This window comes from Glycine soja, chromosome 1, assembly GCF_004193775.1.
Source record: "Glycine soja cultivar W05 chromosome 1, ASM419377v2, whole genome shotgun sequence".
In the NCBI taxonomy this organism is placed as follows: Eukaryota; Viridiplantae; Streptophyta; class Magnoliopsida; order Fabales; family Fabaceae; genus Glycine; species Glycine soja.
In genome coordinates this window covers 40,027,773-40,099,861 of record NC_041002.1, presented here as the reverse complement: position 1 = coordinate 40,099,861, position 72,089 = coordinate 40,027,773, and the positions used below count along the sequence as shown (strand labels likewise).

Sequence of the window (72,089 nt, the reverse complement as noted above, 5' to 3'; positions counted from 1 at the left end):
TTGATCAAGGTTGAGAAACCACTCTCTTCTTCCTGTCATATGAGTGGAGCAACCTGTGTCTAGGTACCAATAATTATCACTTGCCCCTTCAATTTGAGTAGTTACCATTAGCAGTACCTGTTCAGTGTCATCATCTTCTTCCTGAGCCAATTTTGCATCATCACCTTTAGGTTCTCTTTTGTTATTGGGTTTGCTGTAACACTCATCAGCAAAATGCCCAAACTTTTGACAGTTAAAGCATTGAATACTTCTTTTGTCAAACTTCTTTCTATTTGAAGAGTTTTGGGAATTGGATCCCCCTCCTTTCTTGTGGTCTTTATCACTGTTCTGATTTCCCCTCCATTTATTGCTCTTCCCTTCAGTTTTCTCTTTCTTCCATCTATCACCATGCTTCTTTGGATTAGACCGTGCTTGCAAGGCTTGTTCACTTTTCTTCTCATTTATCCTTTCATTCATTCTCTGTTCATGAGATTCCAAAGATCCCTGCAATTCCTCTATGCTAAGCTCTTCAAGATTTTTGGATTCCTCGATGGCTACCACAATATGGTCAAACTTGGGTGGCATGGTTCTAAGCACCTTCTCTACAACTGATTGCACAGTTATCTTTTCTCCATAGCCCTTCATTGAATTCACCATTGTCTGCACTTTTGTGATGTACTCAGCAACTGATTCATTCTTTTCCATTTGTAGTAGTTCATATTGTCTCCTCAAAGTTTGCAGCTTGATCTTCTTGGTTTTTGTGGCTCCATCATGAGATTTCTGCAGAATGTCCCATGCTTCTTTGGAGGTTTGAGCCATTGCTATCTTTTCAAAGTTAGCAGCATCTACACTTTGGTGCAAAATGAAAAGTCCCTTGCAATCTTTCTTTTCTTTTTCTCTATCAGCAACCTTTTGTTCCTCTGTTGCTCTCTCTCCCACAGGTATATAACCTTCTTCTACGAACTCCCAAACCCCTTGGAATCGCATCACCACCCTGATCTGAATCTTCCAATTTTCATAGTTCTTTCCTGTGAGAACTGGTAGATTTGCAGGAATTGAACTGCAGCCATCAAAGAACTCCTTCAAGAACGCCTCCAAGAACCTTTCTTTAGCGATTCTTGCCCCTTCTATTGAAACCAATGCTCTAGATACCAATTGTTGGAACACACACTGTTCCTCACTCAATTGCAAGAGATGCAATTCACTCCCTCACATATTCACTCGTGTATCACTCACTGTTTTCTAAGCACAGAATTGCACAGAATTGCACACCTACTAGGAATAGCACTAGAGACTGAAAATGATAGAATGAAAAACAACCCTTTATTAAGATGTATGATTGCCCTTTTATACAAGCAAAACAAAGTAACAACCCTTCACTCTTAGGCTAGCACTTATAACAGAATTTTAAAATTTTGTTACTCTCTCTTATATACAAAGCCAAAACAGAATTAAACTCTCACAACCAACTGATTCTGAATATATTATTATATCACACAAAGTAAAAATGTTTATGGGTCTACATTGCAAAAGCCAAAAACCCAAGTGAAACTTCTTCTCTCTTTCAAGCTATATAGTTGATTGCCACCTATTTTGATATAAGCTATAATAAATTTTGAGTTTTTCTCCTGCAAATATAGAGCTTTTTTTAATAGAAAAGCTCTCAAAAGTTCTTCTAGCTTTATACTCAATCTTGGCGTTTAAGGAAACTCAGAAGAAAGGAGAGTTACAATACTTAGATATATGGGTGTGGTGTCCACAATGTAGCACCACAACACAAACATGAACTAAGACCAAAAGGAAACTCAGAAGAAAGGAGAGTTACAATACTTAGATATATGGGTGTGGTGTCCACAATGTAGCACCACAACACAAACATGAACTAAGACCAAAAGCGAGAGTGAATTCTCTCAATTGAGATTTTCATTTGGATTCTCTCATGTGAAAATTCTCACCATCAAAATTTCATGTTCCTTTTTCTATTATTTAAATTTTCTACAGTTTTTAAGTAAGGGTTATAATTTCACTAGATAGAAATGTCACAAGAGGAAATCAAAATCCAACTCACACTAGTCATCACCTCTAAATATTCAATAGCCAAATGATCAGATCACAAGTGTGAACAAGATATATTTTTTCGTCCAAAAGCTTAAGACATTAATATGCCTATATTTTCATTTCAGTAAAATACCCTGTCGTTTTTTGATACACTCGTGTTGAAGAACTCGGAAAGATTATCAGACAAATGGTGACACCACCGATGACCATTTTCACATCTTCAAAAGGGCACAATTTTCAGAAGTGTAGAAGACATCTCAGTGACTTTCCAGTGGTCAAAAGATCGAAGGCCTGGTTTATCTCCTTGAAAGGAAGCTCGTGAGTGATAAAATCATCTAACTTCACCACCTAAATTCAGGTCACGAGAAAAGAGCATTAATTGATTAACCAATTCATTGGCTTCAATTATTGGAACAATAATTCAAGAAAATTTTGGATGCAGTGCAGTCATTGTACATGTGCATTTATCAACTGATATTGTCCCATAGGTTATTGCAGAAGAGAGATAACATAAAAAGAAGGTAGATAGTCAGGTTCGTTTCGGCATTCTTACAAAAAATTGAAGTCAGTTTCGCAATGTCATGGACAACATTCTCAAACATAAAAGATTGCAAAATTGAACATTCATAGGTGATATGATATATAAGCCCAACAACAGCAATAAGATTCATTCTAACATCATTTTAAAAGTTGGATTTGAGCTTAACTAAACCTCAAAATATAACTTATGGGATATGAATAATCTCTAACAAGAGTTTGATTTTGATATATTATTTATTTAAAGATAATTAAATTGTCAACTAATAAAATAGTATTGGAAATATAAGATTAACCTAACAGTGAAGGGAGAAGTCATGAGTTTGAATCCCCATTAACAAAAGCTAATAATACTACTAATTAACACTGATAAAAAAAAAACTAATAAGATAGTATCTTAAGTATGATTTTCAAAATAATTGTCATAAAAAATCAATTATTTACAATAATATAACAATGTAGAATTTATTGATTAGTTTAAGAAAATTATACTGTCAATATATTTTAATTAAACTCAAAGGTATAAATGAAATCATAAAATTTTATTTTATTTTTTTTTAAATTTTATTCAATTTTAAAGAATGATATATAAGATATTCATTTTTTGAAAAGAACACATGTAAATTCAGAGGGAATGGTAGTGGTTACTCCATTCATGCATTCTTTGGCAAAATGTGGCAATTGAGTCTTCCCTTTGATGCCTCCGAAATTTGATCCTACTATTCTGCGACCATGGAACAACTCCATTGGGTGGATGGGAAGCATTTTTGGTGATAGATGAATCCCTACTAGCACAGTCAATCCCCAACCCTGCATCATCATAAGAATATCAAAATTATAACTTGCTAAAACAACGTAGCCTTTCCCTCTAGAAGTCTTGATAAAAACATATTATCCATATTATTTTACTTAGGGGAGAGAAGAGAAGCAATATTTGTGAATAAATATTGCGATTTGCGTGACATCAAGATTTTAAAATATGGTTTGCAACAGTAATTGTGACTCCAATGAAAAGGTTTTTGTTTTTTGTTTTTCAATTATTATTGCAACTACATTAATCACATTTTTGCAATTTTTCGCAATATTAAGGAGTATAGAGTGTTGAGACTTCAATTGTGACAACAATTACAATTTAAAATCTTGGCAACATATTGTAACATTGAACCAAAAAAGCAGCAACATGAGTATATGTACCTCATGAGCAGACAAGAAGGCATCCCTTAGAACGTTCAAATTTCCAGCACATTCAAAACTATAGTGCACGCCCCCACCAGTCATTTCCCCAATTATCTGCAAAAAAAATGTTTACCATTTTCCTAGTGAAAATTCATGCATATAAAGATGGTATTTTCTTTTACGAAACGAGATGAATAGAGAATTCCAACCTCATATACTGGTCTCTCATCATCCTTTGGATTTATGAAGTCGGTGATACCCATTTCTCGGGCTTGAGTGGACATATAAATGTTTCACATATGACATTAGCATTTTACATTATAACATAGTTATATTAAAAAAACAAAGTTCATGTAAAGCTTTATAGGTTTTAACATTTATGATTTTCAAAAAAAGAGTATAGAAGAATAAAAGAGAACACAGAGGAATCAGAGGTACATGAAAGAGAAAATTACCTTTGATGAATTTGTCTGAGTTGATATCTACGCCTATAATTCTGGATGCACCTCTGGCTCGTGCCCCTTCTGCTACCTGTGCCAATTTAAGATGCAGGGATTTACAGTTTGGGTGAGCAAAAGAAAAGATAAAATGATATATGATAATTCATATATTTGAATACATCCTCAAGATGAGTGAACAATTTTTAAGTGTGATTAAATCTTAAACTTAAAATTAGTTACATAATTAATTTAAAGGGCTAGAACTTATAAAATATCTTAAATTTTATTGAAAAGTCAACAACTTTGATTACTAAAAAAAATATAATACAAATTAAAAAATATTTGAATATATTTTAATCATAACTAAGATCATTTTAATCTTAAAAATAAAGAAAAGCTTAAAAAGGCATAAAAGTTGAAGTAAAAAAATTGATTTATTAGTTTTCTTTGCAAACATTATTACAAAAAATATCCTCTTTGACATGATTCTGCGTCAATTATATAATAATCAATGTAATAGAAAACACAATGATATTTTTTAAATTAAATAAAAATATTTTACATTATTTATTAATTAAATGATGTAGAATAACCCATTTTACAATCGTTTTTATTTTAACCAATGTAAAAAGGAGATTCTAATTCGATTCAAATAAAAATTGAAGTAGAATGGTTTTCTACACATACAAATTGCAACTCCCTTTCACTCTCATCCTAATCATTATTCTTCAAATCCTAGCCTTCTATTCCTTGTATTGTGTCACCACTGTCACCACTTACCACATCTCCTTTCTACCACCACATTGTGCCACCACTACACACCATGTTGCGCCGCCACCGGCCACCACCACTAAGTACCACATTGCACCCGCCATTGTTAATGTTATTGGTTGTGTCATCATTGTTGGTACGTTTTCATTCTTCTTTGCTTTTCTTACTAGTTCCCCCCCCCCCTTTTTTTGAGCAAAACCACTCTTCTCCATTTGTAAAGAAAGTAGTCTCTATCAAGATTATCAAACTCAAGAGTTTATGTAGACTCGTGAGAATTTCATAAACCTGACTCATAGACTCAACTCGTAGACTCGTAAGAGTTCACTTTATATAATAATAATAACAAAATATCTATAAATAACATATCAATTAAACATTTCAATAATATATTAAAGAAAAATAATAAATCATAAATTTCACAATACGTAAATAATCAAGTCTAGTAATGCATCACTACTAGATAATAACCTGCAGATGTTATAGTAGTGATAAATCATTCTCATTGAGGGTTTGATATTATTAGAGAACAAGGGTTTGATGTTATTAAAGGTGACATTTTTGTATTTTAGAATAACATACTAAATGAAGGTATGTTCAAACACTAAACAGACAGAAACAACCCAAGATGACTTATATTTTGGTCTAATTTTTTTAACTTGTTAACTTGTTGACTCGATGGTCAACTCGAGAGTCTACTGAGTTTACTTAGAGTTTATAGAGTCTTCTAAAAAACGAGTTTACTCAAGAGTCAACTTACAGAGAGTAAGTGAACTCGTAAAAGTTAGCGAGTTAACTCAAGAGTTTGATAATCATGTTCTCTACTGTTGGAACCCTACTTTCTGTTGTTGTTGCTGCTAGTTCAACTTGTCATTGCTGTTGAAGGTACAAAAATTTAGGGTTTCTTAACTCAATGTGTTATTGTCATTGGAAAGTAACTCAATGTGTTGATACGTTGAGTCCTTGTCAATCCTTGCTTAGCATGTTCTAAACTCATCATGTATGTGTATATGCTAATTAAACCAATGTGTGTTAGTATTGTTGATTGGTGATTGGCTAAACTGTTGATATTTTAGTGAATTGGTGGCCCTTGAATTATAAAAATTGATTGAGATTCTTTGTTATTGAAATTGTGTGCAAGAGTGAATAATTCATAAATTGCTCGAAAATTGGCTTGCTATTTACAATATCCTCTTCTGTTTGTACTCTCCAAATTAGATAAGAATTTATTCATATGGCGAATAGTTACTAAGTAATCACAATTGTGCATGGTAAGGAATTGGTATAAAACAAAGACAAATTCTAGTAAGTCTTGAACTATGTAATTTGGAGCAAATAAAAATTGACTTTTAAAGTATGACTTAAATTAGTTCATCTTAGCTTTTTAAAAAAAAAAAAACAAAAAAGTATGCCTTAAATTAGGTCTGTTAATGGAGTTCAACGACTAATGGGATATATAGAGGATAGAAACAACTACTTCTTTAAGAAATAGGATTCTAATAATTGCTTTGCTTATATTTTTTATCCCGTGCCTTGAAATTAAACATGTTGAAATATGTGAAGTTCAGCTTTCTTTTTAGGTCTTGTCTGTGAAATTTCTATAATGACATCTAATATACTAAGAAAGAGAATGAACTAATTATATGAAGGTGAAAGTAAGCAAATACTAAACGAAATATAACAAAAGAAAATTATATAAGAAAAAGGATTAATTAATAATAAAAGAACTAGAAGACAAATATCTAAGATTCAAAATAATTATTTAGGGTCTTACTAATTTATCTTCTAGATATAATTCTTTTATTCTTAATTAGTCCTTTCTCTTAAGTAAGTTTCTTTTGTTGTATATAATTTATAATTTAATGCTCAGATTACTTTCATCTCTTTTATGATAATTCAATTCAAGAAACTCTATTCACCTTTAAAAGCTTAGGTAAAACTTTAAGAATAAATAAAGATAATCTTATAACACTATAAAGACCCTAAATGATACATAAAGTACATAAAAATTAATTTAACTACTCCAAAATCAATTTCAGGTCGTCAAACTCAACATGTGTTTACTTGTGACATTTAGCCATCAATTTTAGGTTGCACACATTGCCATTTCTTCATTCTATGTAAAAAAACGTCTCACTTTCAGGTCGCATATATATATATATATATATATATACCACTACATAGGCACCGATGCTTAATTGCCGCTGCACCAATTAAAACAATGCGTTGTAATTGCTCCAAAATCACGTTTAATTTAAAAAATTACTTTCTGAAATGGTGGCCAATAATAATGAAAGATTTCACTTACAGCGAGACCCACAACACCTAAACCAAAGACAGCTACAGTTGAACCAAAATGCACATCAGCGGTATTCCAAGCAGCCCCAACACCTACACATGACACACTTCATCAATTTGGTCTAAACAACTCTTGCTCATTTCATCACGTCGTTTACTATCGTCACAATAGTTCACATAATATGATTATTATGCATCATCGATTTAATACTCAGCAAAACATATGATTAGTTAAATGTAATTAAAAGTGGCTTGTTGGTGGGGCATGCTAATTAATTAGCACAACATGATTTGTAATTTGATATTATTGTTGAGAAAAATCTTTTAAAATCTCTCGGATCTATGGAGCCTGATAATATAGATTATGCTATTATACTCTGCTGTGCTGTGCCGTTTAGCTTCCCAATTGTTCTTTTTAATAAATAAAATCGTAAGTCTATTTATCATTCAAGATCTTTCTTTTTTATTTAGGAAAAAAAAGTTAATCACACACTAATAATAATGTGTTAAAGAATTTTTTTTTAAAAAGTTGAAGTTATATGTAAACAGTTTTGTAGGTTGAATTACTTTGTAACAAATGTGGTTTGTACATAAAAATGTAAAAAATGTAATAAAAAAAATCATTGTTTGTTATGGTGACTAAAAGTTAGTGCATATTCTTAATCTCCTTCCCAATGAATAAAAAACATATTCCAGATGAAATCTCGTGATACACGCGGGGTAGTGGTCTTTGGTCCTCAATTCATTAAGGTAGGTGGTGTGTGTGCAGAAATTATTGTATATATGATTATTGATTACTGGTCAATGGATTAGGTTAATCAGGTAAAACTTTTTGATTTAAATCTCAAAAGAAAAACTTTGCCCAGAAAATTTTCTTAAAATACTTCTAAAAGTACAATTAAATTAGGTGAAGAAAACTCAATAATTTGTAAAGCTAAATGAATAAAATACTAAAATAAAAGTTGAATAATCATGTAGATGCATGCACCCGATTATATTTCATATATGCGCATGCATATAATATTAAGCTCGTGATATCCTAAATTATTGAGGTTGACCAAAGTTTCTTACCCGAAGATACGCCACAACTGAGTAAGGTGAGTCTTTTGATATTGCGGTTGAGATCGCCATTACTACCATCAATGTGAATCTTGACGATGCATGCTGAATCCACCACTGTGTACTCAGTGAAAGTTGAAGTGTTCAAGAAATGGAATATGGGTTTTCCATCCATTGTGTAAAACCTTGTTGCACCATCACTAACCATCACCTTCTTCATAGCATCCACCCCAAATCTCTCACACTTGTTGGTCTTCTCGCACTTGCAATATTTGCAATCCCCACATTCCCCATTGAAGATTGGCACCACCAAGTCCCCTTCATTCATGTCACTTACACCTTCACCCACACTCTCCACAATCCTAAAAATTCATAGCAACCACAAACACAATCACAATTCACGAGTGTCCTCACTTCAATTCAATTTCATGTAATAAATTAAAACATAATATTTTTATTTACAATTTATATAAACTTCTCTATATGAGGAAAAAAAGTGGCATGAATTTAGTTTTTTTTTTAACAAAAATTATAATCAATTTATGCAGATAACTTTTATAAAAACTCTCTCTCACTCTCTTTTAATTTCTCCAAGGTTCTCAGTTTATTTTATCTCCTCATCTAAAGAGGGTCTAAATCATTAATGTTATAATTTATCATAGTTATCAATATTTGTGTGTCCTACCCGGAAGCTTCATGGCCAAAAATCCGAGGATAAGCACGTCGAGCCTCATTCTTTGGTGCCCCATAAAAGAAGGAAAATAAGAAGCATAAAAAAAAATATTGCATAAGTTATGGTTGACTATCAAAATTCACTTATTGGTAATTAGAGATATTAAAAGAGTAAGTTAATCTCTTATCTTTCAAATAATTTTATATATATATATATACCTCGCCTTGCCAAGCCGTGAGATCCGTGTGACAGATTGTGGTGAAGAGGATCTTGATTCGAACCTCGATTTTCTGAGGAGGATGGACAAGGATACGTTCCACCACAAAGGGCTCTCCAGGACCATATGCCACGGCAGCTTCATCATGATGATGAACATTGATGATAATAATAATAATAATAATAATATTGAGTTATGATAGTCAGAATTTGGTGCGCATTCTTTTCGAGAATAAGATCTGAATAATGTACAATTTTGATGTTACGTACCTTTGCATGTAATGGTCTTTCCCCTTGTATCATTTGGATTCAAGTTCCCATTAGCAACCACAACTGAACTTGCCATCTCCTGAGTTGTTTTGTGATTCTTTCGTGAGTATTGAATGTGGTGCTTCCTAATGGAGAGAGCCAGAGCATATAACTAAGAAAATTTGTGTGTGATATAAATGAATGAAAGGTCAGCTATATAAAGTCTGGAGTTTTCTCTCTCAGACTAGCACACATGCGAGGGCTTTTAATTAGCATATGGCACGTGTTATTAATTTATATTAAATAATATTTAAGGAAAAGATAATTATATTGTCTTGATTTTTGGGAAAATAAATATTTTTTTGTATTAATTTATTATTTTAACTTATGGTTGAAATTGGATTTTCTCGATAAATCCATTACAAGAATTGGAATTGGAGCTCAAAGATTAATAACCACGGTTTTACTGTAAAAAAAAAAACACTGACAGCTTTAGCCTGGATTGTAAATCGGAGAATCATAATAATACGGATTAGTAACATCTTGTAAAATTTATGAAATCCATATATATGCATATGTAATTATATATATATATATATATATATATATATATATATATATATATATATGCGCACGCGCACATATAAAAAGTAACATAGATCATAATATAAAAAGCTTGGAGTGCTGAAAGAGATGAGAGGAAGGCTAAAACTCTAAAAAGAAAAGAGGACCTGATAAATTTTTGTTTTAGATGGAAAAAAAAGGGGACCTGCTTTGGGCACGTTTTTGGTACACCTTTCCCAAAATGTCAAAACCGCCCTTATAGCATTTTGAGTTATAAATAGTATTTTTTTTTTTTCATTTCTACGGTGCCTTTTTTGTTTTCCTAAAATCTCACCCTTCAACTGAAACTTGCTTCTATTACCTTTCGTTAGTGTATGTTTATTGTCGTCAGTGGTGCACGTGCTTTGTTAAAGATATATAATAAAGTTTGATGATTGTTTAATATGTTTTAAATAATATTACCAAATCAATATTTATAAAATTGCTAAAACTATTGTTAACATATAAAAAAGATAATTTTTATATGTTAAAATATAAAAAAAAATTAAAATTATTTTTTTAAAAAAACTCATATGGATTGAGAATCGGTATGACTCATACGGATCATTAATCTATATGAGTTTGTTTTCTTTTAAAAAAAATATATTTTTTAATTTTTTAATTATTTTTTATTAAAAAAATTCATATGAAATGATGATCCGTGTTGATTATACGGATTGTCAATCTATATTTTAAAAAAATATAAGGATCATTTTAGTCCTTTCACATGTGTTGTTGGGTGTTCTAAAAAAATGCTGAGTATAAAGTTCCCGAAAGTGGGCCTGGTAAGTTTTTGTTTTAGATGGAAAAGAAGTGGGCGACCAACAATTTTGCATTAGAAAAGAAGCAGAAAGGGTGATGGGCCGCTAGGATTTTTTAGGGGGAGTTGTTACGTGAACCCAACATTATTGCTGGGGCACCCAGCAAACAATGAAGTGGCGAAAATGCCCTTCCGCGAAGACCATTTTCGGAAGACACTTTTTCCGGAAACTTTCCGGAAGAAGATTTTGTGATTCCGGAAGAACTCAGGATCACTTTCCGGAAGAACGTCATCCGGAATGTTTCTAGAAGAAGGTTCTTCCGGAAGATAACCTTCTACTTCCGAAAGAAAGGTCTTCTGGAAATTTGTTTTTTTAAAAAAAATGATATTTTTAGTAATAATTTAATTTTAATGAATAAACTAAGTTATAAAATAATTAATATTATTATACATAAATAATTAGTGAACATAATTATGACTAATATTTGTAATTTTTTTACGCGCATGTAAATGTAAATATTAATTTGTGTGACAATTTAGTATAATTTAAACCATAAAAATTAATTAATTCATATTTTTATTAAAAATATAAAATATTTATTATGATAACATTTAATTTGTATTACAAAAGTTAATATATAATAAAAAAATGATTATTATTTTATAACAATGTCAAGAAAAAATAATTTTCATTTTATAATAATAAGTAAAAATAAAATAATATTTAATGCATATGTAATGACGATTTTGTCCCTGTGTAATTTTCTTTAAATTTACTGCTTCACGGCTTCCATTTCACGCTTCCATTTCTTACTGCGCCTTCTTCCTTCGTTGCTTTCTTTCCTTTTCTTGTTGTTGCTTTCCACGCTGTGTAGCTTTGAAGATTTGGTGGTCCCATGAAGTATTTGAAGATTTGGTGGTCCCCGTGAAGCAGGTGTTCTGTATTTGAAGTTTTGTTAGTCGTTGTTCTTCCTATTTCGTCGGAAGTACGCATTTATGGGTATTTTTTGCGTTTTCTGACTAGTTTCTAGAGAAGAAAAACAGTAAAAAATTGTATCCGGAAGAAATTTTAAGTACAGGAGGAAGAAGTTCCGGAATGAGAATGTTGTATTTCCGGAAGTACTTCTTCCGGAACTTCTTCCAGAAGTAACTATGGCCCATTCTGGAAGAAGTAGTTCCGGAAGTACTTCTTCCGGAATGAGCCTTAGTAACTTACGGAAGCACTACTTCCGGAATGTTACCGGAATGTTACATTATTAACTAATTTTTTTATTTTTGTTTTAAAATTTATATATATATATATATATATATATATATATATATATATATATATTGTGGATTATTGGTTTAATTAGGTATAATGATTTGGTATAATATTAAATGATTTAGGTAACTTAATTGTATTTTGTTGTAGTAGAAAAATGTTTTATTAGTTTGTTATTATAGTGATAAGTTTAATTTAAGTAAATAATGTAGTTATAAATTTAGAATATATTTGTATTAGTTGTTAGTATGTTTGTTAGTTAATAAGTAGTCAATTTGTGGATGTGATTATATAATAGTTTGAATATACTTGTGTATGATGCATATGTCCTTAAGATGGACGAAGATCAATGGAGGTATGACTATGCGATGTCACAAGAAGTTTATATGGATTATGATTATGATAATGAAGAAGAATGTGGGGTGAATGAACCACATGCGGATTGTTCAAATGCTTTTAATACGTCTCAGGTAATCATAGATAATTTGAGTCATTTGGTTGAATTGATGTTTTGTATAAAAAATTAATATGTTTGGGTTGCGTTGTAGGTATTCGGTACTCGAGATGATGTTTTACAATGGGCTCGAACAGTTGCCCATGAAAATGGATTTGTTGCAGTGATTATGAGGTCTGACACAGAGACTGGTAGCAGAGGAAGAAGTTCATTTGTCTTAATTGGGTGTGAAAGGAGTGGTACGTACAAGTGTAGGAATAAAGAATTCGTTAGAAAAGACACTGGGAGTAGGAAATGTGGTTGTCCCTTCAGGCTTCGTGGGAAACCAATGCATGGAGGGGAAGGTTGGATGGTGAAGTTGATCTGTGGGATTCACAATCATGAATTGGCCAAGTCCTTAGTTGGACATCCATACGTCGGGGATTGACTAAGGAAGAAAAGAAAATTATTGCTGATATGACAAAGTCGATGGTGAAACCAAAAAACATCTTGCTAACGTTGAATGAACACAATGCCAATAGTTGCACCACGATAAAGCAAATTTACAATGCAAGAAGTGCACATCGTTCTTCAATAAGAGGAGCTGATACCAAAATGCAGCATCTGATGAAGCTTCTCGAGCGTGATCATTACATTCATTGGCATACATTGAAGGATGAAGTTGTGGTGCATGATCTGTTTGGGTGTCACCCAAATGCAGTAAAGTTATGAAATGCATGTCATCTGATGTTTTTTATAGACAGTACCTACAAAACAAACAGGTACAGACTCCCACTACTTGACTTTGTTGGAGTGACACCAACGGCGATGACATTCTCTGCTGGGTTTGCATATCTGGAGGCTGAGCGTGTTAGTAATATTGTATGGGCTTTGGAACGATCGCCTCCCTGTTGTTATTGTCACTGACAGAGACCTAGCACTGATGAATGCAGTGAAAACTGTGTTCCCCGAGTCTACTAATTTGTTGTGCAGGTTTCATATCGATAAGAATGTGAAGGCGAAGTGTAAATCTTTAAACGGTGAAAAAAATGTGTGGGACTATGTAATGGATAACTGGGGTACTTTGGTTGATTGTCCGTCCGAACACCAGTTCCATGAGTCACTTCAGAAGTTTCAAGTTGTTTGTTCGCCTTGGCCGATGTTTATTGACTATGTTAACGACACATGGATTATCCCCCACAAGGAAAAATTGATTATAGCATGGACGAATAAGGTCATGCACCTAGGCCACACAACAACAAACAGGTATTAAGAACTGATTTTATTTGTTAGTAAGGATTAGTAATAAATGGTATTTAATTGTTGTATATTTTCATGTTTGTTGTGTATTTTAAATGTGGGGTTGAATCAGCTCATTGGGCTCTCAAAAGAGTACTACAAAATAGCGTTGGAGACCTATGTAGTGTTTGGGATGCCATGAACAACATGATCACGCTGCAACAAGTCGAAATTAAAGCATCCTTTGAAACCAGAACGCATGTGGTTGGGCATGTATATAAAAAAACCTTATACAAGAGGCTTCTTGGGATGGTTTCAAGGGACGCTTTAAATCAGATTGCTTCTGAGGTTGACCGTCTACGTTATCTCGACAAAAATCTCTCTTCTTGTGGTTGTGTGATGAGAAGCACGCACAGTCTTCCTTGTGCATGTGAGCTTTCTAGGTATATTGCTGGCAGCATCCCATTGGAGTCAGTCCATCTTTTCTGGAGGAGACTTTTCTTTTCAGACCAAGGGTTATGTGAGACGGAAGTCAGCATCAAGGAAGAGATAAAGATCATATCTAAAAGGTTTGATGAACTTGATGTGTCTGGCAAAGTAACTCTGAAGAGTAAACTTCGAGAAATTACATACCCTGATCATAATTCTATGTGCCCTCCTCTGTCAAAGGTCAACACTAAAGGTGCACCGAAGAAACCGATGAAAAGAAGTCAAAGATCCACAAAGCGTGATCCGTCTTACTGGGAGTATGTTGATGCTTTTCATTCTGTTCAAAGCAGCAACTCTCCAGTCAAACGAAGTGCATCATGTTCTGAACCGCCTCAGCCAACAAGGATTATCCCGATGTTGAATCAATTTGCGCCATTCATTCAAGGTTTCATTCGTGACGTTGTGGATGTGAAAGCAGACGGTAACTGTGGATATCGGTCCATTGCCACTTTATTAGGTATGGGGGAAGATTTGTGGCCGTTAGTGCATAATGAATTGATTAAAGAACTTGGCAGGTGGTCGCATGAGTACATGAACCTCTTTGGTGGCACAGAGAGATTTGAACAATTAAAGTTGTCCCTACTTGTTGATGGGTTTTCGAAGGTATGTTTTTAGGTTAATTTTTTTAATAGCAATCTTTAAATTACTTACATGTGTATGTTTGGTTCATTCAGGTTAGTGTGGACAAGTGGATGGATATAACGGAGATGAGATATGTGATTGCATCACGGTATAACGTAATCCTTATATCATTGTCCCGACAACAAAGCATGACATTTTTTCCTCTTAGAAGTCAACCACCACCTGATTCTTCTGGGCACCGCATGATATGTATCGGTCACGTGTTTGGAAATCATTTTGTTCAGGTACATTGAATATAGTTAGTATAACAATTATGCAATGACTTCGCTGGTTCATTTGACACGGTCACCGCATGATATAATCTTTGTTCATGTACAACAGGTTTATTTGAAAGACCATTGTCCCTTACCGCCTCCAGTGTTGTTGTGGTCAAGCAATTGTTATTCTCAGGCAAAGCAGTGGACAATTCCATATATTAGTAGAATGAACCAATACACAAGCTTGATGTCATTCAAAACACACTATGTCGACCTAAATGAAGACTAAACATGCATTGTTTATGTAATTGTATTCATTATGCGATATAATTTGTTGTAACCCATTACTAACCAATTAATATTATTAAGTACTCGTTTGGTTAAGCAAGAAAATTGTTGGTCCAACAAAAATCATTTACGCGTGCAGCATACATCATTGTCATAATTGACAACACATAATGACATGCATGCGTATTAAAGTTTGAGCGTGACAACACATTGGCTGACTTGACTACACATTCTAAAGGAAACATAAACACGAAACATGTTCACGCGTGTCTATTTTTTTGTGAACAAAGTTAAGCAATCGCTCGGTCACAACCATCTATATATATGGCAGACACGGCTAATAAATCACACATTAACTTGCTTTCAAATAGTCTCCCAATTGATACACAAAGTATGACATTTTTAGGAGAAACTAGCAGTCGGACGATTGTCAACTCAAGGTTGGCTTTCATTTTTCCAAATGGATCAATTATTCACAATGATACTGGCGTTTACTTCCAAACTTCAACTCCGGTGCTCATTCGAGTACCAAATAGTTGTGATTTTGCAAGCCTAAAAACCAGAATACACAATACCCTTCAGCTATCCGACAAATAATTTTTGGATGAAATTCACTACCGGAAGTCATTCACCGATACAGGTAACCAAATTCGCTTTCGGTGTATGAAATTGATAAATGATGACGATGTCAACACAATGTTAATGTGTAATGATCAATTTTCTTGTGTTGGTCCGATTGAGTTATTATGCACCGTTGGAAGAACACCAGATGGAATAATAAACTTACTTGAACGCACTATGCCCCATACTCATGACGCGATCCTGTATTACAACGGGAAATGGAACATGCCACCGCAGAACAAATTTGTTGGATGCGCGTTCATAGGAAAAAATCATAAGAAATTTCAAATTCCTTCAACATGTACCATCGATGAACTGGAGAATTTAATAAAGCAAGTTGCACCTAAAGAGATTCCCCCTCTTGGAATTCACGAATCACAAACGGTAAGACGATTGTTTTTCCGCCAACCAGCTCGCTTTGAGTATTCAGATACACTTATAAAATATGAAATAAATGAGTTGAGGACCAACGATGAACTGTTGAAGGTGTTAGTACAATCTAACTACTGGAAAAAATATGGACCAATAGAAATTTTAGCTGTATTTATTAAATATGTTGTGAAAATCGAAGACGAGGTCACTGGGACATCGCTAAACAACTGAATGTGATGTTTATTTTTTTACTTTTTCGTTGATGTAACCTTTATCTGTTTACGGCGTGTTTAATTCCCATAATAAAGTTGAATGTGTTGTTTCAATGGTCCAAAAAATTAATTGTTAGAAAGGTCGGATTCCTATTTTTTAGGATTTTCTGGCTTTGTTTTTAGGTGTTATTTGACGAAACCGGGGTACGGGACTAATTTTTTTGGGTTATTTGACGTCCAAACATAAGAAATGGCCGTCCTCTATTGTCTCACGGCACTGGCACACCCACGGAAAAAAATTCCAAACATGGGTACTTGAACATGAAAAAGGGTCAATTTCCTATTTTTTTGGATTTTCTGGTTTTGTTTTTAGGTGTTATTTGATGGAACCGGGGAACGAGACTAATTTTTTTGGGTTCTTTGACGTCCAAACATGAGAAATGGCCACCCTCCATTGTCTTACGGCACTGGCACACCCATGGAAAAAAATCCCAAACATGGGTACTTGAACATGAAAAAGGGTCCATTTCCTATTTTTTTTTTTGGATTTTCTGGCTTTTTTTTAGGTGTTATTTGATGGAACCGGGGAACGAGACTAAATTTTTTGAGTTCTTTGACGTCCAAACATGAGAAATGGCCACCCTCCATTGTCTCACGGCACTGGCACACCCACGAAAAAAAATCCCAAACATGGGTACTTGAATAAGAAAAAGGACCCATTTCCTATTTTTTTGGATTTTCTGGCTTTGTTTTTAGGTGTTATTTGACAGAATCGGGGAACGAGACTAATATTTTTGGGTTCTTTGACGTCCAAACATGAGAAATGGCCGCACTCCATTGTCTCACGGCACTGGCACACCCACGGAAAAAAACCCCAAAAATGGGTACTTAAACATGAATTTTTTTTTAAAGTGATCTTTGTAGTATCTTATATGGCGATTTCATTGTCATGTAATTTTTTTTTAATATTTTGTTTTTGGTACGAGCTTATATATTAATAGTGTAAATTATGATCGAATCATAATTTATTATATATTATAATTACTTTAAAAATCTTACTAACACATAATTATGAATTATCAATGATTTTTAAAACATTTATTTTTTATGTAATTCTTACAAACAAAACTCATGATTTTAGGTTCACTTTTTTTAAAAATAAATTTAAAACACTCGCAAACTTCGCTTAAGGACCACAATCGGAATAATAAACTATATTATAAAATAATAAACTGTGCAAAACACGTCAACTATATTAAACAAAAAAATTGTAATAATTACAAATATTCATGTCAACTACAACACAAAAAATAAATACAATGATCAATGGTCCATGCAGTGTCTCTGACGAGCCCTGACAGTTCCATCAGCACTGGATCCCCTTCTCACGATCGTCAGACAATCCTGCATAATGTCATATAACTCTGTGTCTGCAGTGACTATCCTAAGGTTGAGCACACACTCCAACCTCTGTGCAATCGCCTCATATCCGTCGTAATCATCCTGTCAAAGTCATTAAAAACATTTATTATGAAATTTAAAATAAATAACAACTCATGAAACATTAAACGCGCAAAGAATCTTACCACATGTGAAGGGGGGTCAAATGCCACTGGAACCTGGGCGGCTGTATGTAGTCCTCAGGGTCTGCAGCTGGTGCATCTCTCGGCTGGTCACCTGCCTAGGTCGGTATCATGAATGGGTGAGATATGCGGAAAAACCACTTCATGTAATCCGCAGATACCTGCTCAGGCACTAGACAAAGCTGACCCGCAGGTAGTAAGTGCTCCGCAAACTACATCCACCTGTCATCTATCTCATCGTGTGACAATCGAGCACTAACAGGCGGCGGAGGGATGCTCTGGATGTAACCAAACTAGCGTACCACCCTCTCCGGTCGAGCTGTGACCACCATAGGACCCCATCTCAGCTGACCCTGGAATGATGAAAACTCCTGAAAGGCCCTAACCCCCCGATGTTCCGTGTACGGCAACCAGGACACATCTGTGACGGTCAAACCATCACAACGTGCCCTGTAAGGTGCTCCTATGATTCTCTTCATGTGCGCCTTCGACGTCAACCACCGGGAAGCACGTGGGGACGTCTCCTGGTATGTATCATCTGTCACGCATTGGTGCACACTAGGGAAGTGCTCATAGATCCAGCACTACACAATAAATGAGGTAAACATAACAAAAACATATTAAATCATAAGCTGAAGTACCCCGCAAGCTGTCGGGTGGTGGTCCTACAAGCCTCATCTAACTGGTCATGCATATAAACCAGCGTGGCAACTCCCCAAGCATAACCACCACTCTGAGCAAGGTCTCAGAAAGCGTCAAGGTGAACCACATGCACGTATGTTGCACTCTTATTAGCAAAAAGAGTGCAACCGACAAGGTGCAGCAGATAAGCGCGAGCTACGACAATCCACCGCCGGGCCTGACATCTCGTCTCATAAATGTCTCGAACCCATCCTAGTCGTACATATGCCCCACGTGTCAGTGCTGTCTCGGCTCTAGCCTCCTCGGCAGACACCTCGAGCAACCCTGTCAGCAAAAATCTAGCCTCCTCCGTAGAAAGAGCATGGAAACTGTGCAAGGCGCCAGTGATGGGCAAATGAAGGAGTGACGACACATCATCCAATGTGATTGTCAGATCTCCTACCGGAAGGTGGAAGGTGCTGGTCTCACCGTTCCACCCCTCCACGAATGCGGATATCAGTCCAGGATCGCCAGTAATAACTGAACAATCGATCAGTGGACTTAATCCTGTGGCAGCCACCAGGCCTTCAATCTCAGGCACTAGCCTCCCAATCAGTGTCACCTTCCTCCCATGTGACATTAACTTCAAATCAGGACGTTCCTGATTTGAAGTACAAATTATACAAGTATTAAAAAAAATTAATGACAAACAAATAAATCAACAATGATAAATAATTAACAAATTAAAATACCTGTTCACTCCAAGCAGCATGTGCAACATGCTCGGCAAATGATGTCAGCACTGACGAGTCACGTGGCCCACCAGGGAATCCCTCAATAGCATCATCAGCATCTGACCCCTCAGCACCATCAGCACCCTCTACGTCCGCATGCATCTCAGGTGCCTCCGCAGCCAGCACAGGGACATCGTCAGTCATGTCAGCAACGTCCTCAGTCATATCACGTCCCTCTGCAATCATCTGTTGAACCCGTTGCGTACGGGCTGAGGCAGTAGGCCTACGCCTCTCGGGAACATCAGCTGCATCATGATCATCATGTCTATCTCTGCCTACAAGTCTACCTATGGCACGACCTAAATCTCGTGTTCTAGCCATGATCTGCAAATCATGTCGAACACATATTTTTTTCGATCAAAATATATACAACTTTCTTTATAAAAATAAAGCAATTTTATTTATAAACAAATAAAACTAATTTAAATCAAATTATTTGAAAACATACACAGCATAATTTTAAAAAAAAAAATTAAACAACTTCATTTATAAAAAAAACACAACTAATGTAAAAAAAAATTAATTAGTAAACATGCACAACTTAATTTAAAAAAAAATAAAAAAACTTCATTTATAAAAAAAAACACAACTAAATTATTTAGTAAACATCCACAACTTATTTTTAAAAAAAAATAAACAACTTCATTTATAAAAAAAAACACAACTAATATAAAAATAATTAATTACTAAACATCCACAACTTAATTTAAAAAAAACTTCATTTATAAAAAACCACAACTAATGTAAAAAAAATTAATTAGTAAACATCCACAACTTAATTTTAAAAAAAATTAAAAAAAATTCATTTATAAAAAAAACACAACTCAATTATTTAGTAAACATCCACAACTTAATTTTTTTAAAAAAATAAACAACTTCATTTATACAAAAAAACACAACTAATATAAAAATAATTAATTACTAAACATCCACAACTTAATTTAAAAAAAAAACTTCAATTCTAAAAAAAATATAACTAATATAAAAATAATTAATTACTAAACATTCACAACTTAATTTTAAAAAAAAATAAACAACTTCATTTATTAAAAAAACAAAACTAATATAAAAATAATTAATTACTAAACATCCACAACTTAATTTTTAAAAAAATAAACAACTTCATTTATAAAAAAAATACAACTAATATAAAAATAATTAATTACTAAACATCCACAACTTAATTTAAAAAAAAACTTCATTTCTAAAAAACCACAACTAATATACAAATAATTAATTATTAAACATACACAACTTAATTTTAAAAAAAAATAAACAACTTCATGTATAAAAAAAATACTTCATTTATAATAAAATAAACAACTTTATTTATAATAAAATAAAAAAGTTTATTTATAGACAAAAAAACACAACTAATTTCAAAATATATAATTAGTAAACATACACAACTCAAATTATATATAACAATAAAACAAAAATGAGAAAAAAAATCCCAAACATACGCAACTTTATTTATAAAAATTAACTACTTCATTTATAAAAAAAAATACATAAGTAATTTAAAATTAAATAATTAGTAAAATACTCAACTAAAATGATATAAAAAATAAACTGAAACAATTAACAAAAATAACCAACTTAATTAACAAAAATAACCAACTTAATTAACAAAAATAATATTTCAAAAAAAAATCTTCCAGAAGAACTACTTCTTCCGGAAACTTTCCGGAAGAACTACTTCTTCCGAAAACTTTTCGGAAGAGGTGTTCTGGGAGCTTTCCGAAAGACCAGTACTTCTGGAAGACGTTTCACAACTTCCGGAAGAACCCTTTTTCCAGAAATCTTCCGGAAGAATTCTTCCGGAAGTTCCGGAAGAACCCCTAACGGGTCTTCCAGAAGGCGCCACCGTCACCAAGTTGTCGCCATTTTTTCCGGCGTCTTCTACCCTAAGGTTCCACTAACCTACCCTAAATGCTACAAATATAGTACATAACAAAACCAAAGCTAAGAAGAAGGCCACCTACCTCGAATGCAAATGGGTCCAAGGGCTGTCAGAGAAGCCTCACGGAGAAGAAGCTCGTCACAGAAGAGAGAAGTGAAAAAGCTTTCGTGGAAGAGAGAAGTGAAAAGAGAGAATGCTTCGAAAGAGGGAAAGAAAAAGCTTTTTAATTTTTTAAATGAAGGGCAAAATTGACTTTTCAATAAATTGCTGGGTGCACCAACAATATTGCTGGGTGCACCTGGCATATCCCTTTTTTAGGCCACAATATTTTTGGGTTATTATATCGGGTCACGAACTCCATCCGTGGAGAGCCAAACACGAATACGCATATGAGCAACGCACCGCTGCAAGCTTCAATCTTGAAAGACACTCCAACATGATCAGACGAAAATGCGATCGAGTAGACATCGACTCGGAGAGGGTGAAGATCATAAAAACATATGATCTTAAGCTTCAACTCGCAATTTTTACTACAATGATCAAAACTATGGATTCTATAGAATTTACCAATGGTTATGTATTTATTATAATATTTAATTAACTAATTCATTAAATTAAATAAAATTGATTAATTTAATTGAAAGTATTAAATTTATTCTAAATAATAATTTTTTTCCAAATTTATCTATATTAACAAATGTAACAAACATCAATGAGTTATATATTTTTCACTATCACGTTATTTGAAGACTAATTTTAGTTAATGATATTTTGGTTAAAAATATTTAATGCATGTAATATTTCATATCAAACATTATACAAATAGCTAAGTCATATTTTCAATTTAAACCTTATAATAAATACAGAAGGTTGTATTATTATTTTTTAAGTAAATTACGGTGATAACTTTTAAGATTTTTTAACCATGACAGTAAATCTCTTATAAGAGTGTTAATGTAACATATAAACAAATATTAGTGTAATATTTTCAAACACTAACAGGTTTTAGTCTAACATATAAGATTGTCGGTATAATATTTTTAAGCATAAAGGAAGTTAATGCAGAAATAGAAAAAAATAATGTAATTTGTTTTTGTTTAATTTTTGGTAGAGACATTAGTAAATTTTGCATGTTTTCGCCCTAAAATTTAAGCTCGAATTTACCAACAACTAGGTCGTTGATAATTGGGTGCCTATTCAAATAAAAATATACATGTGAATTTACTAGTGGTGTATTTGGGGTTCTTTTTTTACCAATAGGGGCATTTTTTTTCGGGACATTGACTAATGAGAGCGCATTTTGAATAAATACCCGTCAAGGGTAAGTCAAAAAGGGAAATATGACTTTGGAGATTGATGTCGAAGGCACATATAAGACTTTAATTGTGATTAGATTTTATTTTATAGAAGTCATATACTCTCATCTACGACTTAATAATTTTCCATTTTTTTAATCTTTCCTACGAAAGTTGTGAAACCCGTGCGACTTCTCTTTTATTTTGTTATTGTAATTTGAATTCTTTTTTAATCCACGATTTTTTTTTGTTATTTTGCCTTTTTTTTTTTTACTTTTTTTATTGTAGACTTGTTTCGTTTTGATTTATTAAAAGCTTTGTTTTAAAAAAATTATGAGGCTATTTTTAATTTACTTTAAAAATTGATGTTGCAACCCGGCCAAAAAATTGTTTGAAAATAAAGGAACCACCACCATAATACTATGAAAAAACTTTATTTTTTTATTTATATATTAAATTTAAGATTTCCGAGAAAGAAGAAACTCTCTGAAGAACCTTTCCCCTTCGTTGCTGGAAGAAAATTGTCCTCCCTTGCTCTCTTTCGATGGCTCCTTGTAATTGTTGGTATCTTCCTCTTCCTTGAGTCAAATGTGATAGCTAACTAAAGAAAATCTTGTGTGTGGCAGCTTCGAATCACTTTTTTCGTCACCTTCATTTTCCATTTGAGGTCTTCTTCAGCGGCCATGCCTTGTTGTTTCTTCCCATAGTCTTCTTTATAACCCAAAATGGTATTTAGTGGCTCCCTTTGATGGTTGCTTGGCCTCAAGCTGTGAGTGGCAGAGATTGCATGAAGAAAGTATGGGGATGAAAGAAATACGTTGGACAAAGAAGGGGTGAAGGGGAAGGGGTTGTAATTGTGTAGAGGCTAGGTTTTTTCTTTGATACTAGAGCGAGTTGGGTTTCAAAGTGGGTTTGGATAAATGATATTGGATCAAATAAGAAGTAATGGATAGTGGGCACAAATTCGATGGGTTAGTGAGGGGATTAGCTTCGGGCACCTGCAGATTTGCTGGTAGACCCAGCAAATTTTTATAATGCTCATTATACCCCTCTATTATAAGTAGCACTTTCCTTCTTCACTTTTCTCTGTTAAAAATTCTTCTCATTGTGGATGTGTGATGAGAACTACTAACGATCTTTCATGTGCATGTAAGCTATCTAAATATGTTCTTGGTACCGTACCACTTGAGGCAATCCATATGCTTTGGCGGAGGCTAAGTTTTTCAAACCAAGAGTTATCTGAGCCCCAAGTGAGCATAACCAAAGAAATGGAAACCATATCCAAGCAATTTGAAGAGTTTGATGTTTGTTGCAAAGTTACTTTGAAGAGTAAACTTCAGGAAATTGCTTACCCTGATCTAAACTCTATGTGTGCTCCTCCAGAAAAGGTGAAAACAAAAGGTGCTCAGAAGAAACTGATGACCAAACAACATATCAACAAAGCGTGATTTGTCTTACTGGGAGTATGTTGATGCTTTACATTCTATGCAAATAGTAATTCTTCAATCAAACGTAGTGCATCATCATTTGAGCACCAATTCAAAGAAGGAACATGCCGATGTTGGATCAATTTCATCCATACATTCATGATTCCATTGTAAACATTGTTGATGTCAAAGTTGATGGTAATTATGGATATCGTGCAATTGCTTCCTTACTAGGTATGAGTGAAGATTCATGGTCATTGGTGTGCAACCATTTGCTTAAAGAACTTACAAAATGGTCGGATGAGTATATCAACCTGGTTGGTGGCATAGACAGATTTGGGGAATTAAAGCGGTCCCTATTTGTTGATGGATTATCCATGGTATATAACTTTATTGTTACGTTTTGTTTGATTTAATTTGCTGTAAATAAATTCAATTTGCTGGTTGCTACATGGAGGTTACCATGGACAAGTGGATGAATATAACTGATATGGGATATTGATATAGCTCCAAGTTGAGCTTGTAGGCCTTGGATCTTCTTCATCAATAGAGTCCTTTGCTTCTTGAAGATCATGGCAATGGAATCGAGAAGGAAGAAAGATGATTGGAGACGCCACTTCAAGGAGAAGATGAGTCAAGAAAAAGCTCACCACCATAGGAAGCCATGGATAAGAGCTTGAAGGTAGGAGAAGATGAGTGGAGGGAGAGGGAGAGAAGGGGCACGAAATTTTGTGCCTCAAATGAGGTCTGAACTTTGAAGTGTAATTCTCAAATGATCAAAGTTGGAAAAATGCACACACATAGCCTCTATTTATAGCCTAAGTGTCACACAAAATTGGAGAGAAATTTGAATTTCTATTCAAATTTCACTTGAATTTGAAATTGAATTTGTGGAGCCAAAATTTCACTAATTATGATTAGTGAATTTCATATATGGTTCAGCCCACTAATCCAAGATCAAGTCCAAGATTCTCCACTAAGTGCTTAGGTGTCATGAAGCATGTAAAGCATGAAGGACATGCACAAAGTGTAACTATATGATGTGGCAATGGGGTGTAGCAAACAAATGCTCACCTCCTCCCCCTCTAAAATTTAATTGGATTGGGCCTCTCCCAATTCAATTAAATTTATTTCCCAGCACACACATCAAATATTCACTTAATGCATGTGAAATTACAAAACTACCCCTAATACAAAAACTAGTCTAGATGCCCTAAAATATAAGGGCTGAAAAATCCTATATTTCTAGGGTACCCTACCTACATCATGGAGCCCTAAATACAAGGAAAAAAATAATGAAATCCTAATCTAATATGTACAAAGATAAGTGGGGCTCATACTTAGCCCAAGAGCCCGAAATCTACCCTAAGGCTCATGAGAATCCTAGGGCCTTCTCTTGCATCTTTGGCCCAATCTACTTGGAGTCTTCTATCCAATGCCCTTGCGGGGTAGGATTGCACCAGATATGTCATTGTATCAAGGTATAATGTGATTCTTGTTTCTCTTTCACTCCAACAAGCATGATATTTTCCCCTCTTAGAAGTCAACCACCAACAGTTTCTTCTATGTATCGTGTCATATGTATCAGTCATGTGTATGACAATCATTTTGTTTAGGTAAATGCATGATCATTATGTTTGTGTAGTTTTTGTAAAAAAAAAATATGTTCTAATATTTTCAATGTGTATGTCCTTATGTAACAGGTATTCCTAAAAGAATGTTGTTTGTTAACGCCACTAGCATTGTTATGGTCTACACATTTTATCATTAGGCAAAGCAGTGGTCAACACCATATATTAGTAGAATGCAACAGTATACAAATTTGTTAAGGTTGAAAACAGAATTTGTTGATTTAGGTAAGATTGAACATTTAGTTACTTAAGCGGTTGTCATGTAATACGATAATATACGCATGTTTCACTAAATTTTCATACAGTATTTATTGGGAGTATGTCTTTGTGTGTTTATCACAAAATCAATCGACTAATCAGGGTTTATTGTTACACAACTAGTTAGTGTTACTTGAATGATTAGGTTGGTTTGACTAATTAGGGTTACTAAAGGTTAAACATAATAATGTAAATTGGTGATTACTTTTAAATTCAAATACAACTTAAACTAAATTAATTAAAAAACTTATCAAATAACATTAAATAATAAACATTGTATTCTCATATATGATACATAAATCATATAAAACCTAAAAAATTGCAAAAGTCTTCATGCGTCTTCCATAGGTCGCCTTCGTCTCAATCGAATGTATCCTCTTGCAATCCTTAGGCATTCTTCGGTGACAGTGTATGTTTTTGTTCCTTTGGTCACTATTCTTAGGTTGAGCAACCTTTCCAATTTTCAGCTATTGCTTGGCAAACCTCCTAGAAAATTATCAAAAAACAATAAAAAAAAGTTCAGGGTTAATGCATGTTCACATAAATTCAATAACAGTCGTAATTGAAAATATAATTTACCACTGCATGTCGAGACTGGTCTACATCAACATGTGCATCTTTCGGTGTTGAGCAACATCTGGTTCAACAAATGTGTCGTGATGCTACATGGCGGATGTCTAGAAGGATCCTTAGGCTGTGCCGTACTCATGAAGGGATGAGATATCATGTAGAACCATTTCATGTAGTCTAGTGAACACTATCCAGGCACTACACATATTTGACCAATTGGTGCAATGTATTCAAAATATTGAATCCATTTATCATTAATGTCTTCTATACATAAAGAAGGAGCAACAAGGTGTGGAGGAATGGTCTACACATACCTAAATTGTCGTACTACCCTCCCCGATCGGTGTATGACAATAGATGGACCCTATTTGATATGCCCAGAAAATAAAGAGATAACCTCAAACTCTCTGAAATCACGGTGGTCCTCTTACAAAATCTAGCACATAGCATCAGACGTTAATTTATCTCAACGCTTACGATACATCGATACTGGTAATGCCTTCCCAGACTTCCAACGGCAGGCACATGGTTTCTTTTTATCATAATCCTCAGTAGCAATAGTAGAACCAACAGAAGGAAAGTGTTCATAGATCCAACACTGCACATATTTTAAAAACAAATAAATTCACACAATTGTCAATATAAAGTAACCAACTAAAATTAAATTAAAAAAAATTCAAATTACCTGTAAAAGTGTTATATATCCTGCAAGTTGTATGGTCGTGCTCTTTGATGTATCATTCAAATTCTCATACATATGCACTAGTGCAATAACTCTCCATGCATTGCTTCCACTCTGCGTTAGGTCATGAAATGCGTCCAAGAATACCACATGCACGTGTGTGGCACTCTTATTAGCAAAGAGTGTGCAACCAAGCAAATGCACCAAATACGCTCGGGCTGCTACAATCCACTGCGCTGCATCACATTTGCTTCGATATACGTCTCGCAGCCAGGATAGTCGCACATATGCCCCATGGCATTGTACTGTCTCAGCTTTTGCCTTTTCAACACTGACTTCAAGCAATTTGACTAAGAGAAACACGATATCGTCCACATGAAGAGGCTCAAAGCTATGGAATGCGCCTGTAATAGGCAGATGCAACAACGATGCCACATCATACAAGATGATAGTCACCTCTCCTACTAGCAGATGGAAACTACTAGCTTCCTTATGTCACCTCTCCACAAAAGTAGACATAAGTCCTCGGTCACTTGTGTCCAGCATACCAAATTTCTCAATCTTCCTTCCAAGGGAGGATAACTTCAACTCAAGACGCTCCTCAAAATCATAATTTAACTCATTTCAGCAATAATAAAAAATACTTACAAAAATATTATTTATTTAAAAATATAAATACCTCTCCATTTCAAACTTTCGCTGCCACATGATAAACATAGTTCATCAAAACTGATATGTCGTGGGGTCTTCCTGGAAAATCGTCGACATTAGTAGCTGCATCATCAACAATTGCTTCTTCAGGCTGTTCATGGACTTCGTCATCTGCATGATCCATATGCTGAACATCCTCAGCAACAACTACAACTTCCCATGGTCTACATGCAAATGTTATGGGCCTTCACCGTTAGGGGGCTTCATCCACATCACCATTAACTTCTCTCCCTAAGGCTCTTCCTATAACCCTGTCTAAAGTTCGACCCAAACCTCTAGATCTAACCATAATCTGCACATTAAAACAGTCATAACAATTTAAGTAAGCATTTAAACAATACTTCAATCAATTACTATTTAATAATTCATAAATAAAATTTTTATTATTTTTTGAATAACTTTCTTATTACTTTAACATATTCATAAATGCATATAGAATTTTTTTTTTTAAAATATATAGAGTTCACAACACTAATTCTAGTAAAGTTAAATTAAAGACCAAAATATTACTACAATTTTAATTTTTATTTCTAACAAATCACTATTTCATTTTTCAACAAATTACTATGACAATAAATTTAATTTTTTTTACTAATGAAAATATTTTAATTTTTATATAGATATTTAATACTATGACTATAATAATATATATGTGTATATATATATATATATATATATGAATATATCAATAGTTGTATATATATTCAATATATATAAAAATTGTAATTTAAAAATTATAAAATTTGTAATTTATAAAATTACATTTTCTTGTCAAACTATATTGTCAAATATATACTAATAAATTTATAAAACACTTTTTAAAATATCAACTATAGCAAATTGTAATTTACTTATACTTTTTAAAAACAATTAAATCACAATAATATATATACATTTTTTTAAAATAAACAAATTCCTTAAGTTCTTAATAAAAATCAACTTCAAAAAATAAATATAATTAATTAAATAAAAATAAACAAAAAATTTACAATAATATTTATTTATTACAAAAAACTAAACAAAAATAATAATTTATTATAATTTTAAAATAATTATAAAATAACTTTTTTCTCAAATTGAAATAAAAAATTTAAAATAAATATACAGATCCCCACCGTGCATGCAAATCTGACAACGCCAAAGAGAACGAGACTTACCTCGGCACGATGGATCTCTGTCGTGGAAACACGAATGGAATGGCGGCATTTGTCACTATTGGCGCTAATGGCGGTGGCAGTGAACAACGGCGACAGCGGAAACGCGAATAAGACAAAGAAAACAGAGATAGAGATGAGGCATATATGACAAAAAAAAACCTAATAGTTGAAAACTTTATTCACAATATTGAGGTATATATCCAGAGAAGTCTGATGGCTCATAACTAGATAATGCATGTGATTGATGATGTTGAGACATATATCTATAAACTTGCATTTGAGGTACATTGAGTTCTGCATGTGATAATGGTGGTGATGGCCAAGATAGTACTGCAAAATAATAATTATCAAGTTGGAAATAATAATAAAATAATAATTTTAGAAAATTATTAAGTAAACCTACAACATTAATAGATGATGTCCCCTTACACAATATATATGGTCTAATTCGACATATATACCATTGTATGTATTCTTAATTTCATGCAAAATACCACGATGAACTTGACCTTGAATTAGATAATCATTCCAATTATTCCATTTTAATCCAATGACGATGATGGTGAGACCAAAAAATATATGTTCACCTTCTCATATCTATGTTGTGGAGTTCATCTAGGTTTGGTGGTCATCTATAATATTTTGTTGTAGTCCAAATTCCCTCATGACCCTATATATTGCATGTTATTCCACAATTGAAAACATATGAGAGGTACTTTTACATGAGAAACCGTAGATAGCTCAACAATATTAATTAATTTTCTTATTTGAGGTAAGACCACAAAACTGCAAGAAATATGTTATTTTTATGACATATTTCACAATTAATAAGAAAAACAATAAATACTCATATTAATAATAAAAAAAATGAACTTCATTTATGTGTAGTCTATCAAATATGATGCGTATAAGTCTGACTGCATGGGTGAAAATGTTTGGGTAGCTCATTGGCCGAAACCACCTTACATGGAAACAAAATATGTGTCACAGTTAATATGATAAGATAACTAATTAAATAAGTTTACAAATTTTATTGGTCATACCTTCATGCAAGAGGAAATTGGAGTCCTTCTTGTACTTCTTCATTAGACAAGTCATCTATACGTGGGACAATGCATTTAATATGTACCCACACCCATGATTACAAAAGCAACAAACATCCTCTAATATCAATTTGACAAGGTTTTGTTGTTCAATCTAGAGCTCGATAAATGGAAGCAAATACTACTGCATCACAACTATAATTACTTCTAGTTGACAAATTTTGTAGAAAAAGGAGTTGCATAAAATAAACACTAGCTCCTAATGTATTTGGCATAAAAAATCCGCCTATGAGCATCATGATATGAACTCTAGCATGTTGTGCAATCACAACATCATCAACATCAACATCAACATCAACAAAAAAGTTCTTGAAAATTTTGTTGCAACCATGTTAGATAAATCATGTTTCCTTTGATAATGTCCCCTATTAAGGCATACAGTTACCTACCTAGATGGATGAAAGTTGTTCAACACTTTCTACCTGGTACAATTGTCAAATACAAGACATCAGGCACAATTATGGATAATCAAGATGACTCTACCTTGATTCGTAATTTGTGTTTTGGCCTTTTAAGCCATGCATTGAAGGATTACCATATTGCAAGCCGATCATGCAAGTTAATGGCACATTTTTAACAAAAAATATCAAGGTACTTTATTGACTGTCATTGCACAAGATGATAATTAAAACATTTTTCTGCTCGCATTTGAAATTGTTGAGACCAAGACAAAAGAAGCTTAGATGTGGTTCCTTCCTTACTTGAGGAGGTATGTCACACCTCATCCAAGTTTATGCATTATATCATATAGGGGAGCAGGTTTGCTAGAAGTTTGCGATCATAAACAAGTTGGGTGGAATGGGTCGGGTGTACATTTCATGTACTACATTTGGAATATTGCATCAATTTTTAATAATGAGTATAAAAATGTTGACTTAAAAAAGCAAGTCATCAACATGGACGAAGTTTTAAGTTCTTCATGCCTTTATATATTAAATAATTTGTTTATTTCATGTTCAACTTAGAATTAAGTCATTATGTTTTGTCTTTAGTCATAGGATGAGATGAGAAAACTGCAATTTCTGGAACAGATACTTACAATGAGATCAGAGTTTTGACAAGCAACAAAATGGTTAGAACAAAGGCTTAATTGCAAAAAGAGTCTCCATATTTTTCCCATTTCACTAAATCGGTTCCCCTATTTTTCAATTCACTATCGGAGTTTCCCTATTTTTTAAAATTCACTATCTGAGTCCCAAGAGGAAAAATTGAACGTTGACCGTTAACTTATTTTATGCATCTCATATTTCTGTTGCTTAGTTTGGGTTCGTGTTATTGATTTTGGGAATTAGGAATTTTTGGTAAGGTGAAGGTTAGGGATTCTGAAGTTTACATTTTGGGGTTGGGGTAGTTGTTTCTAAGATAATTGTTAGTTACCTAATTACTGATAAGGGTAAATTGAAAATAACATAAATAATTAATCACTTTACTTACCAACAATAATATTTTCTAAACACATAAATACCTCTTAAATAACTAATTATATGCGAACACGTGACATTCAACATTCTAAGCTAACAGTCAACATTCAATTTTTTCTCTGGGGACTCATAGTGAATTTTGAAAAATAAGGACCTCAATAGTGAATTAAAAAAATAAAGGGATAGATTTAGTAAAATGGAAAAAATATGGGGACACTTTTTATAATTAAGCCTTAGTTAGAACAAATTCCTTAGGGTAAATGTACTCAAGCCTATGATGAAGGAAAATGGTCCAGGTGTATAACTACCATCCTTGTCGAGCATATGAATTATGTTTTAAATGAAGCCAAGCATTGCCTATTACATAATGTTTCATCCCCTTTGAAGCGAATATAATTGGCCTTCATATTTAGGTCCAAATTTTATGCATGGTCCTTTGAAGTGACGAGACATATTAGGAAGGCTACCCACCAGTCATATATATAATGAGATGGACAAATCATTTTCAAAATAAGCCTAAGAAATACTCATTTGAAGAATTGAAGAACATAATCGTAGTAACTGTCTATTTAAACAAGTTAATGTCTAATATTGTGAGAAATTTTTAAATTTTATGTTGGTGGTTAATTTGTATTGTTGAATTTATATTAATGTATTATGTTGTTTTGATATTAACATGTTATTTTATTTGTAAATAATTTTTTTTTCCTTATATTAAAATAATATTAAATGAAATTAATTAAATTTTCATGTTTATAATACTTATTTTACAAATGAAATTAATTCATAAATTTTTAAAATATTAAACTAAAACTTATGTAAAATCTATAAAAAAAAAAAAAAAATAGAAAAGCAAACAAGTTGTAGCTTAACTCACGACTTTTTCTTTTTCATTTTATAAAGAATGCACTATAAAAAATGAGGTTGTAAGGATTTTACGACTTTGGTAAAGAAAGTTAATTAAAAAAAATTAATATAGAAGTTATAAATTGAGCATACAACTTCTAATTAATTAACCTGATTAATTGGGGAAATCGGAGCAATTGTTATGACTTCCATTAAGAAAACAGAAAGAAAAAAGTCTTATATACGTCTTCAACTTCTATCTCCAAAATCGTACCTTCCTTTATGACTTATCTTTGAGCAGATATTTATTCAAAATATGCTCCTATTTGATAATTTCAAAATAAAAATTCCCCCTATTCGTAAAAAGGCCAGTAGTTGGCGGTTTAACCTTTTGTAAGGATATTTTTCTTGGTGCTAGTCAAGTCCTTTTTACATGTCTGATAGATTTTCGATATTGTTTTCCCTTATCGGCAATTTACCCGTCTACACTCTATAAGGATAGTTTTTTCTTAGAGACAATCAATTTGGCAATCTGTTGGTAAGTGATTGTTGGAATTTCGATGATGAATTTCCTTTCTGGCATATTGGTAATTGGTAAAGTTAAGATTGTGAGTTGTGACTTAGTGATGTTGGATTTTAAGGCATTCCTTTTACCTGGCAAAAGAATAACCTGAAAGAAAGACTTGATAGAATGCTAATAAATATGCAATGGAATTTGAAGTTCCAAGCGGTTGTTGTTCACCATTTAGCACCCTTGAAATTGGATCATACACCCTTTTGGGTAAAATTCTAAAATTTACTAGTTTGGGAACAAGCACAGAAGACCTTTCTGCTTCGTGGCAGCATGCACTACTATAAAAAAGTGTTTCCACGACATCAATACAACATCGGTGCTTTGGCGAACGTAGTTGAATCTGTAGCGGTGATATTTTTGTAAATACCACAACATTAATGACGACGTTTTTTTCAAACCCGAGGTCGTATTTGAGCTGTTCACAAAACGCGACATTTCAGTGAAAAAAAAAAACGTCTTCGTATTTGACTATAGGCAAGGAATACAACGACATTTTTTAAGAAATCACCGTTGTTGCAATTTTGCAAATTAAATTTTAGAAAAATAGTGTGCCATTACCTTTTAATTTGTTGTCCCCTTCTTGTTTGTCGTGCGCACGCTGGACCTAGCAACCTCCTTCGTAGCCTCGTAACCATTTGCCCTTCATCTCTGGCGTCGTGCCTTCCCTTCATCTCCGAGTCGTAGTGCTCTGAACATACTCCATTGTCGACTCTGTCTATCAAACTATACCGTTTTGCAAATCATCGAACAATAGCGTGTTCATTTCCTTTTCTTTCACTGTAAGTTCTCTCTCATTTGTCTACCAATTTAGTTCATGGTTTGTACTGCTTTAATCAGCTTCATACCGTACTCATGTCACATTTCTTCATTTTTTCGAACAATTATTACTGATGTTACTGTTCTAGAGTGCTATTTAGCTTTCACTTTTGATTTTGAATGTAATTTCTTGACAAAATTACAGGCTGCATGCCGAGTTGTTAAGTGAATGGCAAGGTTTTAAATTGCGATTGCGGTTTCATGGTGTTCCTTGATATTGCAGGCTAGAGTTTTAAAAATGGTCCACAAGGGTGACTTGGGTTGCAGGATCAAAGGTTTTTTAGGTCACCGTGACCACAACTGCATTTGTCTGCAATTTCCTGCGGTATCAAGAATCATGACGAAACCAAAGACACAATTGTGAATGCAATTTAAAAGCTTGATTATGGGAAATTGTGGATAAATGCAGTCACGATTATGGTTGCCTTGTAGTCCCGGACACCCCAATGTCACAAATCTGAAAGTGAAGTTACATGAATCTAAAATCAATAGAGGTATCACTTTTGCACTACTCCCTTTTTGTTTTATTTTTGGTTTAAGATGGATAGACCAAAATTAAGGAAATTATTAGACAATCTAAGTTTTTAAAAATGCCATATTTGACCCCTGATTTATTGCTACCTATATAGTGATTTTAAAGCTTTGGCAAAATTGTCCAGCTTATATTCTCTTCTCTGAGATTCTTCCACTCTCCTCCTATTCTCTTCAAGCATCTTGTCCAGCTCTTCTCACCAACAATGTGTTTGGTTGTTACTCTTAAAATTATCCTTGTTGGTTTTGGATTTGCTGAGTATATGAGCTTATATTTCCTTATCTTGATTTATCTCCCTGCAGCTTATATTTCCTTATCGGCACTTTAACTATTTATACTTCATTGTTGTTGTTGTTGTTGTTGAGACTAGATGTTATGACAGAGATAGGTCTCTTAAAAAGGTAGGCACAAACAAAAATTACAAAGAGATAGGCCTTGTGCTCTGCTGTTATCTCATACTTGTGTGCCATGGCTCCTTAAGCTTATGATAAGCTTATCTATCCTCTCAGGTGAAGATAATAGGCCTTGTGCTCTGCTGTTAAATGTATGTTTATGCATTAGTTTTTAACTAATTTTTTTCTTATGTTGGTGTAGACCCATGAATTTTATCAGTTGGCATCAGTGGCATTCTGCCTACTTGTTGCTTGGGTGTGTCTTCTACTTGTGTGTAAAATCTTTGAATTCTAGGACTTGAACAACTTTGATAGTGAGCTTGAAGAGTTTGCCAGAATATTCTACAAGGACACAGGTCACAGATTCAAATTGTCACTACCTTGTTTCCTTGTTTTCTCATTGTCACAGTTTGACACTGGCTTCTCATGGACGAGAAAATATCAATTTGAGGAGTTTCATCATTCAAGTACCTTGTTTCCTTGTTAGCTATACCAGAAAATGTTATTATTATTATAATAATTATTATTATTATATATATTATTATTATTATATATATACATATACCGCAAATGTATGATTGTATAATTTTTTGATATTTTAAACTATTTATATTTTTCTTTAAATTTAATTTATATTTCAGAATTTTCTTAACATTTTAATTTGTGGTCTAATTTTTGAATTCTCAATTATAACAATATATTCATCAAATACATTTTAATGTAATTTGATGTTATTGAATTCTGTTTAAATAAATGACTTTTTATCCTATAAAATATTTAAAAATAATATATTCTATTTGCAGGCAACTTTGAAGCTTGTTCTAGATGGATGTGGCTACAACCATGAGTGCTTCAATAAAGGCAAGCTATATAAATTATGTCAAGATATATATATATATATATATATATATATATATATATATATATATATATATATATATATATATATTGCTTAAAACAAAAAAAAAAGTATGTAATAGTGCTTATCTTGAATTTAAATTATGTCTACGAAACTGATATCACGTCTTAAACACTATTGAAGTGAAAGGACACACTCTGAAACACAATTTTTTTTTAGAAGTGTATAAGACATCTCAGTGACTTTCCGACGGTAAAAAGATCACAGGCCTTGTTTATCTCCTCGATTTGAAACTCGTGAGTGATAAAATCATCTAACTTCACCACCTAAGTTCAGGCCACCAAAAGTGTGCATTAGTTAATTACACTACAATTGTTAAAGCAGTAATTCGAGAAAAAGAAAATTGTTGGAGCAGTCCTTGTACGTATGCTTTTATCAATCGAAGATAGAACACTTGTCACATTGGTTATTGTAGGGATAGACAACATAAAAGAGTTACACAGCTAGGTTCATTTCGGTATTCTAAAAAATGTTTGTATATCATGTTTTTTAAATCATTTTTTTAATGAAGCCTAGTGAAAAGGGCCGCACGGCTACTTTTCAAAATTATTGATGGATATTTTCGGTTGGTTTGGGTTGATTTTTTAAGAATAAAAAATAAACTTAAATTAAATTAATTTATTTGTAAATGATTTGAGTTGGATCAATAGATTAAAATATTTAATTTTATCTGTTCTTATTTTAAAATAATATTTTTTATCAGTTAAATTTTTTATTAAATGAATTAGATACAATAGTTTTTTATTAGATTTTTTATTAAAAAAAATTTGTGATGCTGTCAAATTTCATTCTACTCCCGTGACTACTATCTATCTATTTCCACTTCAGTGACTACTATCTATCTATTTATCTATGAGAATGGAAAATTAAGTATACTATTTTCGAGATAAGAAGTTTCAATAAATATACTAAGGATGGATTTCAAATATGTTTTCTACCAAAACCAATGGAATATTATGAGAAATATTCTTTGCAAATAAATTCAAAATATTTTTCGAATCTCATCTAAAGGGATTTCAATCAATAAAATTCTTATCACTTTGATCATGAAGATTAAGGATGTATTGATGTTTACTCAATTCAAGTCAATAAGTCTATATAATTAATAGTTAATAATATTTGATTTTTTAAAATTTACATATAATAATAATAATTTAATGCAAATTAATGAATCAACGAGTGAGTGGATTCAGATATTAAAATTTATGACCCAACCCAAAATTCAATGGGTTTGATTTATTGGTTTAGGTTTGATTTAAACACTTATCAAATCCAAATTATTTAAATTGGTTTAGATCAATTCAGGTTCATAGGTGACTTGCGCTCGTTTACACCTGTATCGTGTAAAGAGATTTATATCATCACCTAATAAGATAATATCTTAATTATAACTATTAAAATAATAATTATAAAAATATTAATTATTTTTAATAATATAATAACCTATAATGTATTAATATTTTAAAAAAACATTATTAAACTATTTACTTAGTTCTCATAATTGTGTCAATTTTAAGTTTCTACTCAATTTTTTTGTTCAGGTTAACATTTTCTGAAAGTTTTTATAGCACTTTTACACCGTCAAAAAATTACAGACCAAAATTTAACTTTTAAGTTTATATAGAAAAACTTATAGTTTTCTTGCATAAATATTAGGATTAAGACTTAAATGGAAATTATGATGACTAAATGAATAATTTAACTTACAATAATTTAAATTATAAAAATAAAATAATTTTATTTGATTTTTTTTATTAGATTTTAAATTTTATTCAATTTTAGAAAAGGTTATATGAGGTATTCCTATTTTGAAATAAGTAGTGAATTGAACCCTAAAGAACACATGTAAAGAACGGTAGTCCATACTCCATCCATGCATTCTTTGGCAAAACGTGGCAATTGAGTCTTCCCTTTGAAGCCTCCAAAAACCGATCCTACTATTCTGCGACCTTGGAACAACTCCATTGGGTGGATGGGAAGCAATTTTGGTGATGGATGAATCCCTAATATCACAGTCAATCCCCAATCCTGCTTAATTATAAGAATATCAGAATTTCCATCTGTAATTATAGCCACATTAATGATAATTTTGAAATTTTATGCACGCTATACTAAGGAATGATAGCAATGAGACTGCAATTGTGATGACAATTACGTACAATTTAAAATCTTAGCAAAATAGTTACATGAATATATATACCATATGAGCTGACAAGAAGGCATCCCTTATAACGTTTAAATTTCCAGCACATTCAAAACTATAGTGCACATCCCCACTCGTCATTTTCCTGATCCTTGAAAAAGAAAAAGAAAAAAAAAAGTTTACCATTTTGCTAGTGAAAATTAATACATATAAATATGATATTTTCTTATGAAATGAGATGAATAGAGATAGGAAACAGAGAATTCCAACCTCATACACTGGCTTCTCTTCATCCCTTGGATTTATGAAGTCGGTGATACCCATTTATTGGGATTGAGTGTACATATAAATGTGTCACATATGACATTGGCATCATTATAAGTTATAACATAGTTATATTAAAAAAACAAAGTTCATGTAAAGCTTTATAAGTTTTAACTTTATGATTTTCCAAAAAAGAGTATAGAAGAATAAAAGAGAACACAGAGGAATCAGAGATAGATGAGAGAGAAAATTACCTCTGATGAATTTGTCTGAGTTGATGTCTACGCCTATAATTCTGGATGCACCTCTGGCTCGTGCCCCCTTCTGCTACCTGTGCCAATTTAAGATGCAGGACTATACAACATTTTTCTTTTTTTGCAATAAGGTATTTTTCATAATGTGTTAGAGGAGAAAAAGTAAAAGGAAAAGGCGACATATATGATGAGTGACGTAATAAAAAAGAGAGAAAAATATTTAAATATATTTTTTATTTCTACATCATTGGCGTGACTTATAATGACTCTGACTCTAATTTGCGTTTTTTTTAATGTGATACTTCTAAAATGAATTCTTAAAATATAATTTAGTTTTATTAAAATAAAGGTTAGGGACTAAAAATTGTGATTTCAGATTTTAGAGTGAAAATTAAAGAATAATATTTTACAAAAAGACTGAAACCAAAATTCATTAATTTTATAAACTAAAAATCGTGATTTCAGTTTTTTTAAGGATACAGAATTACAAACATTACAGTAATCAAAATGAAAACTCACCGATTTTATTTATAGAGAATAAAATATAATTAAGCTATTTAAAAATTACTTTCTGGAAAAGAATTCCAATCGAAAATGAAAAAAAAATCATCTTATATTATTGGCTAAAATATGTTAAACGATATTTTACTTTCATTGGGTCTTAAATAAAATGTTAATTAGTATAAAAATTATATTTTTTTAAAATTTATTAATTGTTGACTAGATATTTCAGTTTAATAAATAGTTATTTAAAAAAATAGATTTTTCTAATGTTTATTTTAAAAAAAAAATCATGACCACAAAAGTAAACAAATAAAATCATGACCACTAAAAAAGCTAATAATTAAATGTCATGTAAGATAAATGGTACGTGTTAGCTGGAGGTCAACATAAAAACCTCTGAAGATCAAAACATTACATTAGGTGGCAGGACCAACTTTTTGTTTTTGAGATCTGAGAGACTGTAATGGATATCTCCGTTTTTTTACCAAGAGGACCAAAATTATAAACTAGAAAAAATAAAAAGATCACAAATTATATTTTAACTACTATTGTAATTGCAATGAATAAATGGACAACAATGAAAGATTTCACTTAAAGCGAGGCCCACTGTACCTAATCTAAAGACAGCTACAGTTGAACCAAAATGCTCATAAGTGGTATGTTAGTTTTGATCTTGAAATCAAACTAATAATATTTCAGTTTTGATTATAAAGTTAATGAGATTATAGGTATATCATGGTATTATGGAATTAGTTATTATGATGGATATAATGTGATCTATGGAATAGTGATTGTGTTTGAGGTTAAAAGCATTTTTGGAATAAAAACTTATTCCATTTCTATAGTATCAGGATGTAAGTATATCCTCAACAACTTACTAAAATGTTATCAAAATGTTATCAAATATGATTAAGTCAAGTGCTCAAGAAAATAAAATAAAAATACATGAGAAAAATTAAGACCATTTTAATTAAAATGTTATTAAATATGACTAAGTCAAGTGGTTGAGAAAACAAAAAAAAAATACATGAGAAAAATTAAGATCACTTTAATTTGATTTCAAAATCAAAAGTAATATTCTTCCACCTGGTTCAATGTTTCTCACACTTCATGATATCTACAACAGTTATAATTTTATGCTCACACCCAAGATGCTAACCACATGAATCATGGATCATAGCGGTTGATTCTCTAAAAATGATTATTACCTTCCATGTATTACAATGTAATCACTCTTAGTAAAAAAACAACAATTTAAATGAATAAACATGTTCAATATTTATTGAGTCCAAATTACATGTCTTTCTCAACAAAAATGTATACAACAAAATGAGAAAACAAACAAATAACTAAAGTTTCACTACAAAAAGGAACTTTATATAACAAAATCAAGTCTCATACTCTTAACATGATCCTTAAGTGACTTTGTTTACATGCCTTTTGTCAATGGATCTGCAATCATTAGTTCAATACTGATGTTTTCAATGATGATTTCATTTGCTTTGACACGTTCCCTTATGGTTAAATACTTAATGTCGATGTGCTTGCTTCGACTTCCACTTTTATTGTTTTTAGCCAGAAAAGCAACAACTGAATTATCACAGTATATCTTTAACGGTCTAAGAACATAATCAATCACTTGTAGACCAATCATGAAACTTTTTAACCAAATACCTTATGATGTCGCTTCAAATAATGAAATAAACTCAGCTTCCATGGTAGAAGTAGCAACTAATGATTGTTTTGCACTTCTCCAAGATATTGCTCCATTAGCCATCATGAAGATGTATCCAGATGTCGACTTACGAAAGTCAACACAACCAGCAAAATCTGAGTCTGAGTAGCCAACAACTTTTAAATTGTCAAATCTTTGATATATAAGCTTCTAATCTTTGGTTCCTTGAAGATATCTTAACACTTTCTTTGCAGTTGTCCAGTGCTCTATTCCTGGATTACTTTGATATCTCCCAAGCATTCCAACCACAAAAGTAATGTCAGGTCTTGTACACACCTGCGCCTACATAAGGCTTCCTACAACAAAAGTATATGGAATGTTTCTCATTTGTTCCCTTTCAAGTTCATTTTTATGACATTGATTCAAATTGAATCTATCACCTTTCACAATAGGTGTCATGTTGGGTGAACTATCTTTCATCTGAAGTCTTTCTATAACTTTATTAATATAGGCCTTTTAAGACAAGCCGAGAATCCCTTGAGATTGGTTTCTATGGATCTTTATGCCAATGACATATGTTGCCTCACCCAAAATCATTGGTTGCAAGAAGTATATTATCCACATATAAGACTAAAATTATTATTTTACTCCCACTGACCTTGTGGTATATGCATCTATCCATATTGTTCTCAACAAAATCAAATGATGAGATGACACTATGGAATTTCAAATACCGTTGACGTGATGCCTGTTTCGGTTCATATATTGATTTCTTGAGCTTGCAAACCAAGTGAGCCCCATCACTGGAGAGCTTCGGGTTGTGTCATATAAACTTCTTATTCTAAATCACCATTTAGAAAAGTCAAAATAAGCAACTAATGTCATTATGATGCGTAAGAAATCTTTCATGGATATAGGAGAAAAGGTTTCTCTGTATTTAACTCCTTCCCTTTGAGTGAATCCTTTGGCAACCAATTAGGCCTTGTGTCTCTCAATGTTACTTAATGAATCCTTCTTGGTTTTGAAAACCCATTTACAACAAATAGGCTTTATCCCATTAAGCAACTCAATAAGATCTCATACTTTATTATTTGCCATAGATTCCAATTCTTCTTTCATAGCATCATATCATAGCATAGAATTACAACTGTTAATCGCTTGCAAAAAGGACTTAGGATCATTTTCAACTCCAAAGTCATATTGAGACTCTTGTAAATACAATTGATAATCACTAGGAACTGCAGGTTTCTTTATTCTAGTTGATCTTCTCAATGTTACATCCACACCTTCTGGTTGTTGTTCAACATCTTGTGTTTGATGTTGTTTAGGTTGCTTAACATTTGGTGTTTGATGTTGTTCAACTGGATCTTCTAGGATAGGATCCACTTGGTGTGGAGCTTGTGTTACACGATTTTGGTGAGTATCACCAAAAATCACTAGCTTATAACTTGATGTAGGAACTGCTCCCTCACATTGATTTTTCTCAAGACCAATGCCTTGAGTTAAATCACTCCCACTAGCCACATCATTTTCTAGAAACTTTGCATTTCTTGACTCAACAATTCTAGTGTCATGAGTTGGACGATAAAATCTATACCCCTTAGACCTTTCAGCGTAACCAATGAAATATGCACTAATGGTCATTGGGTCCAGCTTCTTTTCATTTGGATTATAAATCCTAACTTCAGTTGGGAAACCCCAAACACGCACCTGTTTTAAACTTGGCTTCCAACCTTTCAATAATTCAAATGGGGTTTTAGGGACTGCCTTTGTTGGTACCCGATTTAGTATGTACGTAGCTATCTTAAGAGCTTCATTCCATAATGAACAAGGAAGTTTGGAATTGCTAAGCATAATTCTTATCATGTCCATTAATGTTTGATTTCTTCTTTCAGTCACACCATTTTGATTCGGCGAGCCAAGCATGGTATATTGGGCCATAATACCATGCTCTTGAAGAAACTTTGCAAAAGGACCAGGTGCTTGTCCATTTTCAGTGTATTTGCCTTAAATTCGCCTCCTTTATCCGACCTCACAATCTTTATTTGTTTTTCACATTGTTTCTCTACTTCTGCCTTGAAAACCTTAAAGGCATCCAACGCTTCATATTTATTATTAAGCAAGTAAAGATACATGTATCGTGAGTAATGTCTATGAAAGAGATAAAATATTTTTGGTCATGCGAGTCCATATCAGGACAATAAATGTCAGTATGTATAATTTCTAATATTTCTGAACTTCTCTTGGCATTTTTCTTTGTCTTGTTAGTCTGTTTTCCCTTTATGCAGTCTACACAAGTGCTAAAATCAGTAAAGTCAAGAGTCTCAAGTACTCCATCATTCACTAGACTTTTAATTCCTTCTATGGAGATATGCCCTAGTCTCCTATGCCATAATTTTGATGATTTTTCATTCATGATAAAACGTTTAATACCAATGTTTTCTTGTGTAGCCATCAAATTATATGGAATCGTGTTAGATAAATTAATTTTAAACAAACCGTCATTCAACACATCATTTCCAATAATAGTAGACTTAAACAATAAATCAAATCTGGTTGCACTAAACTTTATTGAATAACCCAAAGAAACAAGTCTAGAAACAAAAATTAAATTCCTAGAAAATTCAGGAATATAAAAGACATTATTCAATTCAAAAATAAATCCTAAATTAAGTCTACATGTACCAATAGCTGCCACATGTAAACACATTCGATTCCCATAGTAGATGAATCGTTCACCTTCATTTGGCTCCCTCTGGCTTGAGAAGTCCTACATGGTATTAGAAATATGAATCGTAGATCTAGAGTCAATAAAACATGTATCATGAAAAATATCAGCCATATTAGATTCAAAACATACAAAAGGAAAAATAACTACCCTTGTTCCCAAGCCAAGCCTTATGTTTATAGCAATCCTTCATCATGTGCCCTTTCTTTTTACCGAAAAAAAATACCTAGACTCCTTAATTTTGGCAATAGGAGGTATATGGTTCTTTTCCTCTTTTTTCCTTCTTCCCCTTATCTTGAGTCACGCTAAGAGAACCTTCACCAATTTATTGAGCAAGTCTTCCTTCCTCCTGGACACACATGGTCAGAAGTTCATTGATTGACCATTTCTCTTTATGTGTGTTGTATGATATCTGAAGGGGCCATACTGTGATGAGAGTGAATTCAAAATTAGGTGCACCATGAATGGCTCAGAAATTTCAACCTGGAGCGACTTAAGTTGAGTCACCAGATCTGTCATTTCCATAATGTGTTTTCTCATACCTACATCTCCAATGAGCCTCGTAGATAACAACATAAACATTAGGGTAAACACATGTACATAATATAGTAAACACAATCAATTACAAGTTATCATATTAATCCTCATGTGATTCCTTTAAGTATAATCTTAAAATGGATGCTATGGCTACTCCATAAAATATACCATCACTAATATGATATGTAGTCGCATAAACACATGTACATAATATAATGTCAAATAAAAATCCTTTTATGGTTTGAAAAGGCAACAAATGTTTTTAATGGAATTAATCATGCTCTCTGTTTCAAAGGAACAACGCATAGTGGATTAATAAAATATAAAATATATAAACAAAAGTTATATATATTTAATGTAGCGTAGAAGCCTCACAGAAATAGAAAACAAACAATTTGATTTTTTTAAAGAAATTAAACGTTGCAATCGTAATTTAAAAACTACCCGCGCACAACAGCTAAGTAGAGGAAAACTTGGCTTTGATACTAAATGATGCTTTTTTTACACCAAAACAACATAACAACATATGTAATTTAATTATGTTACTAACCTCCAACCATAACTCTTTCCATAATTCGGAATGAATGAAAGGGTTCGCTTTGACCGTTAAGAAGAATAGATAACTCGTTTTTCCCTTGTCTTTATTTCTATTGCATTCTATATCATCGTATCTCATTCTGTTCTGTTCTGCGATATTTGAGAATCGTTGTCAATACCTCGGTGTAGGTGCGGGATACTCCTTTGTTCCACTCGTAGTTTCAATCACAAAGAATGCTTCTAGCCTTTAACACAATCACTTCAGATGGAATGAGTATTGTTTTCTGATGTGTTTAGACTAAGAACTCTATGCCTATTTATATAAATCATATTTTATCCATCATAAAAATGATTCCATAATATTAGATACTCTCGACAACTTTATAATTAAGACTGAAACGTTGTTACCAAATATAGGTCAGGTGGTTGAGAAAACAGAAAAAGAGAATGAGAAAAAATTAACACCACTTTAATTTGATTTCAAAATCAAAACTAACATATTTATGCTAACTACATCAAAATGAAGATTTAACCCTAAAATTGAATTTATTTCTCTTCATCTTTTACTATTGTTTTCTTTGATACAGTTGAACCAAAATGCTCATCAGCGGTATTCCAAGCAGTCCCAACACCTACACATGGCACACTTCATCAATTTGGTCTAAACAACTCATGTTCATTTCATTATGTCGTTTACTATTGTCACAATAGTTCGCAAGTAGATGCATGATCCGGTTATATTTTATTATGTATAAAATTTGAGGTTTATAATATTTTAAATTATTGAAGTTGAGACTAAGTTCCTTACCCGTAGGTACGCCACAACTGAGTATGGTAAGTCTTTTATTTTAATGTAGGGATTGAGGTCGCCATCACCATCAATGTGAATCTTGACGACACATGCTGAATCCACCACTGTGTACTCTGCGAAAATTGAAGTGTTCAAGAAATGGAAGATGGGTTTTCCATCCATTGTAGAAAACCTTTGTGGTACCATCACTGGCCATCACCTTCTTCATAGGATTCACCCCAAATCTCTGACTCATGTTGGTCTTTTCGCACATGCAATATTTGCAATCCCGACATCCCCCATTGAAAATTGGCACGACCAAGTCCCCTTCTTTCATTTCACTCACACCTTCACCCACACTCTCCACAATCCTAAAGAATCATTACACCCACAAACACAATTACAAGTGTTTTCACTTAATTTCAATTTCATTTGATAGAATATATATATATATATATATATATATATATATATATATATATATATATATATATATATATATATATATATATAGTTTTCTGTACAATTAAGGTATTATATTTAGATAAACCTGTCTATATAAGAAAAAAAGATAAGAAGATAAAATAAATTAATTTTTTTGCAAAAAATAAAATCAATTTATATAGTTAACTTTTATAAATAAAAAAATCAAAAGTTCTCAATCAATTTATTTTATCTTCTTATTCAAAGAGGGTATAAATCATTAATGTTATAATTTGCCATAGTTGTATGGGATATTTCGTGTCCTACCCGGAAGCTTCATGGCCGAAAATCCGAGGATAAGCACGATGAGCCTCATTCTTTGGTGCCCCAAAAAGAAGGAAATTAAAAACATCAATAAACAATATATTACATAACTTAATTTTGACTATCAAATTTACTTGTTATTGATATTTAATTAGACATATTAAATAATTATATATAAATTAGACATATTAAATAATTATATATATAATTATTTAATATGTCTAATTAAATATCAATAACAAGTAAATTTGATAGTCAAAATTAAGTAAATTTAATATGTCTAATTATATACCTCGCCTTGCCAAGAACTGAGATCGGTGTGACTGATTGAAGTGAAGAGGATTTTGATTCGAACCTCCATTTTTTGAGGAGGATGGACAAGGACACGTTCAACCACAAAGGGCTTTCCAGGACCATATGCCACGGCAGCTTCATGATGATGAAAATATTGAGGATAACAATTATGATGATTATTATTAATAATAACAAGCTATGAAAATGAGAATTTGGTGCGCATGCATTCTTTGCGATGGTATGATCTGAATAAATAATACTGAATTTTGGTGTAATGTAATGTACCTTTTTGCAAGTAATTAACTGTCTTCCGCCTAGTATCATTTGGATTCAAGTTCTCATTAGCAATAACAATTGGACCTGCAATCTTCCAGAGTTGTTTTGTGATTCTTCAGTGATTATTTTGTGCATTGTATGTGGTGCTTGCTAGTGGAGAGAGCCAGAGAATACAACAAAGAAAACTTGTGATATAAATGAATGAAGGACCAGCTATATATATTCTAGAATTTTCTCTATGAGACTAGCACGTGCTTTTACCAAGCAGAACGTGTCCAGCATATGGCACGTGCTATCAATTTATCTTAAGTATTAAAGGAAAAAAGAGTTATATTGTTTTGAATTTTGGGAAATAAATGTTAGTTTTATAATTTATTATTTCGAGTTATGGCCAGGATACTGGATTTTCTCGACAAATCCATTACAAATGTTAGCTAAATATCATGTATATTTAACGGATTAACACCGACCGTCCAAGCTGTCTATGGATTTTATAGAAGTTTTTTTGTTGGGTTAGAGACACCATCTCAACTCATTAAATCAGATATTACGTCAGCTAGTTACACACGATTGTTAGTTTAAGAAAAAATTTCACATATGAATTGAAAATGAATTCTTCCACAAATAGATCATTCCCACACATATAAATTTAACAGAATCTTATACTATTATATTAATTATTTGAGTTAAATTTTATATAAACTATCAAATAAGTTTTTCTTAAGTTTAAATATATTTTTTTTCCTCAAATTGATCTTCTAAATAGTCACTCAATTTCCAAACATATTTATTTAGTCTCTTCTAACTGGTCTTTTCCGGTTTGGATACATAATTTATGAAGATTTTTAATTGCAAAAAAAAAAAGCTAAAAATATATTTTCTGAATTTGGAAAATAAAAAATATAAATTTTATTTTGAGAAACTAAAACAACATATTCTAAATTTGAGAACTAAATATATATTTAAACCTTTTTTTATTAGTAGAGTTGCCGGTAAATTTTGCATACTTTTACCCTAAAATTTAAGGGCGAATTTACCAACAACTTGGCCGTTGGTAATTTTGGCATCATCCAAATAAAAAAAAATTAACTAAATATACTTGCATTATAGTTAGACATTCGTAAGCTCTGTTTTTTACTTCAAAGAAGACGAGTGATGATTCCGAGGAAAAAGGAAGCCAAAAGGTAGTAAAAGGAAAGTAAAGGAAAAAAACAGAGTAAGAATATGATTTTAATTGCGAAGGAGAAATGATTTTATTTTTTAAAGGAGGAATGATTCTATTTTTTTTTTTCAACCATTTGCGTGCTATGGAGGCTTCTGCTTTTGAAATCATCAATTGGACTCAGTTGATCATCCATTTCTTTTAACGTGGAGTGCATAATGATTCGATTATTAAGTGATTCCCGCCAGAAAATCATTTTAAAGAAGTCAATTTAGATGTAGCAGTGAATGGTTTGAATGGTAAGGCTTTCTATGGAGAACTTTTGCATGATCATAGTTCCATTTTATTGTTGGATTTTCAACCAGTATATGGATTTGTTCTGTTAGTCATGCAGAACTTTGGGGAATTAACAAAGGTTTGCAACTTGCTTGTGATAGAGGATTATCGAGTCAGATTCTCAGGCAGCTATGAAGCTTGTTCTAGATGGATGTGGTTACAAGTAAAAACCATGAGTGCTTCAATAAAGACAAGCTATATAAATTCTCTCTCTCTCTCTCTTCTCTCTATATATATATATATATAAACTAGCGTACCCCATTGTCCAGAGGTTCTTCGCTATGCGAAGGTATGAGGGAGGGATATTGTACGCAGCCTTACCCTTGCATATGCAAAGAGACTGTTTCCGGATTCGAACCCATAACCAACAAATCACCAAGGCACAACTTTACCGCTGCACCAGGGCTCTCTCTCTATATATATATATATAACAAAAAGAGTATATGTAGCAAAGAAATTGCTTATCTTGAATTTAAATTATGTCAAAGAAACTGAACTTTAGGGTTTAGGGTATATGTAATAGTGTTTTAGACGTGAGTCTGAAGTAAAAAAGAAATTAACACTCAGAAACACAATTCTTTTAGAAGTGTAGAAGACATCTCAGTGACTTTCCGACGGTTAAAAGATCAAAGGCCTTGTTTATCTCCTCGATTGGAAGCTCGTGAGTGATAAAATCATCCAACTTCACCACCTAAGTTCAGGCCACCCGAAATGTGAAATAATTAATTACACTTCAATTGTTAGAATATATCATTCGAGAGAAGAAAATTGTTGGAGCAGTCATTAAATGTATGTTTTTTTATCAATCGATAGAATACTATCACATTGGTTATTGTAGGCATAGAAAACATAAAAGAGTTAAATGGCCAAGTTCATTTCGGTATTCTAAATAAACAAATAAAAAAATTAAAAGAGTGTTGTACGATGTTTTTAAAATTATTGATAGATGTATATAGAATATAAACTTGAAAAGTATAATTTTATTTTTTTACTAGGTTTTAAATTTTATTCAATTTTAGAAAATGTGATATGAGATATTCCTTTTTTGAAATAAGTAGAGAATTAAACCCTAAAGAAAACATGTAAATTCAGAGAATGGTAGTCCTTACTCCATCCATGCATTCTTTGGCAAAATGTGGCAATTGAGTCTTCCCTTTGAAGCCTCCAAAAACTGATCCTACTATTCTGCGACCTTGGAACAACTCCATTGGGTGGATGGGAAGCAATTGTGGTGATGGATGAATCCCTAATATCACAGTCAATCCCCAACCCTGCATCATTATAAGAATAGATCAAAATTATAACTTGCTTAAACAATATTGTGGCCCTTTCCCTCCGGAAGTTTTATTCAAAATTATTCATCATTGTACTTAGGGGTGAGAAGAGAAGCAATGTTTGTGAAGAAATATTGCAACATATACCAAGATTTTAAAAAGTAGTCTCCAACCATAATTGTGACCACAGCATCAAGATTTTTAGAAATTTTTAACTGTAACTATAGCCACATTAATGATAATTTTTCCATTTTTTGCGGGCGATACTAAGGAATGCTAGCTATGAGACTGCAATTGTGACGACAATTAGAATTTAAAATCTTAGCAACGTATTATAACATTGAACCCAAAAACTCAGCTGCATGGATATTACGATACATATACCTCATGAGCTGACAAGAAGGCATCCCTTAGAACGTTTAAATTTCCAGTACATTCAAAACTATAGTGCACACCTCCACAAGTCATTTCCCTGATCCTCTGCACAAAATACACAAAATAGTTTACCATTTTGCTAGCGAAAATTAATGCATATAAAGATGATATATTCTATTATGAAATGAGATGAATAGATAGGGAACAGAGTTCCAACCTCATATACTGGCTTCTCATCATCCCTTGGATTTATGAAGTCAGTGATGCCCATTGCTCGGGCTTTGAGTATACGTATAAAATGTGTCATATAGCACGTTAGCATTTTATATTATAACATTAAGAAAACGAAGTTCATGTCAAGTTTTAGAGTTTTTACTTTATGATTTTGAAAACAAGTGTAAAGAAGAATAAAAGAGAGCAGAGAGGGAGTAGAGAACTAGAGATACATGAGACAAAATCACCTTTGATAAATTTGTCAGAATTGATGTCCACGCCTATTATTTTGGATGCACCTCTGGCTCGTGCCCCTTCTGCTACCTGTGCCAATTTAAGATGCAGGACTTTACAACATTTTTCTTTGTTTTGCAATAAAGATTATTTTCATAATGTTTTGATGAGAAAAAGTAAAAAGGAAAAGACAATATATGATGAGTGATGACTTGATGTAATAAAAAAGCTAGAAAACATTTTTAATTTCTATATGATTAGCGTGACTTATAATCTTAGTTTTAAATATCCTATGGATGTTCGATCCGATCAAGACACTCCGTTGATGAGTCATTAGTCGAACCAGTGGATCAATAATTGAACCACAAAAACCAGTACAAGTAACATAATATTAGCATATGTATTAATTATGTTATTTAATAATTAATTATAATAGTTTGGTGGTAAGTTGATCCACCAAATAATTTAAGGTTGATTCAATTTTTTAGTGTATCATATTTATTTGTATCTTTATTAAATTTTTCATTTAAAAAATAAAATAAAATTGGACCAACCGGTTCACTAATTCAATCGGACCTAATCACCGGTTTAACCATAAAACCAAATGGACAAGGATGGATCCAAGAATGCATCAAAGGGTGGGGAGGGGGGGGAGTAATTTACACAAATATTTAATTATTTAACTTCTAATAAATAATCATTTGATAAATCAAAAGTTCTACAAAAAATTCATTATTAAATTTATGTCTAAAACTAGAGGTAAAATCTACTACTAGAAGAAAATTAAGGTAACATTAACTCTATTCCATTTCTCTTATCAAATTTTTTCTATCAATATTAATTTGTTTTATTTTATTTTTCTTCTCATGTATATAAAGGATCTTGAGGGACAAGGGGACCAAGCCTCTACTCCCCCCCCCCCCCCCCTAAATACGTACATACAAACAAGTCAATCTGGGTCGCACTGAATCAAATTATGTCACCAGCATGACCAACTTGGTCAGACCTCTAGGTCGATCCGAGTTTTAAAATTATACTTTTAATGACCGAGTCTAATTTATGTTTTATTAAGTGTGATACTTCTAATAAAAAAAATCTTAAAATGTAATTTACTTATCTTGAAATAAATGCTAGGGACTAAAAAAATGTGATTCACATTTTAGAGACTGAAAATTAAACAAAATATTTTATAAAGACTAAAACTAAAATTCATTAATTTTATAGGCACTAAAAATAATGATTTCAAATTTTTTAGGGATAAAGATTTAAAAAAATTACACGAATCAAAGTAGAAAGAAAAATGTCGGATCCACCAAAAAAATTTAGCCGACTGATGTTTTGAAACCTTAAAACTTGACACCTTTTAATTCATTTTATTTAACTTATAAATTTTTTCCATTTCCAAATTTACCCCATATATAGTTATCCCACACCACCAAAGTAACTCTCTCTTTCTTAGAAGCTATTGTCTAACTATTTTTTTTTTAACTCCTTTTGCTTTTGTACAGCATTGCAAGCTTGCTCACCATCTCCTTTGGTTGTCCATTTTCTTCTTCTGCAATGGGGTTACAAATTGTTGAACGCCTCCATGAAGTCGTCGTTGTCCACTACAACGACAACAACGTCCTCTTCATCGAAACCCAAACCAACTCTAAACTTTGACACCTACCTTTAACAAGCAAATAAAAGGGAAAGAGAGATGTGCGGAAAGAAGGGATGGCAGTGTGAGTGGTGGCATGAGTGGTAGAGATGTTGCTACAAGCAAGAGAGAGAGAGAAGGGGGGAGGGAGGAAAAGGAAAAGAACAGGGGCCATGACTATAACGCCCCTGATTGTCGATAATAATACTTCACTCAATATGCTTGTTGGTTAAAACCCTCCACCGGTCAAAACCCTTTGGAGGTAACCATTTCCGAGACTTCAACAATCATCCCTAATTGCTTTTAAGGATCAATGATTGTCCCCACAAATCAACACGAAACTTTTCAATGTGTTTTGTCCTCACTCGCAACGTTGAGTAAAGTGTCACCGTGTGAAGTGTCGTAGTGTGAGAGTCACTGAGAGGTCGACAATTAGGGGCGCTACAAATGGTATCAGAGCAAACCTCTCCTCTAGTACGATGTGATTTAAGAGCAAACCAAGTGGAAGTTGGAGGACATGTAACACCCTGATGAATCATATCGAAAAGAAAAGGGTCCGAAGGTTGTGCACGCATGAGACTGTATAGTTGAGGATGACTTAAAAGAATTAATTGGTACTACCTATACCAAGAAGATGCATCTACTTTTTAGTAACCCAACACTTAAGAACTCTACAATTAAGCATGTTTGTTTAGAGTAGTTATGGAAGGGTGATCTTCTAGGAAGTTTTCCAAAAAGCGTGTGAGTGAGGACAAAGCATGCTGAAAAGTCTTGTACTGGTTTGTGAGGACAGTCATTGATCATGAAAACAACCGAAACAGATTGTCGAGGTCTCGAAAAAGGTTACTTACAGAGGATTTTGATCGGTGGAGCATTCTGACCAACAAGGATGTTGAGTGAAGTGTTACCGTGTGAAGTATCATAGTGTGTAAACCGTTGAGAAGTCAACAATCAAAGATGTTACGAACGACGGTGCTTCATGGAAGTTTTCCAACCACCTGGACCACAATTGTGGGGGGTTCGTGGCGGTGTTATCGCTAACGAACCTGGAGTGGAGGTGACAAGGAGGTGGTGATGGAGTACTTCAGAAACTCCATCATAACATTGGTTTCTCGATAACATTACATTCATAAGTAAACTTCAAAATTAACAATTTGGAACAATCATAACAACATAACTTTTGATTGATATCTTAAGATGCAAAATTTCATTAGACTTTGATTGATTTGGTTCTTCCGCCAATGTCAAAGGGGTGCATGGGTGTGAGAAACGAAGAAGGAGGAGCATGTGGTAGACTCATTGAAAAGGCTAAAATTGGATAGAAAGGTTGACTCAGAAGGGCAAATTTGGAAGAAAAAAGTTTTAAAAAGTGTTTGCCAATTGTCGTGTTTTAATTGGGTTGCCTTATTCGTCGAAGGAGTCTTTAGCATTTCTCAAATAAAAACTCATTGATTTTATAGAGGCTAAATTATATTTAAGCTATTTAAAAATTACTTTCTGAAAAATAATTTCAATCAAATATGAAAAAAATTAAAATTTCTATTATTTACTAAAATATAACTTTTATTTTCTTATTTCTTCAATACACAATTTTGGTCCTACTATTAAAAAATATAAACATTTTGTCTCTCAATTTTCAAAAAATTAGAAAATTTGATCTTATTGTCTAAATGGGTGCATTGGCTTTTAAGTTACTTACATTGACCGTCTTAAATGTTAACTAACAATTATATTTTTTGAATTTATTAATTGATGACTAGATATTTCCATTTAATAAATAATTATTTCAAAAATAAAATTTTATTAATTTTTATAATGTCTATTGTAAAAAAATATGTCCATTGAAAAATAAACTAATAAAATAATAACTATTAAAGAAAATCATTAAAGGGATGTATTCAATTAAGATTTTGAAGGATTTTAAAAGAATTTTTTATTAAAAAATCTTATGATATTCCATCTATACTTTTAAATGATAAAAATAAGTCTTATGATATTTAATCTAATTATAATAAAATCTGTTGATATTTAATTAAGATTTTTTATAATTTATAAAAAGTCTCTTGATATTCAAAAGTTTTCAAATTTTAATGTTTTTTTTAAATAAATTTTGATAAATTTTATGAGATTTTTTAGTAGAAAATATAAATATCATACCCATTAGACAATCACATTCAAACTTTTGAGATTTTTATCATACCCATTAGACAATCACATTCAAACTTTTGAAATTTTTTAGACTTTTTTCTTTTTATGGTTTCTTTCCGTTTTTCTTTTTCCTTCTCCCTCTTTTTCCTTGCCCATGTCTCTCAAATTCAGCTCTTATTAGTAATCTCTCAATTACTGATCCCACCATCCCTGCTTGTGGCTTGTGGCACCGAAACAGAGAAAAAAAAAAGGAATCCTTTGGAAAATAAAGTCCACTACTGGAGAAGTGATGAGATAAAAAATGTCTTCTAGCTTGGACACGCAGCACCAAGCTTCTAAACAAAAGTAACAGAGCAAATAAGTTTGTGGCCGCTTTATCATTTTAAAGTCGTAAGCTTCTCCTTCTTTTCTCTTTTTATTGTGACTGTTTGTGTGTACCAAAAGTTTTTTCTTTAACAGCTTATAAACGTCTTCATAATTTCTCCATTAGATCATGCCGGCAAGCTGTTTGCGAAAATTCTCCTGAAGCTGACTGGATCCCCTATAACTATAGCCTTTTTTTTTTTTATCAAGTTGAGTGAACCTTTTCCAAAAAATTAAGAACCCCAAGATTTTCTATTAATGTTGAATTCCAAAGTTTTTTTTATTTGATTAGACAATAGTTGTAACTTTCGTTTCCTTTCTAAATAATGAATTACGATTTTAAAATACTTTTTAAAAGGATTATAAAAATTTGTATTGATTTTACTTTTTTTCTATTCAAAACTTATCATTTATTTGTTAAAATTTGAATGTTTTATAAAAATTCATAAAATTCTTTAAAATTTTATGAATTCATAAAATTATCTCAAATCTTATGAATTTAGTTTTAAGTTCATTAAAATTTAAATTACAAAATTTTAATCATAATTTTCTTAAAAAATACTCTCAAAAGTTATTACATTGTTACAAAATCTTTTAAAATTTAGGAGATTTTCATGTGTAAAACTAATTTCTTAAAATTCTAATCAAATACATCTCCTAAATGTAACGTAAGATAAATTGTTCTAACCGAAAGTCAACCTAAAAACTTTTAAAGGTTGTCAAAACATATTAAATTGGATTATAAAATGAAATTTCTTTATTGAAAACTCAAGAGATTGTATTGTATATCTCTATTTTTAATAGGAGGTTTAAAATTATGAATTAAAAAATAAAAAATTAAAATTACGTTTTAACTATTATTTTAATTGCAGCGAATAAAAGAGCAATAACCAAAGCTTTCACTTACAGAGAGACCCACAGCACCTAAACCAAAGACAGCTACAGCTGAACCAAAATGCACATCAGCGGTATTCCAAGCAGCTCCAACACCTACACATGACACACATTATCAATTTGGTCTAAACTACTCATGCTCATTTGATCACGTCATTTACTATTGTCACAAATATATAGTTCACATAACATGATTATTGATGCATCATTGGTCTAATACTCAGCCAAACATATGATGAGTTAAATGTAATTAATGGTAAGGGTGTTGGTAGTGTGGTTTGATTTGAATTTTTGCATAATAAATCATATGAATCAAACATAAAAATTATATGTGATTTGATTTAAATTTAATATTAAATCTTATCGAAACAAACAAAATCAATCTTTTACAGTTTAATTGAATCAATTTTTACAATTTTTACTTAAATAATTATTCTATTAAAATTTCTCCACATTCTTTTCCTCTTTTAAATCAAATTATATTAAAAAATCTATTAATAAAAATCTATATAACTTACTAATACGTTTAACACTCTATAATAAACTTCTATCAAAATTCTATCGATTAATGTACACAATAGCCAAAATTTGATCTAAGGCATTATATTATATATTATATGTAACTAATTAATATTATAATAAAGAAATCAAAAGTTTATCAAAATCACGCATGATATATATTTTTCTAGTACTCATTGTTAATTAGAGTTAACGAATTAATCTTTTTTGTTTGAATAAATGATTTTGTTTCATTTTTTCTAATAATTATAAAAGCATCACTATAAAAATGTCATAAAATAGATAAAAAAAATTAGACAATTGTCACTTGTGATATACCCTTTTTAAACAAACATTAAAAAAACTTGTGATATTAATTAATATTATGTATTGATAAATATATTCCTAGTTAATATAATTGTCATTCTAGTTGTATTATTAAAATGAAAATATTAAAAAATAATATATAATATTTTTAGATACAAACCGCAAACTGAATCCACTATATGATTTGACAATAAATCAATCCAATTAAATCTAAAAAATATTGATTTGGATCGATTTTTAATTTTTTTAAGTGATTTTCGATTTTTGTTTTGGAATCGTTCATAATTAAAAGTGGATTGTTGGTGGGGCATAAGTTGTTATTTTAAAATTTCTTGGATCTTTGGAGCCTGATAATATAGATTTATGTACGTTATTACTCTATTGTGCTGCATGTGTCGTATAGCTCCCAATTGTTGTTTTTAATAATAAAATGGTAAGCCTATTTATCATTCAAGATCTTTCTTCTTTTTTTTATGTAGGAAAAAAAATTAATCTCACACTAATAATAGGTTAAACAACTCTTTTTTTTTTAAAAAAAAAAAAGATTGAAGTTATTTTGTAGGTTGAATTACTTTGAAACAAATGTGGTTTGCACATAAAAATGTACAAAACTAAATTTAATAAAGTATAAAAATTACAAAAATATATGTCAAACCACAAAGACATATAGCATAAAAAATTTAAAATTATGGTAAAATTATGGTTTGTGCAAATGTTAAATTCCACAAAAATAAAAACAATCAAGTAGTTGTATGTCGATAAATCAAAATCTAACTCAAGTAATTAAATAATATACAAAAATTATTATAAATTTCTTAATACTTTAGAATTCGATTCTTACCGATAAAAAAAGTGATGTCAAAAAAGTTGAGATTATAATACATTTAGTGGTTACTTTATGTAGAATTGGAGTATATTTTGTCAATAGGGACAAATCTGGAAGGGGGGGAGACATGGCCTTTCATCTCTTGAGACTTTGATTTTTGATGTGTATACATATATGTTTTAAGTTAGCTAGTGTTAAATTAGTTGTGTATATTGTTATTATAATAATAGTTAATGCTAGGTATTTCTTGTAAGTTTAGTGGCCTAATTAAAAATTTGGTAAAAGTTTAAGGACCCCTTGGTACTTGAAAGTAGTTTTTTTTTTTTGGTTCTTTTTTGTTCTCAAGTTTGCATATTTTTAATTTTGATTCCTATAATTTTTTTCACTATTAATCTCTATAAGTTTATATATATATTTTTTAATTTTATTCCCTAACATGAACTTTCATGGACTAGAATTGAAAATTTTCGAATCATGAATGGACTAAAATTGGGAGAGTCCAAATTTACAAGACCAAAACTAAACCAAAAAACTTAAAAGAACTAAAACTTAAAAAGTGTGAGCATATTGAAACTAAATTTATATTTAAGTTTTTCTTTTTTATTTTAGTCCTTCTTATTTTATTTTAGTCGTTGTAATATGTTCATTTTTGTCCATGTAATATTTAGATTATTTAATTTACTTTTAATCACTATCAAATATGTTTTTCGATGAACTAATTTAAAATAAACAAAATATTATAAGGATTAAAATGAAAAATGAATATATTATAAGGACCAAAACCAAAATAAAAAATGACATATATTACAAGGACTAAAATAAAAAATTAATATATTACAAGGACTAAAATAAAATATTATAAGAACTAAAATAAAAAAAACATCAAAATATTACGAGGACTAAAACAAAATAATTAGGACCAAAATATAAAAATGAATTTTACTAGGATCATTTTAAAAAAATTATAAGAACTAAAACAAAAAAATAACATATAACATGCACCAAAAACATATTTAGTTTTTTTTTATTGAAGTATACAGGACTTTAATAGCATGTTAAGACTACCAACTGAGGCCTACTAAGATTACTGCACAGGCTCAAAGGGAAAATGATTTCATCAGTTATAGTTACTGAACTAGCTCTAAGATGTTGGGAGATTTTTATGGAGAAGAATGCCTACCGAGCAGGGAAAGTGCAAAAACGGGATTCAAAGCCTACTCATATATATATATATATATATATATATATATATATATATATATATATATATATATATATATATATGTATATATATATATATATATGAGTAAGAATTTATACTTAGATCTTTAACCAATTGTGCAAATATGCCTTGGCTAAATTCTTACAAGTGATGATCATCACATAGCAAACCCTCTTTAATGATAATTAAAAATAATCGATGAAAAGGGTATATATGGCCCACGTTCATCCTCTTTATTAGGGAACAAAGAAAACGAAATGTAAAAGAAACTTGCAAACAAGACTTCCAAGTTCCAATGAATTGATTTCCATGGGGATACTTTTTTTTTCTTTCTATTATTACTTATATTGGAAGCAAAAACAACAGAAACACAACTCAACCTAAACTATCCCTAAGAGTTAAGGAGGGTAGTTAATTAGGTGAGGACAAGGAACATCCTAATGCATCAAGGGCTGTGACTGCCTAACACTAAGGGAAGCTTCTTTTAACATAGAAATCAAAGTTAGATACTATAAAATTTACAATAATTTATATTTTATTATCATATTCAATTGATTTAGACTTTTTTATACATCAAAGAAAACTAAGTCAACGTATTTACTTAGTCAAGCCAAATAATTTTGATTTGCATCCAATAAGAGACGAAAGATAAAAGCTTGAGTCTCATTTATATTATTTTACTTAGGCATAAGCACACATAGTACCTAAATTTTGAGTTGAAAATATAAGAAAAGAAGACCCGAGCTTAATTTGGCCTTTACTCCAAAGAAGCCAATCATAAAAGTGGCTTTCCTTGCTTGCATTATATGTCTGAACATTTCATTGTCTAACAGCTTAAATTACTACGTAGTCAAATTCTTTATTTGCAAGCCTTGTATTAATTAAAATTCAGTGTGTCCAAAATTTTGGAGTGAACGATTGTTATATTGGGTGAAGAAAGAAAAAATAACTAACTATACATCACTCTTGGACGAAATTTAGGATCATAGCAGTCAGACGGAGAGACCAACGGCAGAAAAATAGGGAACGAACGTATAAATATTAAAATTTAATACTAAAAATACTAGTGGTAATGGAAAACTAATTATCTTATGATGTCGAGATCAGTAAAGTAAATTTTACCTTTCTTAACAATTTTGTTTTTCATTACACAAATAAAATCTTAAAATACTTGCATTCATATTTTTAGTAAAATGGAGATAAATATTTATTTCCATTCCTCACACGAGACTCCTAGTTAGGATTCTTAATTTATATACTTTTAATTTTTTATGACAAATATTAATAATTAATTTTTTTTAACAATTGATTTCGACCTTTCTCTCTTTTATTTCTCTCTTTCTTTTCTACCCATCAACCTTGTATCTTTTATTAATATCCGATTCCACGTACGTTACTGGCAAAACAATTAATTAAGAGGGTACCTTCTTTTAAAATAACAAAAAAAAAAAACCAAAAAAACTAGGTGCCTTCTTTTACCAATTCGTTGTTCTTTTGGGTGATATTACTCCTAACAAACAAAGAGACACGCAACGCACAAAAGTGGATCAAGAAATTTTAAAATAAGAGAAAAGGTTACGTTTACTTTTAATTTGGTGCACTAGTTTAATTATTCTTTAATGAATATTACACCTAATATAGGTTAGATATAAAAATTTAAATTTTTATCATTATATTTTACTATTCATAAATTTTTACAGATTTTTAGATGTAAATAATATCTATATATAAAAATAAAATAGACTGGAATACATATATTAAATATTAATTTAATCTTAATTTCAGTATTATATTTGTTGAAATTATATTCAAATTTTTAATTAATTTCTATATTTATATATAAATTATATTTAATAGATATAGTTTTTAAAACAATTTATAAAAATTAAATTAAATTCATTTTAAATATATATCATGTTTAATAAATTTTTGTAAAGTCAATTTTACTAATAATGTATTATTTATAGTATTTAATAAATATAATATAAACGTAATTTACATGATATTATTAAATATTATATTCATGAAATAAAATATATTTATTAATAAAATAAATATAATATATGATTTTTAAAAGTGTGAAATTCTATATGAATTCATATATTTTAAAAAATGATTATTATACAAAAATTTACTAGGATCAGCCTAATAAAGATGATTTTTGTAGCTAGTATCTACAGGATCCAAAAAGTACTAATCTTGTCACTATTATTGTAGCAAGAAAATATTATATAATTATTAGAAAATTTAATATTTTAATATGTAATTGTTGTAGAAAATAATTTCAGCAAGAGTTATTTTTGAAAATATATATTATTGTCTCTTTTGTTGGTGTTTTTCTTTTGTCTCTCTATAGATAGATAAAAAGATAAAGAGAAGACAGAGAGACATACAGAAAATCAAATATAGCGAATTTGAAATCATAAAAGAGAGGTGAAAATGAAAACGCATTATTCTTCAAGTAGACTTTTTATTATTTTTTATTTGTTAGTGTACTATTTAATATATCAAGTTTGCATATAATTACAAATCTCGTGATACACAGAGTGATGGGTTGTGGGTCCTCAATTAAATAGGGGAGAGAAAAAAAAACTAACAATCTAATAGGATTATTATTATTATTATTATTATTATTATTATTATATGTATTGTCTAGCTAATAGGTTATGTTAATTTAGTTAAAGCACATTTGTTTAATCATCAAAAGAAAAACTGCTAGCCAAGATAAATTTCCTAATATATTTCTAAAAGTACAAATAAACTATGTTAAAAAAAAACTCAATAATTTGTAAGGCTAAATGAGTAAAATTTGAAGCTTGTAATATTTTAAATTATTGAGGTTGGCCAAGTTGCTTACCCGTAGATACACCACAACTGAGTAAGGTAAGTCTTTTAATGTAGGGATTGAGGTCGCCATCGCCATCAACGTGAATCTTGACGACGCATGCTGAATCCACCACCGTGTACTCCGTGAAAGTTGAAGTGTTCAAGAAATGGAAGATGGGTTTTCCATCCATTGTAGAAAACCTAGTGGCACCATCACTAGCCATCACCTTCTTCATAGGATCCACCCCAAATCTCTCACACATGTTGGTTTTCTCACACTTGCAATATTTACAATCCCCACATTCCCCATTGAAAATTGGCACCACCAAGTCCCCTTCTTTCATGTCATTTACTCCTTCACCCACACTCTCCACAATCCTAAAAATTCACAATAACACACCCACAAAAAATCACAAATGTTCTCAGTTTCAATTCAATTTCATGTGATAGAAGATATATTTTTTATGTACAATTAAGATATTGTCAAACTTATCCCAAAGATGAAAAAATAAATTCAGTTTTTTTATAAATTAAAATAAATTTTTATACAGTTAAGTACTTCTATAAAAACTCAAAAGCTCGGGATTTATTAATTTTATCTTCTTGTCCAAAGAGTGTCTAAATCATTAATGTTATAATTTGCCATAGTTGTATGGATATTTTTGTGACCTACCCGGAAGCTTCATGGCCGAAAATCCGAGGATATGCACGTTGAGCCTCATTCTTTGGTGCCCCATAAAAGAAGGAAAATAAGAAGCATCAAATAAACAATATATTAGATAACTTATGTTTGACTATCAAAGTTGCGTGTTAAAGATATTTAATTAGACATATTATATATAATTATATATATACCTCGCCTTGCCAAGCACTGAGATCGGTGTGGCAGATTGAAGTGAAGAGGATCTTGATTCGAACCTCCATTTTCTGAGGAGGATGAACAAGAACACGTTCCACCACAAAGGGCTCTCCAGGACCATATGCCACGGCAGCTTCATGATGATGAATATTGATGATAATAATAATAATAATGATGATTAATTAATATTGCTTTATGAGAATGAGAAATTTGGCATGCATTATGAGAGAATTGTGGGATATGATCTGAACATATAATATAGAATTTTGGTGTTACGTACCTTTGCAAGTAACGGTCTTTCCCCTGGTATCATTTGGATTCAAGCTCCCAATAATAACCTCTGGATCTTCCATCTTTCTTCTCCCTAGCTGAGAGTTCAAGCATATACAACGATGCAAATTTATGATGAAAATGAAAAATAAGGGCAGGGCCGGCTACATAATTAAGATTTGGAGTTTTCTCACTGAGAAGCTAGCTAGCTCATGTGGATGTTTTTCCAAAGCACGTGTTTAACAATTAAAAAATATTTTTTTTATTATTTATATTAATTATTTAAGAAATAATGTTTTGAGTTTTGGGGAAATAAATTTTTCGTATTTAATTACAGTATTATTTTGACTTCTGTTTTTCTTTTGTCCTATTTTGACTTCTGGTTTGAATTGGTGTTTCTTGGCAAATCTTGGATCGGCTGATTAATTAAATTTATATTTTTCCGCACTCTTAACTTTTAAGGTGGGTTTCCTATTTGATGCACGGAGTATTAATTATGCAAAAATACAAATAATAATGTTATAAACATAAGTACAATTTTGTCTTAAAAATGACAACTTTAGTGAATTTGATTATAAAAGTTTGTATGTACATAAACCAACCTTTAAAATTGTCTATCTCATGATAAGTTAGTATTTTTTTTTTTTTAGATGACAAGTTAGTTTTATTCTATCAATTTAGTCTACAAATTTATATAAAAAAAAATTGTATACAAAAACACAATTTTTTACGAATAACAAATGTCTTCAACAAGAAATAATCTTGTTTGAGTTAAGTAATGGGTGGCAAATTTTTTTCTTTGGCCACTATTAAACTGAAATAACTTCCTTCTAATTAATTCATGCATTCAATGGTACTTCGTGTCGATTACAATTCTTAATATTTATCTTAATAACAATTTAAGTTACTAAATATGGGTATAATTTCATATTTTGCAAGAAGGATTAATTTGTTTTGAAGTTAATTGATCTCGATATTCAGGATTAAATTGTACATTTACATAAGTATTTGGAGCCGCAGGTTGTGAGTTTTGGAAATGGTATTGTATATTTACTCAAAATCATATTAACCTGTATTTGTACAAGATTTTCGGTAAAAAATATTATCTTAACAATGAGGATTAAGCTAAAAAGAGATGGTTCCTTGATCTCCCCCTTTTGTTACTACTAATGTGAACTTCTGCTCTAGTCTCCTTGACCACGGCTCTATTTGGTATTTATATTTTGAAAATGATCAATTTAGTTCACATAAGTGTAAATCTTGTGACAAATTAATCAAATTATCAAGTATTCACTATTTTCATTAATGTTGAGTGCATAATGACATATTGTTGTTTACGCTACAAATTCATATGTGCAGAAGACATTTAATATCAACACAGGGTGTTTTGAATTAAAATGTCAATGAAATTTTTTTACTATTGATATTAAAATTTATGTAGTTAATCTTATTTTGAGAAGAAACTTATTTTTTTAGATTTCATTCTAATATGTTCTTATACAACAACAAAATAGTCCCAACAAATATAACTAAATAATAAAATAGTCCACGATAATTATATAATAAATTTGTTTTCATCTTTAAATTACAAATTTCATTTATCATGTTATCAAAACTAATAAAATTTCTAGTGTGACAATATCTACAAGACTACAACAAAATTAAAAAAGACACCAAATAATGTCCATGACATCCATGCATGTTAGTGTCCACAATAATAGATAATATTGTCACCATAGAAATTAAAACAAAAAAGAGTTTAAAAGTAAATTGTTCTTCCAAAAAAAAAACATTACAACTAAATTGTAACTTAACTATTATAGCTTAATCATCCAAAATATAAGAAAGTAGCCATTAGTCACTTAGAACTTAAAAGGATCTTGAGAATGTTGAAATCTCATGTAAGAATGAAATAAAAATTTGGTTGGATCTTTCCTAAGAATGGTCCAATTGGAAAGAGAACTTTCATCATAAGAGCTATAGGTCGGCCTAGGAGGTGATCTAAATGCATTGATTAACTATGTTTTTTTTTTTTTGTTGACTATGTAGCTCCCTTTTATTTAAAATGCAACCCCTTTATCAGTAATTCTAATAAAAATTACTTAGAATGGGTTACCTGTTTAGCTATTTTAGGCTAACACTACTACAATAAAGCTTTTTAACGATGGTTAAATTGAGTTTTTTATGATAGTTTTTAACCATCGTTATAGCCAACGTTATTAAAAGTAAATCTCAATTAACAACGGTTTTTAAAAACATCGTTGTTGAAAGAATGAATTTTCTAAGACGGTTTTGATGTAACAACCGTCTTAGAAAGTAGTCATTCTAAGACGATTATTACTTCAGAACCGTTTTAAAAAGTCTGTCAAACACTAATTTCTAAGACGGTTCTTAAATGACCGACTTAGAATGTCTATTCTTCTAAGACGGTTATTATATCAGATCCGTCTTAGAAAGTCTAATGACAGACTTTCTAAGACGGTTCTAATGTAATAACCGCCTTAGAAAACAAATATCTTTTAATATTTTAATTTTTTCTCTTTTAGCCCTTTTATCTTTAAGCTTATAGAAACCATAATTAAAAAAAAACACAAACTTACAAGGATAAAAATTTTAAAAAGCTAAAAATGAATAAAAACTTACAAAGATTACAATTAAGAAATAAAAACTATATAAAAATAAGAAACCTGTTCAGACATGTTGTGCATATAGGTTATGCTAAAAACCTGGCAGCCTCAACCATGTAATGTTGGATGTTTCCAAGTCAATAACAATAAAACTTAGACAAGAGTAAGAGATTAGACCTGGTAGCCTCATCCAGCACAACCTAAAAATCGAGAGTAAAATATATTAATCTTTAGAAAATAGATAAAATGCATTAAATTATCAATGCATAATAAATTAAAATAAAACATAATTAAAGGATAAAATAATTGCCTAATTACTATAATTATGTAAATGCTATAATTTCTTAATTTAAGGACAAAATTACCCTAATTAAAGATATCTCCAATATCTAACAATGTTCATTCTACTCACACAGAAAAATAAGCAAATAAAGTTTTAACCTCCATTTAAGTCTGCACATGTACACTAAAGATTTGGGAATTTGTATTGAATATTAGAATATTTTGATTACATTGTTTGAGATTTTAGAAGTAACCAGCAGTACTTCTTTTATCTTATTTATAGTTGTTTCAGATTGATTTAAATTAATGAGCAATAATAAGAAATGTAAATCCCCAACACATGAATCTGGCTATTCTAGTATCCTGGACATCAATTCCTAAGAATATAAACAATTTCCAACAATCATCATAACATCTGGTATGTCATTTAAGTTACCAAGATGAATAACCTTTTAGGAGCATTCCATATAGTATAAATAATAAATAATATATCAATATTTAAGCAACAAAATAAATGAGAGATAATGTTGAACTTGAAGGAAGAATAAGACCACCAGGAGATAATTGAGAGATAATCTCCTCTTAATTGGCAAGAGATTAAAAAGGAAAGAATATACAGGAAATCCTAAAATAATGAAAAGAATATTCTCCTAGCTGTACAAATCATAATCAATTGGAGGATTTTGTTTAATACTAGAATTGGAAATATGAATGAATCTCCTAAATTAATGGACAATCACCAACAATATGATATCATACAACTTGTTCTTAGTAAAAAATATAAAGTTGAAAAAGGAAAAACTATATATGTGTGTGTGCATAAATAATTATTAAAATATAAGAAAAATTAATTTAAAGTAATTATATATGTGTGTGTGTGCATAAATATTGTAAATTTGACAAAAAAAAAATTATATTGATAGATACTAATTGATATTATAAAACATGTTACAAATTTAAATAGTACAAGTTATTTACTTTCACAACTTCATCTTCATTTGTCTGCTTGCAAGAGAAAATAACTAGTTGAAACCCGGTACTCAAGGTAAAAAAAAGTGCTACTTAACCAACTTATTCACATAATCACAATTCAAAAAAAAAAAAAATTCACAACCTCAACCTTTATTTAAACTTATAAAACAACTACATAAGACTATTGAATTTATAATATTTTTTGTAAAACTATTGAATTTATAATATTTTTTGTAAAACTATTGAATTTTTTTAAAAATAAATACTTTATTTCCATTTTTATAGGAGATAATTGGATCCTCTCTATTTGAATAAAATATTTAAGTATAATTTATTTCCTTTTTGAAAAGTCTTTTTCTTTTTAATTTTTATTTTATTTTTTTCTTATCTTTGTTATTATTGTCATTGTTATTTAGACTTTAATGTACTTCTAGTTTTGACTGCACTAGAGGTTTCTTATCTTGCATTAATTAAAATATATATAGTAGAAAAGCATTCAGCAATAATAATAATAAATAATATGTCAAATCATTAGTAAATGAGATTTAAATCATCAATTTTGTCTCACATTATGTTCCACAAATAAAAACTTGACATATAAATTAAAATTAAAAATTGAATTTTCTATTTTTTTTATCACAATCTTTGACAAAGTATTGTTACGGGTTTTGGTTATTCATCCTTCCTCAACCTAATCAAGCATTCTCCTATTAAGCTTATTTAGATAATTCATCGTTAATTATAGATATGAGAGGATATGATGTTATAAGATGAGTATATACAACTATTCTAAGTCAAGTAGTGGAATAGTACAACTAATAAAAACCCAGCTCATTAGCTTACAACAATATAATTAAAAAAAATTGCTATAAATATGGGGTCTTCCTTTAAGACTTAAAACTTAAATTGTTATCTAGCATCCCCCCATGAATGGTATATACATATAAGCAATTTAGAGACATACCTGATACGGATCAAAGCTATCACTCTCTGAAACCTTGAGAAAAGTAGCTAGACAAATAAGCTGCAAGAGAATCAGACCAAAAAAAATGAATCAGATTGTTCATTCTTCATTGTTATCTATCTTTGTACAACTACACAACAATAGTTTATAATTCAGTATATTCACCAACCTTCACTAATGTCGTTGCAAGATAAACAACAACGGCTTTGATAGAGGTTCTGAGTGTATCATACTCAGATCTGCATATTGAAACTTATTACTTTACTAACACACGAAACCATGTACGAGACCTAGCTTTTCAAGCACGCAGAAAAGGGGGGATTCCAAAATTCATCACAACCACAAGATTCCAAAATACATTTAGCAAGCAATTTCTCGGCTATAAGTATAGAACTGTAATTTGTTATAGAACAATTGAAGCATGTGAAGTTGCGAGAGCATAAAATTGATAAGTGAAGGGCTAATTGTTAAAGCAATTGAAGCTGAAATTAATGTAAGAAAGAGATATAGATATGATGTGCGAGTTGTGAATAAAAAGGGAAAGAGAGAGAGACTTACAAGGGCGTGGCAAAATAGTAGACAGTGTGGGGGCCAAAGGTGAGAATGGCGCAGTTGAAGAAATGAAAGACTGTCATCGCTCGCTCTTCTCTCTCTCAGGTCCAAACAAAAAAATATTTAAGGACCAAATATTTTTTTTAAAAAATAGTTTAGGGTTTTTGTCATACCCTAATTTTGTCCGGGGACCATTGTTTGATGGCATGCAACCTTCGCTTGACCGCCTCGAGGTACTTAACACCCATCGTTAGGTAATCCGTAAAGTTCCGCGACATTCTGGAAGTCGAAAAGAAGCATTGTTGCGCGATCTGCAAAGTTCTGTAACACTCCAGAAGTCAAAAAGGGCATTGTTGCGTAACCCATAAAGTTTCGCAACATTCCGAAAAGAAAATGGGTGTCGTTACGTAATCTGTAAAGTTACGTAATGTTTTGGAAAAGAATCAGCAAAAAAAACACAAAAGGGAGTGTATTTAGTAAAAAGGATGGTGCAAATAGCAACCAGACCCACTTGAGCCTTCCAGGGGGTCCCAACAGAAGGCGGTGCCTTCTAGTGGAAGCAACCTAGCTCGCCTGGGCGAGCTAGGCGGCAACCACCTCCCTTTTTTCTCCTATAAATAGGGGAAAGAGGGCAGAGCAAAAATGTTCAGCCCTTTTGGTATTTAGGATTCTCTCGAAATTAGTGAGAAAAATTATTTCTGTGGAAAAAATCCAAGCCGAGGTTCTGCCATAACGCTTCTGAGACGTTTTCGTGAGCGATTTCGCGAAGATTCTTCACCGTTCTTCATCGTTCTTCGTCGTTCTTGGGTCTTGAATCGGTAAGTTCTCGAAATCGAATCTTTCGATTCATTCTATGCACCCTTAGTGGTCCCCACTTGTTTCGCTTACATTTATTTTCATTTTGTTTGTTTTCCGTACCCCTTTTTAACGTGCTTTAACCATTTATTTAAGTCATTTTCTCACCTAATAAATAATAAAATGAATTTCAACCGATCATTTGAGTTGTAATATCGTTTAATCACTGTTAAAATAAAATCCAACCGATCGTTCATGCAGTAACCACGTTTAAACTGAAAAAAAGGCAAAATAATAATAAAATAATCAAAATATTTTCGAATAAAATAATAAAAAAAATCAATCGGACGTTTTTCTTTGGAAGTTTCCTTGGATCAATTGACTAATAACCAAAGTGAAACTAAGACTAAAATCATCTCACAAATCAAGCTTCGTCCACAAAAATCACTAAAAACCGTTTTAAGGTCCAACGCCTTAAGCGGTCCTTTTTTGCTTCTATCTGTTAAACATGGACCGTTCAAAAAAACATAAAATCAATATGTAACTTTACCGCTTTTGTCAAACACCCCAAGAGATCGTTAATGGTCCAACGCCTTAAACGTTTATCTCCTTTCAAAATCAAAAGATCATTTAAAGGTCCAACGCCTTAAACAACTTTTGTTCGGTTAAAATATATCTTGCAAAAAGGGATAAAAACAACTTAACCAACGTTTAGTTCTTAAGAAACTACGTAGGTCTGATTTCCTCATCGCAGTTGAGGATACGTAGGAGCGAGGGAAACACCCTTGTCGACCACAAAAAGATAAAAAATACAAAAGGCATAAAAAGACAAAAAAACGTAAAAAAGGGAAAATAAAACAAATCGAAGACATGATATTCCACACTTGGTTAAAGGCTGTTGTCCCTTGTGACGGACGCGTGTGGTGCTAATACCTTCCCCATGCGTAAAAACAACTCCCGAACCTTTCACACTTTTCGTAGACCACACCTTTTATGGTTTTTCCGACGTTTTCCTCAAATAAACATTGGTGGCGACTCTGCACATTTTTCCTTTCTTGAAAGACGCATCCGTGAGTCTCGCGTCGCCCTCCCGCTGAAGGATAGGTTACGACAGTTTTAAATATAAAAGTTATGGTAGGAACTATTTATAATAACGAAAAAATATTTAAGGAGAAACGGAAACCTTAAACCTGCGAGAAACATTAAAAGAAACTCGGTCATAAATATTGAGGAGAACGATAATGATTTTTGCTCATGGAAGTTAACCTGCATTTTTGAACCCTGAAATTTGATTTTTTTTTTTAGTGTGGGTGTGGGAGGGATTATAGAGCTATCAAAACGGGCCAGCCCGGTCCACGTGGGCTGGCCTGCAACGGGTTGAGCTAAAAGTGGGCTAGCTCAGCTCGGCTCACTTTTGTGTGGGCTAACAAAATGTCAGTCCGGCCCGATCCACCACAGATTGGTGGGTTATGCGGGCTGGCCCACTTTTCTGCCTTTTTTTGGTAAAAAAAATAAATTATTCCAAACAACTTAAAATAAAATCCAATATAAAAACCAAACTAAATCAAATCCAAACATTCAATATTAAAGTGATTGAAGTCTTCAAAATAAACATTCAACATTAAGATAATTGAAATTTAAATGTCATAAAAAATAAACTTCTAAACTATTGAAATTAAACATTAGAGTCATGGATTGTGAAATCCAGAACAACTTCCTCTTCTTTCTCAACATCACCATTAATTTCATTTACAAAGACAAAAAAAAACAATATCATTAATAAGTCAAATAAATAAAACAGCACACCAATAACAAACTAAAAATTATGGAAAAAGAAATGTAAATTACCAATATCTTCAAAACCATTTATCCAATTTTGGGTTAAAATTAGTGCTTGAACATTGGAAGGAAGAAGACTAGCGTGATACTTGTTTAGCACACGAGCACCAATGCTAAATGCCGATTCACTAGCAACAATTGTTATAGGAATGCTTAACACCTCACATGCCAATCTACAAAGATTTGGATAACGTTCTTGGCGGTCTATCCAATAACTCAAAATATCCAACTTAGGAAAAAACTTTGGCTCAAGCGGTGTCTCAGCCAAATAGAGATCTAATTCAGACTTGCCATTGACATTAACATTTTGGCTCACATAATTGATATATTCCTATGACAATATAAGAGAAAAATTAAATTAAATAAATTGAATCATAAAACAATTAAATAATTAAACAAAAGAAAAGACTAACATTTTATATGGATCATCCATCTCTTGATTTTCTTCTATACTGAAATCTTCTTCAACAGTAGGTTGTTGAGAACTTGATGCAGTAGATGAACTTGACTTTACACTCACATATTCATCAAAGAGCTTGTACATATTCTCTTTGATGTTATTAATCTTTTCATCACAAGTAGAAGCATCAAGCTTTGAATAGTAAAACCGAAGTGCTTCAAGCTTCATCCGTGGGTCAAGAATCATAGCAATTGAAAGAATGACATTATAGTCACTCCAATACTTGCCAAACTTTTCCATCATCAACACTGTCATATTTTGCGATACTGGATCATCACACTTAAGTGTTTCTCGCAACAACCATTCAATTTTCCATACTTGCATGAAGTATTCATTGGAAGTTGGATAAGATGTACCTAAAAAAAATTCAAATAAGATAATTATACTATAAATATAAATCTGAAACTATTTATTATAATTATGAAGTTTGAAAAAATATACCTGAAATCAAATTAGTCATCTTATAAAATGTCTTCAAAAAATCACACAATTTTTCAGCTCTTTTCCATTCCTCGTTAGATGGACAACATTTGTATTTTCTATCACGAATAGTGAAACTTGCAAAAGCACGACGATACCTAAGAGCACTCTCAAGCATGATATAAGTAGAATTCCACCGAGTAGGCACATCCAACCTCAAGCCCACTATAGTATCAATACCTCTCACTTGAGCAATACATTTGGTAAATACTATTTTTCTTTACTCGGATGCTCTCACATATTTAATGTTGTCTCTAATTTTTTGTAAAGCAACTTCAGTCACTTTTAATCCATCTTGAACTATAAGATTCAACACATGGGCACAACACCCCACATGCAAAAATTCACCATCACACAACAAGCTATTTTGCATTCTTAATTGCTCACCCAAAAGTTCTTGCATACGATCATTAGCACTAGCATTGTCTAAAGTAATGGAAAATATTTTCCTATCAATTTCCCATTCAGTCAAGACTTCAAACACTTTGTTTGCCAAATCTTCACCGGTGTGAGGAGACTCCAATTTACAAAAAGCAAGAATCTTACTATTCAATTTCCAATTATTATCAACAAAATGTGTTGTTAAACAGATATACCCCTCTTGAGTACAAGCAGTCCAACAATTAGATGTCAAACAAATTCTATTATGACATTTATGAATTGCATATTTTAATTTTTCTTTCATCTCACCATGAACTTTCAGCAAACTAGACACCAATGTGTTCATACTCACATGCTTAACATCAAAATTTATATATGAAAGTAATTCCCTAACCCACTTATATTTAACAAAGTTAAATGGCAAACCACGTCGAACAATACACATTGTTAGAAGCTCAAGAACATGCTTTTGGTCAACTTCCCTAGATCTTAACTTTCCAGCATGATCAATTATCATTCCACCCACATCATGAAATTTAGCTTTCTTTTTACACAAGAGCTTAACATGACGCAATAAATGTGAAGTACCTACTTTACTCCCACCAATTACATATTGTTGCCCACATGCATTACATTCTGCCTTTTCTTTACCATCTACCACACCAATTTTAGTAAAATATTTCCAAGCTATAAAAGTGCAAACCTTAACTTTTT

General features: G+C 31.5%; 2 protein-coding genes, 1 long non-coding RNA gene and 1 pseudogene across 4 annotated transcripts; 1 reads left to right on the top strand and 3 right to left on the bottom strand.

The window, feature by feature from the left end:
* Positions 1 to 2,028: 2,028 nt before the first annotated feature.
* On the bottom strand, positions 2,029 to 9,656 carry LOC114415880 (alcohol dehydrogenase-like 4). Its single transcript, XM_028380742.1, has 10 exons — positions 9,475 to 9,656; positions 9,207 to 9,343; positions 9,001 to 9,050; positions 8,328 to 8,677; positions 7,267 to 7,349; positions 4,206 to 4,281; positions 3,960 to 4,021; positions 3,769 to 3,864; positions 3,223 to 3,384; positions 2,029 to 2,385 (listed from the first exon to the last, which is right to left on the bottom strand). The coding sequence occupies exons 1-10, from the start codon at positions 9,548 to 9,550 to the stop codon at positions 2,275 to 2,277; spliced, it is 1,203 nt and encodes a 400-aa protein (XP_028236543.1). The 5' UTR covers positions 9,551 to 9,656; the 3' UTR covers positions 2,029 to 2,274.
* Positions 9,657 to 35,963: 26,307 nt separating this feature from the next.
* LOC114374960 lies at positions 35,964 to 47,083 on the bottom strand (annotated as a pseudogene).
* A 1,414-nt stretch (positions 47,084 to 48,497) lies between these two features.
* LOC114415862 (alcohol dehydrogenase-like 4) lies at positions 48,498 to 64,781 on the bottom strand. Of its 2 annotated transcripts, XM_028380726.1 has the most exons (11): positions 64,711 to 64,737; positions 62,034 to 62,121; positions 61,750 to 61,886; positions 61,568 to 61,617; positions 60,926 to 61,272; positions 55,209 to 55,291; positions 50,166 to 50,241; positions 49,922 to 49,983; positions 49,714 to 49,809; positions 49,165 to 49,326; positions 48,498 to 48,746 (listed from the first exon to the last, which is right to left on the bottom strand). In XM_028380726.1, the coding sequence occupies exons 1-11, from the start codon at positions 64,729 to 64,731 to the stop codon at positions 48,636 to 48,638; spliced, it is 1,233 nt and encodes a 410-aa protein (XP_028236527.1). In that variant the 5' UTR covers positions 64,732 to 64,737; the 3' UTR covers positions 48,498 to 48,635. The 2 variants fall into 2 exon arrangements, with proteins under 2 accessions (XP_028236527.1, XP_028236531.1); XM_028380730.1 differs by lacking the exons at positions 49,714 to 49,809; positions 49,922 to 49,983 and having other exon boundaries at positions 64,711 to 64,781.
* Positions 54,040 to 55,475, top strand: LOC114415875. Its single transcript, XR_003667421.1, has 2 exons — positions 54,040 to 54,328; positions 55,174 to 55,475. It is a non-coding gene; the product is annotated as an uncharacterized LOC114415875 (long non-coding RNA).
* Positions 64,782 to 72,089: the final 7,308 nt, after the last annotated feature.

Coding starts and splice junctions, on each gene's coding strand:
- LOC114415880 (XM_028380742.1), bottom strand. CDS start 9,550: ATGGCAAGTTCAGTTGTGGTTGCTAATGGGAACTTGAATCCAAATGAT. Junction 9,344..9,474: donor AAAGACCATTACATGCAAAG/GTACGTAACATC, acceptor ATCATGATGAAG/CTGCCGTGGCATATGGTCCT. Junction 4,282..7,266: donor TAGGTGTTGTGGGTCTCGCT/GTAAGTGAAATC, acceptor AAATTGGCACAG/GTAGCAGAAGGGGCACGAGC.
- LOC114415862 (XM_028380726.1), bottom strand. CDS start 64,731: ATGCACAACATGTCTGAACAG. Junction 50,242..55,208: donor TAGGTGCTGTGGGTCTCTCT/GTAAGTGAAAGC, acceptor AAATTGGCACAG/GTAGCAGAAGGGGCACGAGC. Junction 49,984..50,165: donor TTCTGACAAATTTATCAAAG/GTGATTTTGTCT, acceptor GTATACTCAAAG/CCCGAGCAATGGGCATCACT.